We start from the raw sequence: 72,089 nt of genomic DNA on the forward strand, positions 1-72,089 counted from the left end.
TTTCTTGGCAGGAAGACCCTTCCTTGAGGCCATCTTCGAGTTATTTCCTAGCTCTGGCAGTTGCCACCTAGCTGCACAAGTGGAAGCAGACGAGGACTCAGCTGATGTGCACTGTTGACGGCCTTTTGTCTGGACCGTTTATTGTCATTCTGAACAAGAGCTCTTTCTACATGCATCCATTTCTCTTTTTCCATTTCTTAGGTCACATTTTAAATACACATGGCTTCCTGATGAAGGCACCCAGCCAAAATGCGCGTAGGACACAGATTTTCATTAGCCATGTTAACCATTCATATTTATGACATGATCACCTTGTCCTCTGATAACCTGAATATTTGAATGTTTTTGAACATAGTGATGTCAAAAAGTAGTAATGTGATTGTCAGAATTAATAACTGATTTCTAAGGATGTAATTGTTTGATTCAATTGCTTTACATCTACTGTTTTCTACATATATTTATAAATCTAAAAAAAATATATATATTTTTTTGATACAACTGTATTGGATGGCATGTACATGATGTATACTATTTATGCCTGGGTACACTTATATTTTCATTGTTCCTAAATGGTGATATTCACATACTAGGTTGTTATCTGCACCTCTAGTAAATAGGATTCAGGCCCACCATCTATGGATTGACAGTTTAGATAGAGCCTTCCATTCAGATAGGATGGACACGACACCTACGTTACTAATATATCCAAGACAAGAGGAAGAGTTACTCTTTATTTAAAACATTGTTGACTGCAGGAGGAAAAGATCCTGGAGCAATGGAGGCAAGGCCTGGAGACCATTAATTATGTAAAATCTGTGATTCAATAGTGCCAACATCATTCCAGAATGTATTAGAGAATGGACAGTTAAGGAACATGTGCTGGAGATCGCCTGTGTCTTTCCCATTGTTCAGAGCCACGGAGTCCACGTTTGAAAAGTTTGCAGGGGGGCAGTATGATATAAAAGCCATCCACAGTCTAAATATGCCAAGGAGGGGGAAATCTTGTTGGTTGTTAGGTTTGTCCAGATGGAGAATAATTAAAGGTAGTAAGGGGTTGGGAACATGGAATATTTAAAAGAGTCTTCCATGTCTTCCATATTGGTTTTGAGAGGGTAGAAGACTTGGGAGAAATAAAGACTTAGATTCTGGGTGCCATGTGCCCACTTGAAGTCACTTTCATGAGTAGGGTTGGATGGTTCAGTGCCTTAGGTGGTTCGTGTCTAGCTAGGATGACTGTGGGCTTCAGAAATGTATGAAAGGTCTGTGTTGTCTAATTTACATTTACTCTAGTTTTCGGGGCACATTGCTGTCCCAATCTGATTCATATTGTCAATATTTTGTTTATGAGATTATTTTCAATTTAACGAGGGCCTGAAAGGAGCATTCTGACACCATCTTTTTAGTTGTGAGCATGGAGGTCTGGTAAAGTGAGGTTCTTTACTATTGCAAGCCAGGTGGGTGGGAGGTTTGGGGTCAGATTGAACCAGATGTTGCATTGTCTCACCAAATAAGTGGTTTAGCACCTTCCATAGTCTGGGAGTTGTAAGCTCCTGAGAGCTTTGGGCAGCCTAAGTTTCCTGAGGATATCAGAATCTTGATGTCCTGACTAAACATGTTTCTAGGAATTTTATTCTTTTTTGTACACATTTAAGACCAGTATTCCCTATTATAGAACTGTTGATGTGAATTTAAATTTTGTTTTTTAAGTGTGTAGCCAGATACTCTAGCATTGTCGTTAATTATCGACAACATATTGGGGATAGCGGAGTCTGCTTGGGTCCTGACTATTAAAAGATCGTCCACATAAGCTGCTTCTTTTTGTGGGTTGGAGGAGAAGAGGATTCCCGGAATTGCAACACTGTCTCTAATGATGATGAGTAAAGGTTTTAAAGAAAATAGAAACAGTAGTGGAGAGAGGGGTCAACCAGAAGTGGAGATAGGGAAATGTCTTATGCCTTAGTAGAGATTATAATTGTTTAATAAGTTCCTAGTAATGTTAATTTTAGAATTGAGCTCTTTGTATAAAGCTAGACTCATCTTAGAAAATTTAAAGCCAATGTTATATACATTAAAAGTCAGGAGACATTGTCAAAGGCCTTTTCTCCATCTAGAGCAATTGCACAAGCCAATTGTCTAAGAGTGGGGTTTTCAATAGCTTGACTAAATAGTTTACTATTATCTGGGCTATATCTGCCTCTGATGAATCCTGTTTGGGAGGGGTGTATCATTGTTTTGAGTATCGGTTCTAGGCTAAGGACCAGGGGGCATATTACCTAGAAATAGCAATATTTATCGCTAAGCAGGGTTAGCGGGAATAATTTTATCGCTGAGCTCCGCCGATTTTTATCGCAGATAAACCTTGCTATTATCAAGGTTTATCTCAAAAGCGATAAAAATCGGCCGAAATTCATGAATATCGCTGAAAAGTCAGCGATATTCATGCATTACCGAGCTAATGCTCTTAGCCATGTTATCCACCTACTATTGGATAACATGGCTAAGAAATGCTCTGGGCAGGCGTTAGCTTTTGGAGATATTCGCGCTTAGCGCAAATATTTCCAAAAGTACGCCTTTGTAGATCATAGGAGATAGCGATGTCAGCGACTGTTTACAGTCGCTAACATCTTGGCACGGCCACTTTGCATGTCATTAGCGATAAATATTGCTGACATGCAAAGTGGGCCCCCAGATGATCGCTATCTCCTACTAGCTGTCGCTAACTGGTGTTAGCGACAGCTAGGTAATAGGGCGTTAAAATTATCGCCGCTTTAGCGGGTAAAATTCCTGCTAAAGCAGCGATAAGGCCCTTGGTAATATGCCCCCAGAAACTTAGCATATATTTTGAAATCTGTGTTAATTAGCAAACTTGGGCAGCAGTTTTTAGGGTCAGAGGGGTCTTTCCCATCTTTTGAGGTAACAATTATGGTAGCCTCCGATCCTGTGCCATGCATTGATCCTGAGTGAAATCCATGTGTGATAAAAAGTGGCTAGGAAACCATTGGGACATGGGGCCTAACCAGGTCTAAGTGATTTCATGGCTTTCTCTATTTCTGATATAGCAATGGAAGCATTGAGAGTTTCTTTTATTTTGTCATCAAATCTGGGAATTAGAAGTTTGTTGAGGTTCTAAGCCCATGTGATTATTTTTAGCATAAAGATACTGCTAGAATTGTTTGAAAGTGTAGAGGATGACCTCTTCCATGGTGGAGGGAATTCCTTGATTCTTGGTGATGGAGGTTATTTTCTGCCTTTGATAGTTTTCTTTCAGGAAGACTGCTAATAAGTATGCAACACCTTTGTTTCTATTAACAGTGAGGTATGCTTTATTACTTAGAAGTTTCTTATATTCATAATAAACTAATATCATATTTTTTCTCCACTGACCGAATGCAGCAGCTAAACTTATCAGTGAACTTTTACTTCAATTCAGAAATCCATTTACATATGATAATCAATAACCTACACAAGGCAATAATATTTATATCAATAATATTTTAGTTCTGTCAGATGCGTTCGTTTTAATCTGTCAAGGTTTTTTTTCATTTTCTCTCAGGGAATTTGATTTTACTTTCCAGATTGCCTAAGTGAAAGTTATTCAGCTTGTTTTTATTGGCGATGAGATTGACCATGCAACCATTGATGGTGGCTTTAAGGGCAGTGAAATCAAGCATTTTTCCTTGGTAGAGCTACTGAGAAAATACGCCCAAATACTGGTATTGGACACAAAGCTTAATTAAGCATAAACATGAACAGAAACACTTTTGTATCTAAAAAATATGACATTTATTAAAACAAAGCCTTATTAAAACATATAAAAATACATTCTCATTTCATAAAAAGATTTTTCGAACAGGAAAAACACAGTCACAGTTCATATAAGCAATAAAAAATTCTCATACTGTAATCACTAATCCAAATTTGAAAAAATCACCTAAATTAAAACAGGTTATGCAACTAGAAGGGGGGAGAGAGACAAACATAGTCATCAACGATTTGTCATAAAGATTTGCACATCAAAACCCTCATTTAGGCTCAATCCTAGACCAGTCTCTTTTTGTTGTTCTTAGGGTGAGCTAGATTGTTCGATTGTGCGATAATGGGCGTCAACGCGTTTCGATGGACTCTTTCAGTAATATGCCATCTTTGTCAAGACAAATAAATATGTCTCTCCTATTGTGTGGCACTGGATGGTTGCCTCATACAGGGAAATCCTGTTGGTAAACATATTGGAATCAGTGTATTTCATCAAACCACAGGTTATCATTTCTATGTTGCCTCTATTCATAATTAGAGCTTTACATACATCATACTTCGTGCATGCGGCTAAGAGTACAACTGCTTTTTGTCACCTGCCCACTTCTTCTTATTTGCATCTTATTACATCTTCAGATTTTCATGCATTGGTTACAACATTGCTCTTATTTGCATCATAAATCATACCAGTATGTGGGCTTCTGTTGGGGAACAAACCTCCCACCCAAAATACTCATGTTAGCATCTCTACTCATGTGTAGCGACAAGGTGCTATAGTGGGGAATTTCATTCGAGGAGTCAAACCTCCCCATCCCATTTCTAGAAGGGGCGTAGCAAATTATTGCATTACCTTTATCTTGGACCCAATTTATGTCTCATCATTTGTTAAATTATTTACCTTATTGCATATCCATTTTATATAGCTTCGGGTTCATTTCTGATTTTGTGTAGTTGCATCCTTGTTTTTAATTAGTTCTGAAATGCTAAGGAATTTTATATATTTACAAAATGATCAAACCCGATGTTTTTTGTTTTTTATCTACGTATACTATGATCATTCATTAACTGATGCTCTTTATAAATCTCGCTTTTTGGTGGCCTTATTCAGATTCATTCAGATTGGCATTTAGAAGATATTTATCTCCTACAAAGCAATATACAGAGAGTTTGGTTTTACTTAAAGTACACTGTTAGCTAACTCCTTAAATTGATCACATCCTCCTATCCAGTTTATTAAGTGTACCTTGTTATAAAAAGCGATTATTCCGTGGTTATTAGTCTTCTACACGGCACTGGGGCACGAGGTCCTTCGTCTCGTTATTCACCTTTATTCTGTAATCTAAATGCAATGAATAACATTTAGCGCTTGCCATTGAGTTTAGGGTGATTTTAGGCTATAGCACTCTATCAAAACCTACCTAGTAACAGAGTACATTGGTCCTTGGGTCGGGTGGATTGGGGAGAGGTTTTGTTGACCTTTCGCTCAATTATTTTAGTGCTTTCTACAAAGGAAATATAGGCTACATTATTTCTGAATCTCGCAGTGAGATTTCATCTAGTTTTAAAAGGGGATTCGATCTCCTTACCGTAAGGTGTTTCAATCTCTGTTCAGCACCCGGGTACCGCAAGTCAGCGTTCGTCTGTTTCTTCGAAAAAAAACGAATGTTTAGGTTCTGTTACTATTGCCCTTTTTAAACTAGGTCAACTTTCCTCCTATTGGGCGGCCCCTGGTTAATTCAGCTGATTGTAATTCTCCTAATGTCGGGCGGTTCATTGTAGCCGGGGCGCCGTACTCTGGATTACTTCCGCGTTTCAAGCCTCAGTTTCACCTCTGTTTCCTCTAGTTTGTGCCGATTCCAAGCCTCTCTCTCACGTTGCAGGCCTCTTTTGCATTTCGTTTTTGGAGTAGAGATTGTTTTCAGTTTTTGGTTTAGTAAGAATCGGACATCATAGCTATCTAACCTTTAACTTTTAGTTTCTGTGTATTAATATTGCTTTTAGGATGATAGGTCGATGGATCTATTCCGTATTGCGTGTAATGTATTTTCAGTACATAATACGTTACAACCGCACACTGCTTAAAATCATGTTTATAAGGAAATACATTATTCCTAATTGTTTTGATCGTATTTATGCTATATTTTCACAGACCTAATTCTCTATCCAGTTTTGGTCTACTGACTAGCTATTAATTTCATCCATTCCTCCCTTGAGTTTAAACCCTTATCTATAGTGTCCAAATGACATATATACCACTGTTCTCGTTTTTTTCTTATTATCTCCAGATTACCACCTCTTCTGCTTACGGTTATTTTTTCTAGAATGTACCAGGTGAAATCATTACAACCATGGTTACATTCTTGGTAATGTTGCGTAAGGGGTGCATTTTCTTTTTTATTTTTGATTGCTGATCTATGTTCCAGAAGTCTAATTCGAAGCTCCCTGCCCGTCTCCCCCAAGTAGCCTAAACCACAGGGGCAGACGAGCAGGTAGACTACATTCTTGCTTCTACAGTTGTTTAAGCTTTTGGGAACAAGTGTTTTGCCATTAAAAGTCAGTTTCTTGGACACAATGCAATTTGGACAAATGGAACATGAGCCACATTTATGATTGCCTATTGATTTTTTCTTTCCAGTCGTAGTTGTTTGGACAGTAGTCCCAGGATTTTTGTATGTGCTCACTAAAGCATTTTTTATCGTTTTGTTACGTTGGAATGAAAAAAGTGGTTTTGACAATGGTACAGGCAAGCCACTGTTGATAATCTTCCAATTCCGGTTTACAATATTTTTGATTTTATTACTCAAACTGGAGTACTGGCATACAAAGACAATCCTATCTTGTACTCTATTGGCTTCCTTTTTATTCATGTTAGCAATTGGTCTCGATCGTAGAACCTTGCACGTTTCAACAATTGTTTTACTAATTGTTTAGGGTACCCTCTCTCACACAGTTTTTTTTCCAAGGTTTCTGCATGCCTGTAGAAGTCAGTTAGATTCGTGCAGTTCCGCCGCAGCCGCAAAAATTCCCTGAAGGGGATGTTATCTTTTTGGGCTCGCGGGTGATTACTTTGATATTGTAAGAGGGTATTTTTGTCTGTCGGTTTCGTGAAGAGTTCTACTTCTAATTGTCCATTTGATTCTTTAATTTTGATATCTCGAAAATTAACACTACTGGCACTGTAATGTGCTGTGAAGTTGAGATTTCGATCGCCTAGATTTAGCCACTCTAAAAAGGACACTAAGTCCTCACTAGCACCGTTCCAGATGAAAATTATATCATCGATAAAACGATGCCAGTGGGACATATTTTCAAAAAACGGTGCCATCTCGTTATATATGTGTTTTTGCTCAAAATGGCTGACATAGAGACAGGCCAGACTGGGGGCACAAGTGGCCCCCATGCTGGTCCCTTTCACCTGTTTAAATAGCTCGTCCTTGAACAGGAAAATATTCTTTTTTAATACTAGCTCCACACACCCCAAAATGAAGTCCTTATTTCCTCCCTTCAGATCCTCGTGTTCCAAAATGGAAGATAAGACCTCAATGGTATCATTCTGGGGGATATTTGTGTACAGAGCTTCGATGTCCAAGGTGACCAGAAACTGGGTCACCTTGTCGAAGCTCTGTCCCTCAAATACTGCAATGGTGTGGGCCGTGTCCCTCAGGTATGACTTCTGTTTCTGGACAATGGGCCGCAAGAAGTGATGCACGTATTTGCTCAAGGGCTCCAATAGTGAGCCCAGGCTGCTCACGGCTTTAAGGGCATCCAAATTATTTGAGGATTCGGGCCCGAGTTTCTGTTGATTTCTAAATATGGTTCCATTTCTGGTTTAATCACTTCTTTAAGAGTGGGCTCCTCCTTGAAGACGTTCATTCTACAAAATCTTGGTTTGGGAGAGACTTGGAAATGTCATAGGAGATTGAGATACTTGCATGGTCATATAAAAGTATTGGTTAGATAGAGGGATTTAGGGGCATTAGGTACATGTGATTCACCCACTAATATATAGATGATGTGAGAAAAAGAATTGTGAGGGAGAAAAAAGAACGTATAATCCTTGCCAGTGGTGTAAGTCAGTCTCCAAATATCTTTCAGACTCTGGGTGTTGCATAGGTTGAGAATTTGTTTATTGGATTTTTTAAGGTCTGAAGGAACAGATGGAGATTCTGTCCAAGATTCTGCCTCAAGGGAGATAAAGTTTCGACCTACAATTACTTTAGATCCAGCAGAATTTGGTGTGAATTTTTTGTTTAGTCGGGTCGAGAAATCTGTGTGGTCCCTGTTAGGGCCATATATATTTATAAAGTTCTATATCATCTTTTTGCATACTGGTCACAAGCCATTTGCATTCTGAGTCCATATCAAAGAAATGATACAGAGACCGGAGCATTTTGAGACAAGTGTATTGACTCCGTTTTTCCTTTCAATGGCAGGAGTACATCAAGTCACGTATCCAGCTTTTGCATAGTAGTATTACCTCTTTGAGGTCCACTTTGGTTTCCTACAGCAGTACAATGTCACTTTCTTGAGAAGATAGTGTATAATGTTATGATTTTTTGAGGGTGATTAAATCCTTTTCAAACTAAGAGAAAGGACAATTAAGTTATGCATTTCGGGAGGATGATAGTAGTGTATATAATGAGTATAGTGAGTGAAACTGTAAAACGGAGAAAGTAAGGATGACCACCTCATTAGGTAAGGATAGGAGGGTGGGGGAGGAAGACCACAGGGGTAGAATTTAGGGAGGGGGGGATGGGAGGTTTGGGGGAGTGGGAAGGTAGGAAGGGTATGCCAAAGGGAGTGAGGGAGAGAAAAAAGTTTAACATTAGAAACAAAAGCCCATTCTATAGAAAGAATACCCACCCTATTCTAGTAAAAACATATTGGTAGTTAGTGGAGGCCATGAGGGGCCAGGCTCAATATCTACAATGCTGTAAGCCTAAGCTGTGCGAGGTGATATTAATATGTACTGAATGAGGCTTATCCCTAAATGAATATCAGTCAGGATTAGGGTCTTATCACAGGCCTCATTGCAAGAGGTGCATTTCAAAGCTTAACCCGCCCATGCATAAGAAATTACATTGATTCATAAGAGTATCCTAATACACTGAATTATCAAACTTATCTCTATAAAACAATAACTGCTGTTAACAGAATGGGTTGGAATAAATGTTAAAGTTCCAGAAAAGATTTTAAGTTGAAAATACATGAGAGAAGATATAATACCAAGCGGTATTTGGAGACAACATTGTAGCATAGTAACATGATAAACAAGACATTCATCCAGTACTACAGTAGGGGAAGGGTGACACTGGAGGAAGGATGTATAGCTGTGGATTAGTTACCACCAATGGCTGGGTAAGGGAAGTCATCCAAAAACTCCATAGATGGTAGATTAGGAAGGAAGGTGTGATCATAAAGGGACCCTGTATTAAGTAGTGGGTCTTGTATTAGCTTAAGCAAAATAATGTAGGGGTGATTGTTAGTATATGATATTATTATTGTGGTAAGTGGTAGTCAGTGAATGGTTGAGTATGCTTAGTAATAGGTGTGAGCAACATGCCGACATCAGAGTGTAAAAGGCTACAGCAGAATTTGCAGAGTTTTGCCCAATCCACACCCCGCCTGGAGAGAGGAGTTCAGCAAAAACTTTGCCAACCACCATATGTTGGAGTTTTTCTCATTCCCGGCTCACCAACAGTAAGTTGGAGAGCTTGTAAGAAAAAAAATTAGCATTAGCCTGCGACCCGGCAAGATTTCTCAACATGGACATTCATTTCAGGTCACTACGGCTTACCTTGAGAAGGTTGCTGGTCTCATTGTGAAAGTTACTGATTTGGTTGAAAATCAACTTGAGCAGCAGAAAGAAGCAGCATCCACTGGTACACCACATGATGCTAATCATGCTGATTTTACAGTGTGGGACGAGATCCCGTTGCTAAAAATCAGCACGAGCATCGTGATAAACCGTAATTCCATCATTCACCAGACTCCACAGAATCTGGGAGAGTTTTTAGGCAACTCAGCGGAATTCAGCTGAGTAAAACCCCATGAGTTCTGCCCACCCCTAGATGTGAGTAGTTATGTGAGTAAACTGTATAGTAATAATTTAGTACTTGTCTGTAACATTTTAATGTGAAATTTAATATTTGTAGTAATGAGATGGAGTGGTGTAAATAGCTGACCTCAAGGTAGAGGTAGACTGAAGGGGTGCGGCGTATGCCTAATTGTGTATTGGTAGAGTTTTAGAGTGCATTAACATATTTATCTGATATTGGTTAGCAGTTATCTAGCTAGTACCTTATTTGGTTAGATAAAGCATGCGTCTATTTTAGTAGAGGGAAGTTATCAAACAATAGGGTAATCCAATCAGGTGGACGTGTGAGTCTGGAATCTCAGTGATGAAGGAGTCCAAGTCTTTTGGATCATCGAAGATTGTATGTGTTCTGTTTAAAGAGATCTTCAGCCCTGCAGGGCCAATGAAGGAGAATTGTTTGGCAAGGTCTTTGATGATCGTCCTCCTGGGCAGGATGGACTTCCTTTTCCTTACATTGTCTTTAAAGTAGTCTTGAGCAATGCATATAGGCACATGGAGATTCCTTGCCATATGATTTTCTGTACTTTCTTCATGTGCTAGATGATCTGCTCCATGTGAGAGTAGAGGAAAAGTCTAACAATCAATCCTCTAGGGCAAGAGATGTTTTTAGGTTTATGGGTAGGCACTCTATGGCACGGGTTATTTCAAATTCCTTGACAAAACTGAGACCGAGAGCTATCCATTTTTCACAAAGGTGGTGAAGAATTTAGCATATTCTTCAGCGGCTTCTGGGAGAACAAAAATGCAAAGGTTTCATCTTCTATGGCGGGCTTCTAGGTTGGTGATGCTCCTTTCCAGTTGTGTGATCCTTAACAAGTGGGTCGTTTGAGCCCTGGACCAATTCTGCTATGGTCCTTAAGGCTGCTTATCCATCCTTCGGCTTCTGATAGTCTTCCTCACAGAGACTGAATGTCCTGTTTGATGCAGACAAGGTCATTTTGCATCATATCCGTGCTGACTTTTGTGGAATGTGCGAAGAAGTGAAGGATTTCAAGTCTCTGCATGATTAGTTCCAGTGTAGGGTCTGGATTCTGTTTAGGTTTGATTGAAGATTCTGGAGTGGAGGCTCATGCTTGGATCATTTTTGTCCAGGTTTTCGGTCCTTATGGCCCCCTTTGGTGTCTTTAGGGTCCTGTGATTTAGTGTCAGCAATGTTTATGGGTAAATTCAAGATAGGCGTGGCTCTGCTAGAGGGATTGTGTTAATAGCTTCTGTAGTGCAACTGGAGTCCCTAGAGGAGCCAGTGTCCCATTTGAGGTATAAAAGTAGGGCAACAAGACCAAAGTGCCTGTGGTAGCTTGGTCGGGAACTGAGGTTGAGAGCTTAGTGTAACACTAAGGGGCTCATTCCGATAGCAGTGAATATGCCACCGGCAGCCTGCCGTTGGCGAATTCACCACCAAATTGCAGCCATTCTCTGCCTGCCATATTATTATGGCAGGTGGTTTGCTGGTGGATGAGAATTTCGTCCGCCAAGGGTCCGCTACAGGCAATTGTTCCAATTGCCTGGCGGACCCGGAAAGAATACCCAGAATGGTGGCGTTGCAAAGCAGGCACCATCCGCCATATGAGGATGCTTCTTCTCAACCAGCAGTGGATGGCGGTTCAACAGCCATTCACAAGCTGGCGGAGATTGACTTTGGGGGCCCATTGCGGGCTCCCCTTGTATTGGGGAGAGGTGCGGGTGCACTGGGGGGGGGGGTACCCCCCTTAATTTACCTGCACCATGTGGCAGGCACCGCATGGTGCGTACAGTGTAGTGCAGGGAAATGCAAGTCCTTCATGTTTATCATTGCGGCGGGTGCTGCAGCCTGCAATGGTAAACATGCCCAATGTGACCGCCACTGTGGTGGTCATATTGTAATTCCATGGTCGGGATCGCCACCATATAGGTGGACGGTCCCAATTCCCTTGACGATGGGGGACGGACTAAAGTCCGTCCGCCATTGCAATGAGCCCCTAACTCTCTATGTTATCTATCTCCATTTTGAGGTCAAGGAAAGACTGCAGGATGCAACTGTTAACACAGAAGGCGGTAAGCACTGTAAACGCAATCCTTTCAAGGTTTCTAGTAAGACAAGAGTGGATCTATTGAGGCACACGATTAAGCAGAGTTGCTAGTCACACTATATGTTGAGTTTGTTGTGCAACGTTACGTGTGTGGAGGTTTTGTCCTAGCAGTGGCATTTATGGGGACAGCCATCTTATGGGCGGCCCACATGTAAATTCAGAAGCTCCTCAGGAGATGAAAAAATGAAGAGGAAAGTAGAGTGCCTTGAGCGCAACATATTCTGACCTTGAAATCCTGTGCTTGTGTTCAGTATCTGCACCAGCTTATGGCAGGAAAAGCCAATAAAGCTGTTGACATAGTGGAGCACGGAGCCTAGGCAGAGCTCTTTTTGGCTTGTAGCCATGCCCTCCTCTAAGGGAAATTGATTAACTGATATATTAGCAATCAAAGGAATACATAGAAGATTCCCCTATTGCAGTTATTGTAATTTCCAGAATCACATGGGGTGAAGAAACTATTATTTGGGAACAGTTGACACAGCGTTTGAAGAAATTTCATCAAGAGGTACAGCGCTGCATAGTCTGAAAAATCAACAAGGTATTAATTGTAAGACACAATTCATAAAAGACACATAACTCATTAATTCACATCAGACTATTCAGAGAGAAATGTATTTTCTAGTATGTCAGTCTGTAAGTCTTAAGAGATCAAGGGCCAGATGCATCAAGCGAATCTGGCCCTTTGCGAGTGCAATTTTTGCATTTGGGATGCATCATCCCAAATGCAAAAATCGCAAATAGAGAATTCGCTAAATTGCGATTGTTTGCATTTAAGGAATCTCAAATTGAGATTCCTTAAATGCAATGCATGAAAGTATCAAAAATAGCGAATTCGCTAATAGGGCACGCAAATTACCGCGAAGTACAACTTCATGGTAATTTGCAAAAACTTTGAAAAATGCAAGTTTCATGTTGCGCACACACATGCCCTAAGGGCATGTGTGTGCGCAACATATGTGTACAGATCACATTCAGGGGTGTAACAGGGTGTCCTTTGGACACCCCTGCACCCTTGAACTCGCAATCTCAATTTGTGAATCGCTAATTGCGATTCGCAAATTGAGATTGTCTTCCCATTCCTTCCTATGGGCCTCTAGGCCCATAGGAATTAATGGGGAGGTATTCATTAATTGCGACTCGCAATTTGCGAGTCGCAATTAAGGAATTCTAAGGAATCGCTATTTTAATAGTGATTGCTTGATGCATTCCATTTTGCTATTCCTTATTAGCGATTCCTTATTTTTCGCTAATAAGGAATCGCAAAATGGATGCTTGATGCATCTGGCCCATAGCATTTGAATTCGATTTAGTAAAGTAGCAATAATATCAATAATTGAAATTTTGTTTGATGTGCTGCAAACAACAGTTTAAAAATCACTGGCAGTGGTAACTGGAGACCTCAAAATGCATTTTTCTCATATCAAAAATATAATAATGCCATAGTTAAATAGCTTTGCTTTGAATACTAAAAGCATGCTTCGCTGGAGCACTGAGAATGCCCCAAATTGAAATGCATTTGGCATAAATTGTAAGAAGAAGATAAGCTATATTATAAAAGTAACACAAAAGGATGACAGTACGCTATAAAAAGTATGACAATGTTGTAGATCCTCAATGACGCACAAAACAAAAATAAAAACATTTTGACTATCTATCAAGCAAGGAATATCCCAAAAGCCTTAAAAGCGATCACTTGTGCCTCTGAACAACACAGCGAGGACCTTCTGATGTATATGAGAGCAACATTTTAAATATTTTGTACTTGGTGACATACAATCATGACTGATCACCATACTCTTACAACAAACATTCATCAGTTCAGGCCTCCTGTTCATACTTCACATAAGTCGAAATAAGTCAGGTGGCAAATCTTGACCAAATCCCACAACTTCAACATCAGTGTACAACCATGTTCTATAGTCTGCTAGAAACAAACGTTCCAGTCACTGGCTCTGACGGTCCACAGATGATTAACTTGCCTCTCTCCAGTAGATCTATTCCTAAATACATTAAACAACTGATTAATAAATATTTTCTGAAAAACCACAGCAAATCCAGAATACAGAGTTAAAAATATTAGCCAATTGACCAATCTCCAACCTGCCTAACAGCAGCAAATTCAAAGAGAAAAGTATCCCAAACCTGCTACAAGAATATGTTTAGTTCAGATACTCCATGATCTACATTCTGGCTTCAGGCCTTTGGGAGGAGCAAAAAGCACAATTGCTACTAATAGGAAATGCCCCCTTACCTCCGTAGATAAAGTAAAGCAAGTAACTCTAATTGTCATTGATTTCCCTGAAGTATATATTAATATGGATCACAAGGTCTTTTTAAAAGACCTCAATGGATAGGCAGCGCTAACTGGCATATCCTTAAAGTGGATTTATCCCTTCCTCCCTAATAGAAGACAATCATTAAGAAATGGAAGAGATAATTCTTCAGTATGATGGGTGACCTGTGATGTCACCCTAGGTTTCTCCCATTTACCCCATTCAACATCTACCTGCTTCCACAGCAACACCATCAAAGGCTGCAACTGGAAAATAAGTCACAAAGCTAAACATGACAACATATACAGACCACATTAAAATGTTTTAAAAGAAAATGTTCCATATCTGACAGGATTAAAACAGAAATATTTTTACTAGGTGATCCTGATAATCCCGAGCTTAATTTTGAAAGTTGTAAGAGCCTGGGTTACCCATCTTCCAAATATCAGAAAGTTACCTTTGTGAACAATCCTCAGTGTGGGTGTTTCATTTGTTAATGCTAAAGATGGTGGTATCATTCTACAACTTTCTGTGCTCCTGCCCCTTGAAGCTAGGGATACCAGTGATGGTGCACGGCACAGCAGGAAAGTGTTTCGGGTAACCTAAGCAAAGCGTATAATCATTTATAGCATGCGCTATAATCGGCCCATATTACGTCAGGTCCTCCGAAGCAATGCAGAATTTGACAGGGATTTGGCAAAAGATTTAGATGAAATATTCCCCTCATGAGGACCTCGAACAAAGAGAATATTTATATTTACACTTTTCTATATACATTTATATACATCTCTTCATCATTATAATACTGAATAAAGATTGACTCAGTTTCTCTGTTAGTTTGCTTTTATCTATTTTCTTTGAAATCATATAGAATAGGTCAAACAGAAACACAATATTGAATCTGAATATTCACTCAAGATCACAATATAAATGATCACAATAACATTTCATTTAAGGTGCATGAGTGGAGTGGATAGTGTAAGAGACAACAGAGCATTTTCCATAAGAATAATGCAATTTACTGAATTTCATATGAACCTAGAAAACTATAACACAGCATGCTAATGGCTGGAAATGCTAACCCTGCAGCCAAGAAGAAAAGCTGGTACTATCCTCGTGAGGAGTAAATTTAAGAAGTCTGCTTACAAATACCATCAGCCATGTACATCAAGAGTACAGCGCACACGAAACACCTCCGATAGATCTAACCCCTCTCCCTCTCTCTGCCTCTGCCAAATCTATCACTAATAATTATACCCTACTGTCCACTGATTCTGGATTACTCTTGTAACAAAATCCGGGAGAATCCTTTCCTGATTGGCTGTCAGGCATAGGGCGTTAAGTCATATCACTTCCATCGCTGTTCCCTCTCAAACGTCCACTGTTTAATTCCATGCCGTCGTCATAGTCCTTCAGCAGAGAAAATCAAATCTTCTCCTTCCTCTGCGCACACATTTTCAGATGCATTTGGAAACATTTGGCAGTATGGTTTATCATAAGAAACTCGCTCTTTCCCGCAAAAGTAGGAAGCATCAGAAATACACTGGAAACATAACAGCCACTCGAGAATAAAGAACACAATAGACAGCTTTGAAGAAATAAACTCAATGTCTGTATTTCTACATTCTAAGGCAAAATTAAGCCTTGTGCCAATGATGAGGCCTTCCTATAAAATGTGCAGTTTCTCTGGGAGAAATAAACATGATTTTATTATTTATTCAAAAACAAAAGTTCAATTTCATTATTTCATTTTAATCTATTGATTAGTATAATAGAACAAAATACTTTAAAACTATTATTCTGTAATTAATATTTGCTTAGTCACATAAATAAACAAAACACATCCTTTTTCATATTTTTACTCATGGTACAGAAATCGTTTGTGCCTACTCAGTCACAGTGTTATTTTCCCTCACCTTTCTAATTTCTGTTTCTCAACTGTATGTTAATAATTTTTGATTAATTTCAAACTTTTGCTAATAACTCACACCATGGAATGTTTAATCCGAGCAGGTTTTATTTACGCAAAACCCTGCTTCATCAACAGATGGATCTGAAAAGACCCTACAGTAGTTGTGTATTTTGGATTATGGAAGGCTCAAAAAAAGCTTACTGAGGGGTTGAAAAGACTCCAAAACCTTGCAGTCAAATTCCAACTCAACCTTCAGAAACATAACTGTAAACCCACCTTGAAAGAACTCAACTGGCTTCCAGTGGAATCCAGGAATACATTCAAAATCCTTTGCATTACTGTCAAGGCCAAAGGATCCAGATATCTTCAGAATCTATCGGAAAATTACATTCCAGGTAGGAACAATTTATTGGCAAATTAGCACCTGACTCAATAAAAAAAAAATTCAAATGAAAAAATGCAGAGAAAGATTTGTGGGTATCCAGAATCCTAATTACGGAATTCTTTGGCCCGGCAGCCTGAGAGCAGAGCCAACATTTGTTGTAAAGTTGTTGAAGAGTGAACTCTTTAGACTAGCATTCAGCTGATTTCTAACTTCAACAAAAACAGTGTTTAAAAGATACTTAAATTGGATGCTTTTGGTATCAGTCTAGCTCCTTAATCCACATGGCTACATGTCCTGCACTTTACAAAACTTCAAAATTAATAACCCAGCAATGCATAGTGCTATCTTAAGGAACACAATGGAAAAAAGTGCAGATATTTTTTCAAAGATATGTGTAATACAGAAGTGGGTGTGACAATGATTATGAATTAGGTTTACAAGAATTTTTTTTTTTAGAAATATGGAAATATATGCATTGCAGACATTTGTAAGAATCAATGAGAAAATGGTATATTTTGGAATATGAATTATTTGAGGTCCTGGGCTATGTGCATTGCAAACATTATAAATGAATTCAATAATATTTATGTTAAATGATGTGCTTTCTATTCCACAATCAGTCGTGGCCTGGTAGGGCCTCAACAGGGGTAGAGGGGCCTCCCACGAGAGGTGGAAAGGGATACCTCCCTAAATAATTAGTTTCACAAAAAGATATCCCTCCTGGGACCTTGTAGGGTCCTCTGTTAGAGAAAAAGGGGAAGAAGAAAGGAAGGGGAGAACAACTGTTGATGTTGTGTGAAAGGTTGTTCTGAAAAAGAACAGATCACCTAGAAGAGTCTGCACCTTACTGAATCAGTAATGTCCCGAGTAGTAAGGTGGGAAGGGAGGGAGACCATTTTAATAATATAACCCTCACTCACTCTAATAGTTACATGCTTCATCATCAGGCTCATCCCAGCTTTTAAAGGTTCGGGTGAGCTCGACCGTGTTTCTGGGAGTGCTTGTGAAAATCTGGCGTAACTTTAAAGATAAAATTCCTCTCTCACTTCTAAAGTATCCTTTATTCATGGAGTGAAGGGGAAGTTAAAAGAGACTATGGTAGAGTTGGAGGATAAGATGGTCCCCTAACTGAACACCAACATGTTTCAGCCCTGTCGCTGGCCAATGTATGGTCCTGGGCTTTTGTCAGGGTGGGATGCAAAGAGGTCACTTCCCCCAGAGATGTAAGTGCTCTGCGATCATGCAATTAACATGTAACACATAAAGAAATGATGGACAAGTCTAGTACCTGTCACTGTTTTCTTTTAGTAATTACCCCAGTGGGACAAGGCGTACGCTCACAACGAGGGGCTTGGAGGGGGAGGCCTTGTAGTCACACTTTCATCAAAGGTCCATCCTGTTAGAGACCTACTGTGCTCCTCTACCCTTCTTGTCAAGACAAGATCATAGGGAGCTTACGCCTTGTCCCATCGGGGTAATACCTTGAAGAAAACAGTGACAGGTACTAGACTTTTCCATCATTTCTTTATGCGTTACATGTTAATTCCATGATCGCATAGCACTCACATCTCTGTGCTAAGTGACTTCTTTGCATCCCACCCTGATGAAAGCCCAGGACCATGCATAGGCCACGTATAGGGCTGAAACATGTTGGTGTTCAATTAGGGTCATAGGACCATCATATCCTCCAATCCTACCAGTCTCTTTTAACCTTTCCCCTCACTCCACGAATAAAGGATACTTTAGGAGTGAGTGAGGAATTTTATCTTCAAAGTTGTGCCACAACACCGATATATTTTCACAAGTGCTCCCTGAAACACGGTCGAGCCCAACCCTGACCTTTAGGAGCCAGGGTGAGCACAATGATGAAGCAGGTCTCTATTAGAGTGAGTGAGGGCTATAATAGCAAAAGGGTCTCCCTCCCTTGCCACCTTACAACTCGGGGACATTACTGATTCAGTAATATGTAGACTCTTCTAGGTGGTCTGTTCTTTTTCAGAACACCCCCTCACACAATATTGACAGTTGTTCTCCCCTTCCTTTCTTCTTCGCCTTTTTCACGACCAGATGACCCTTCAAGGTCCCAGGATGGATATCTTTTTGTAAAACTGATGATGGGCTTTAACATTATTTAGCTGGGCTTTAATTTGTGTCAGTTTGATATTAAAATCCCCAATCATAACAGACAACCTAAACTGCATTATCAAAAATAAATATTTATCTTTAAAGCCATACTAGAGTTTAGCTTTGTATATAATACAGCACAAATGTCAAAGCAGGAGTTCCCCTTTGGGTGAAATTCTAAAGCATCTACACTTACATACACAACATTAAATTCAAAGAAGAACAAAGAGGAAATGTAAAAATAACTTCATGAAAAATGTACAGTTTATTCAAACAAATGTTAAAAACATGATATACCCTATCACCAGTACACAATTAATTGATAAAAATGATACACATAAAAATATACAGTTGTCCAGAATAAAAACACAAACGTGGGAAAGAAGAATAAAGAATGAATGGTTCCTATTGAAGTGAGGCAAATACAATAGTCGAACCGCAATCACACTCTAACACATATGTCACTTTTGTGGTCAGAGTTGTTTATTTATTTATTTATTTATTTAAGGTTTTTGTAGAGCGCGTAGTAACCCTTGAGCATCCCAGCGCTTGAACCTGAATTCAGGAGGGAACAGCAGCGGAAGGGACGAAGAATCAGGGGAAGAGAAGAGTTTTAAGTGCCTTCCTGAACTGAAGGAGGTTTGGTTCGGTTCTCAGTCTCCGGGGGAGACTGTTCCAATATTTGGCAGTATGTACCAAGAAGCGGCGTCCTCCACACCGAGCTTTTTTTACTCTGGGAACAGTGATGAAGTTCTCTCCGCTTGATCGAAGAGCTCTTGTCGCTTTGCAGGGAATGATATAATCATTGAGGATGGGTGGGCCTTTGTTATGGAGAAGTTTGTGGGCCAGACAGAGGGCTTTGAAGGCAACCCTTTCTCTGACTGGGAGCCAGTGAAGAAGCTTCAAAGCTGGCTTTGCCGAAGATCTGGCTGGGGTGTGAGTAAGTAGTCGGGCCACGGCGTTTTGGATTCTCTGCAGAGTATTGAATGTAGCTTCAGGGGCACCCAGGTAGATTGCATTGCTGTAGTCTAGCCTCGCCAAGATGAGGCCCTGGATCAATAGTTTCCGGGAAGTGGCGGGAAGCAGGGGGAAGACCTTCCTACATGCCCTGAGGAGTCCAAAGCATATTCCTGCCATTGTTACTTCATAGACTTAGCGTATTTCTACTCAAAAATGCATCGACGCGTTTTGGTGGGCACGTATTTAAAGAGCCAACACCTTCTTCTGGATAAAATATTTGAATCCCACATGAACATTTAATATCTGAAATACAAGAACAATAAAAACATAAGATACATAAATAAAACACAATATCACTAAAGCATTATCATAAACGCAATTTATACTTTTACAAATCCTCAATGCTCCATACTTTGTCTCAATAAGAATCATACCCAATCATATTCAAGACTCATCTCTTCACATTTGATCTAGTTAACATATGATAAAGATAGAAGCATCTGGTTAAACAACCTTACAGTAACTGCCATAAAGTGCACAAACAGTATTTCAATGAGGTTAATAAACCATACAATGCATTTATGTCCCTGGCATTGTTCTACATGGCATTTGTGCTAATATAGTCAGGAAATATTTCTACCATGACCCTGCCCTATCCGATTTTTATCATTATCGTAGTCATTATTGCCCATGGGCATAAAGATATATTGCTCACATTCTGTGCGATAGAGCTATTCAGACATAGTGATGATTTAAAATAGGTATATGGGCAGTTGGTAATTTCTAACAAACGAAATATAAATACCTATTAGCTACTTTATCTGGGTGATAATTTACATGTAATTACCTTATATGGGATCACAAAGAACCTCCAAATCCCCAAACTTTCACTGCGATACCACTTTATGGTTATCTAAGTATCAGAAAAATAACAGACAGACCCCCCAGGATATAGTGGCATGGATTAGCAAATTTAACGGCACAAAAATGGAAATTTAGCGGCACAACTACAGAAATTTAGCAGCAATTTTGCAGCATTTTATTTTGCCATTTTTCCTACAACAAACACAGATATTAACAACATCAATCTATATTTATTTGGTTTATTTACACTATTGACACTTTGTTTGGCTTCAAGGCTACATATAGGACATAAACATGTTAATGAATAAATTTCCCAAAAGCAATGCCCCCCAGGGCTACCCACACACTGGGCAAGCAGCAGGCCCACCAGGAAACATTTAGAAAAAAAAAAAATATGGCAGCCGGGGCCTGCCGTGTGCCCAGTGTGCGGCAGGCCCCAAATCAGTGCCCCCAGGGCCCGCGCACACTGGGCACGCGGCCGGCACCAAACACAGAAGCAGCAGCTTACCTGGGCCGCCGAAGATCCGCAATGCAACGATGCTTCACAGCAGCCAGGTGAGTCCCCTCAGCCTCAGAATGTAAAAAAGTACAGCACAGCAGGGCGGTGAGGAGTGTAAATAAACACCACCACACCTGCCTGCTGTGAGGGCCCCCCTTCTGTTGGCCCCGTAGCGAGAATGTATTCAGGGTAGCCTCACTTTGTGTGTGCATAGCCGGCTCACTCTGAACACCCCATAGCCTCTAGTTCCCTCCATTAGAAAGATCTAGGGTTTTGTGTGTAGATTTAATGTACATAGAACTACAGTTGTCATCTTGGATATGACATCTTTCATACATTATGGTGCGGTTTTCCGTTCTAACACCAAGCAAAATACATGATGCAACTTAAGGCCCTCTCTGCTAATTAGTGCACAACTATCAGCGACAACACAAATGCTACCTGCATCCTAGAGGGCAGGAGGAATATGTGGGTGGGGGCAGCCTAAGACTAACTACTTTGCCTCTTGCTTGCCCCTCTTAGTTGCAGACTCCTAGTAATTGGGCAGAATGCAGTCACTCACAATGCCACACACCACTAGCAGCAATAAATATCCTTATTTCAAACAAATACAGAATCAGCTCTGAATTTTTAGACCAGACTTTTCAGTCCAGCTACCCCGGCCCCAGATCAACAGATGAGTTAGCACAGTAGTAAAGCAAATATATTGACACTGTATGGGTGAAGTACAAAATCAAAAAGTAGGCCAAAATAGGAAAAAATATGTTTTTCTTATTGAAACTCTAATGGTGTGCACGGATATGAGTGCAACACTGAAAATGGGTGAGCCATTCCTAAGGAGACTTAAAAGGCTGAAGGCAGAGATACCTTTGGGTGTATTTAGGGTTTGAAAATGCGACTGATTAATCCTCCCTTGCCACTCCAACGCCTGCTTCTGAGAGAGTTGAACAATAACTAGTAGTTAAACTCAATGCAGCATTTTCTTATTTCCTTCCCATTATGTAATCATGGCCAATAGTTGTGTTAGGTTATTTCCTATGGTATCATCCTGCTCCAGTCATGTTAGGTCACTTCCTGTGATGTCATCACAGGGACAAAAGGCATTAAAGTTCACTCCCTGTGCCTCAGTGAAAATATGCCTGTGTTTTCTTGATTCCTCTGTGAATGTTTGCAGCTTGCTTGTGAGCACACCACTTGTGGAGGTCAGAGGCATGTTTTCATAGTGCATGGCCCTACACAACAACAAGCGCAAGAGGGGCAATGTTCACCTGGCTAGGACTGTTTATGTTGTTCACAGTATCATCTTATACCAGGGTTCTATGACCTCATGAGAAGAGGATGGGGGGCTTATCAGAGACAAATAAAAGCTGTATATTTTGAAGTTATTGTTGGAAAGTTGCATATCTACACTGTAGTATAAAACACCTCATGGTCATGCTTTTTTCAAAATGAACATTTACTCTATTTGGTTGCAAGCTACAAAATGATAGATAAATAAAAAAGCTTCCAATATGTTAAGTGATGGAAATAACATCCTTGCCATTCAAGAACTATTTCCATTGACACACCTCCTGCTTTGCAAGTATTTTCAACTGCAGGCCCAAAAATCACGGAATTTCTAACCACTTGGCTAGTCTTCCATATAACCTTTTACCTTTCGGAAGGAGTGAGAACATTAAAGGGTAGACCCTCAGCTTCCGAAAATTGCAATCATACACTAGAAAGGGGTAACTCTATATGACACGTGAATGTTAGATGTATCTCAAGTGAGGGGGCGGATATCACCCAGGTAAATTAGTGCCCCCACCACATTGGCTGGGATTTGTATCTTATTTCCATGTATGGATCTATCTGCGTGGGTCTTAAGATGATGCAAGCCACAGACGATACCTGTGGATGAGGACCCTATAATATATATATTTGTATATATAATATTTGGAATTATCAGCAGATAGTTCAATACATACCTGGAAATAAGATACAGATCCCAGCAAATGTGGTGTGGGCACTAATTTACCTGGGTGCTATCCACCCACTTGCTTGGGATACATCTAACAATCACGCATCATATAGGGTTACCCTTCTCTAGTGTATGGTAGTCTTCCATATGCCCAACCCCTTTTATTCAATGTTGTCACTTGAACATAATCAAATCAGGTGGATTGCCTCAGAAAAAGACCATGTGGCATTAATAATGGACAATCTTACAACCAAACCCTTTCAAGAGGATTGCACCTGATAGCAAAATCATAATCATAAAAATCATAAAATGTGCTCTGCAGCAACGTAAAATATATCTTTTAAATAGGTCTTTGTGCTATAATAACAGGATGTATGATATGATCTAGCTGTAACACACAGAATCCGTATTCCTAGAGTCTCCTTTAGCCATTCATGCTCATCTGTCTAAGCTGAGGGTGTTCATCAGAAGATGCAGCATGCCAGTGCATGTCAGATTTTCAGTATACCAACATGAAATACATTTGCATACAATAAATCTAAAATGTACCCTTAAATATAGCAAGTGATTGCCCTAACATTCTACAATTAATTTGGCCGTCCCGACCTAATCCTTCTGCCCTAATGCATGAGAAATGCAAAAAAAAAGTTATTGATGAAATGCTTGAGTTAATCTCAGACATTGGTAACTACATGGGACCACATCCTAGTCCATCTTCTTTTTTTCTGTCATGCTACATCTGACAGGAACCAGCCGCATCCAAATTTTGAGGGCACTTTTTTAAAAATTGCGGCATTTTTACAAAAGTGCCGATTTCGCGGGCAAACCGCGAAATCGCGAAATCCTGGAGGGTTTAAACAGAACACTTTTCTAATATGAACCAATCTATAGTGCATTGATATGGTCTAAGCATCATTGTGACACACACCTTTATAAAAATAGTTAATTCATCTGCTTGCTTCCATATTACATCATAGGTCATCATTCGTCATCTTGACCATATGAACCGCCGACAATCAGTCTGGAATACAAACCAAACCGTAGTTCTACAACTCAACAAGAAATCGTTGTAGTAGGCATATTATATTGCGGTGACCGTGATGAAAAGTGCAACGTCTTATCTGAAATGTGTGCTGTACATTACGCAGTGTATGCCCCTATCTGTATGAGGAATATACACATTACCGTATAACGCACAGATGCCTGGCAGAAATCTTTATTCATACTAGATATAATACAGCACAATCAAAGAAACACCAGTTAATAGGTTAAAAGGTGTAGAAATATATACATTTAAATTCTTGGTCTCACCTATAATGATATAACCCATATATTGATGGCCATGCAAAGACCAAGAAATATATATTAGCTTTTCCGGCATTTACCCCAGTAAAAATTGAAAAACTTTAATTAATACTGCAAAATAGCTATTTTGACGAACCTCTTATGTGCATGACTGTGGGCTAGATCCTACACCCATCTCAAGATTGGGTGCACAATAGATGATGTTTGGACGCTGTATGTGGCTAGAATGAGGTGTGAAGGGTGGTATACCTATATTTTCATTGGCCTGAAATCCTATTATTCTACGGTGGAAATGTGTTCTATTCCCTTAACCATGTTGCCAGGCATGGTATGGAAAGAAAGCTGTCCCTTCTTCACTTTTGCCAGTTCTTATGACAAAGTAGATATTGTCACCATAACCTCTGCATAAATAATAGGGCTAGCTTTCAAACACCAAGGCAGCAATGCGGCATGTATCCCTATTCCCGAGATGCTGGAAGCAATTGCGTACATTCCCTGCAGATGAGCTCTACTAATTTTCCATGCACATAGATGAATCAACAACAAAGTCTAGTGGGTTCCTCAACAGAGAGATGTTCAAGAAAGCTTAAATCACATGAACCACAGTGTAAAGGAACACGACATGAGAGATTAAAGACAGGGATATTTATATGGTAAATGTTTTCTTTGTTGTTAACAGCAAAACAGGTTTTGCCTAGGCACTCGATTAACATACTCTCTAGGATTTACCACATTTTGTCATAGGTCTCTGTGAACAACATAGATTATCTGTTCAGCACAATTACACAACAATCCTCATAGACTCATGTCTTGTCTTTCAGGATTATGACAATACACATCCTAAGAGTGTACTGAATGTTGTAATATAAGCAGTTCAACGACTTTTTCCATGTGTCATCAGCGGCAGTTCTAGCTCAAAAAAGATTCCATAGGTACATTTGCATCTCAAGGGACTTCTACTTTCAATTCTAAAAAGCGATCAGTGCCATATACAGCACAATATAATTACCTACTGGCGGTCGCCAGTAGGTATATATAGTTAGGACCTAGTTACCATAGGAAATCCCCAACATTCTATTGGGAATAACTTTGGCGCCAATTGAGGAATCTGTGTGTAATATTCCTTAAAATTGCTTCGCTCCGCTCCGCTCCTTCCCTGAAAGTTTCGAGGGGATTCGTCAAGCGGGGGCGGAGAAAAAAGGGGGGTCCCAAAATGTGTTTTCCCCATGTTAATTTCCATAGGGACCTTTAGACACGGCTACAGCCCGAACGGCTAATGAAATTACACCAAACTTGGCAAAATGGTAGGGCCTGGTATGCAGATATGCCGTTGCTATGTTTGGTGAAAATCCATCCAGTAGTTCTTGAGAAAATTGAATTTGAAATGCTTCAAACAGCATTTTCTATGGGACCTTTAGACACGGTTACAGCCCGAACGGCTGAACGGAATTACACCAAACTTGGCAAAATGGTAGGGACAGGTATGCAGTAGTGCCTTTTCTATATTTGGTGAGAATCCCTCCAATAGTTGTTGAGAAAATTGAATTCGAGCAAATTATATATCAATATGCGCTCAACATTCTATTGGGAATAACTTTGGCGCCGGTTGAGGAATCTGTGTGTAATTTTCCAGAATTTTGGCCAGCTCTGCTCCGCTCCTTCCCTAAAAGTTTCGGGGGGATTCGTCAAGCGGGGGCCGAAAGGGGGGTCCCAAAAACGTGTTTTCCCCATGTTAATTTCCATAGGGACCTTTAGACACGGCTACAACCCGAACGGCTGAATGGAATTACACCAAACTTGGCAAAATGGTAGGGCCTGGTATGCAGATGTGCCTTTGCTATGTTTGGTGAAATCCCTCCAGTAGTTCTTGAGAAAATTTAATTTGAAATTTTTCAAATGACATTTTCTATGGGACCTTTAGACACGGCTACAGCCCGAAAGGCTGAACGGAATTACACCAAACTTGGCAAAATGGTAGGGCCTGGTATGCAGATGTGCCTTTGCTATGTTTGGTGAAATCCCTCCAGTAGTTCTTGAGAAAACTTAATTTGAAATTTTTCAAATGACATTTTCTATGGGACCTTTAGACACGGCTACAGCCCGAAAGGCTAAACGGAGTTACACCAAACTTGGCAAAATGGTAGGGACAGGTATGCAGTCGTGCCTTTTCTATATTTGGTGAAAATGCCTCCAGTAGTTGTTGAGAAAATTGAATTAGAGCAAATTATATATATATATATATGCGCTCACACTACGCGCACCGTACGAGCGCCGTACGCATACCGTACACGTACGTGCGCATACCCTTATGTGCACGAGCGAGTTTCTGATTGGCTGGCAGTCGACTGTCAACATTCCAAACTGTCCAAACCAGGAAGTGTTGGCCACCATCTTGTTTTTCAGGAGAACTGAGGCACAAGAGAGCCCAAAACAAGAGTGGAAAAGACTACAAGGGGGCAGGGTAGAGGCCCCCCAACCCTCTAGCCCTTCTCAGGGGGTCTCAAAAGGACCCCCAAGGGCAATTTTTTTTAAAAAAATCACGGGATACGCGCACTGTACGCGTCCCGTGCGCGTACCCCGCGATTTAAAAAAAAAATAAAACATTTTTGCACTTGGTGGTCCTTCTGGGACCTCCTGAGAAGGGCTAGGGGGTCAGGGGGTCTCAACCCCGCCCCCTTTTCACGTTTTCCACTCTTGTTTTGTGCTCTCTTGTGCCTCACAAGAAAATTTAGGTTTCACGCCTGATATAGTTAGGAATTAGCATTTAAAAAACCTTGCAAATTCACTGAAAAAACCATAGGTTTCAAGCCTTATATAGTTAGGAATTAGCATTTTAAAAACCTTGCAAATTAACTTAAAAAAACCATAGGTTTCAGGCCTTATATAGTTAGGAATTAACATTTAAAAAACCATTGAAATTGCTCCTATATAGTTAGTTGTACTAACTATATTTCGCGCACCCGCAATACACTGCTGATGATGTCACATATTACATCATTCATCAATAAACCATGTTACATCTAGGGTAGTTAAATAGATAAATCACCATTTCAAATGTGTACTCAACATTTTTCAAAGAAAATATATATATAATATTAGTAGCTGATTGATGGAAAAAATAAAAAAAATAGAAACATGTAAAAAGATTTTGTATGTAAATATATGGGAAATAAGAAGCAAAACAACACAAAATTGTATTTTTATTTCAAGGTTTTAGCAGTTGAGATTTGCACATAACATGTAGAACATAAATCACTATAAAGTATCACACAGTGTTATTTAAGCACATTTGAAGACATATATAGGTATGTTTATAGCAGGAGAGATAACATAGCAAAGCAATCACAGGTCATATAAATTGAATATGTTTGCCATATGCTATATTCAGTCCACACAACTTGATCATAAAAGTAAACTATGCTCAGTATAACAAGCGATTGGGCAATCAGAAATTCTAAGGTTCTATGCTGTGTGAATCATGCAGTGAGTCATTTTGTAGTATTGAAGCCCAGCAAACATTATATTTATATTAAAACTTTCAAAGACATATACTGGCTTCATTTTCTCATGATGATTTCAAATGTATTGGTACACATGTTGGGCCTGAGTCACAGATTTACACTTTTGTGTAAGTTTACCATTGTTTGCCTTTCACATAGGTATTTTACTTATAGTATCTTTACAACTGCGAAGTCTCCGCGCATAAAAAGATAGACTGCCTTATCTTTTGAAAGCGAATACTCTGCAGTAATAAAGATACTAACAGTGAAATACCTTTGTGAATAGCAAACAATGGCACATTTTTTAAAAAAGCGTACGTTTAGCTTTGTGAATCAGGCCCGCTATTTATTTTTTGTATGTAAGTTCAAGCTTTGCTAAAAGAGATGTTTATTTTTTTTTAAACGATGCTCATAAGTCACTCATTTGTGGTTTTCACATACATTACATTTATTAAAAAGTTACAAATCTCTAGCTATCTGAGGGAAAACATATCTTTAGATAAACAGTTTGTATATCAGAAGTAGTTATTACTTGAAAGAGATCACCAGTGTAGCTGATAGCAACATATAGCAACACTTTTCAAATGACATTAATGTATAATACATGCCAATTTGGATTGACACCAATAGTGGAATACTGGATTAATATTGGTGTAGCATAGAATCAGATAAAATCAAGCTAGATCTAATCGATTGTTGGAACTCTTCATAGAGAGTCTTTGGTGAAACTGCAGTGTGTGTTTTTGGTCCCTTACTTCTGAGATGCTGCTTTTAAAACATGATCTTAAAACTTTATTTTAACCCTCTAGGCATTTTGAAATCTATAACGCTGCTATCTTGAGTCAGGAAATTGTTTGTTTGTTGAATTTGAAATGTTTGCACTCACCTCGCTGTTGGGCTAAGTCCCGCATTTATCTTTTCAGTCTCCCGGTCTTTATCCCGGAAGCCTCGCATCTCAACCCAATAGCCAATCACTGTTGGAGGAGTCAATTTGGCATTCAGACATTTAAATGCCGCTGCGAGCGTGGGAGCGCCCATCTTGGGTGAAACTGCTGCATGTGTTTTTGGTCCTTCATTTGTGATATGCCGCTTTTTAAACTTGATCTTAAAACTTTATTTTAGCCCTCTTGGTATTTTAAAATCTAGAACGCTGCTATATTGAGTCAGGAAATTGTTTGTTTGTTGAATTTGAACTGTTTGCACTCACCTCGCTGTTAGGCTGATTCCCGCAATTATCTTTCCGGTCTCCCTCTCCTGAGCCCGGAAGCCTCCCATCTCAACCCAATAACAAATCACTGCGGGAGGGGGAAGGAGTCAACTCAGCATTCAGACATTTAAATGCCACTAAGAGCGCGAGAGTGCAGCAGACGAGAACAGTGGGCAGGCCGATGGCACGCCAAAGGCAAGCCCATCTGCGCCCATCCGCATCCGGATGGGGCCTGGTGCCAGGGGCCAGTAATTATACCCAAATCTTATGCTTTTCCCTATAGAGTTGAAATCTTCACACAGTAGTAAGACTCTTGATAGTGCCACTCACATTTAATTTGATAACGCTGGGATTCTGAAGCATGGAGACTTCTTCCCTGAGATCTATCTGACATCCCCTGCCGGGAGCGTCATACCAAGCAAAAGCTTATTTGTAACCCTTCAACCTGAATGGGTTTTGAACAAACTAAACTTACAGTCACATATCGGAACACCCGCTCTCTGGTTAAGCATCAATTAGATATTTTCCAGCTTTTGGATAAGCCGGTCATACTCCTACTGACCGAAACCTGGCTCACACAAGAGTCCACCCCGGATATATCAGCAGCAGTGCCCAATAGCTAATACATTATCCAGGCTAATGGGGGAGGAGTCGTGCCGCTATATATCAAAGCTACAGTTCACATCGCTAGCAATAGTTGGTATACCATCTGATGACAGCCTAATTTTAAAACTTGATTCCCCTCACTCTCGCCTGATCTGTGTCTAGATCTACAGACCCCCATATCATATGCAATTATTTCACCAGTTACTGGGTGAAATGATTTCCCAATGTATCTTTAACTATGCAAAACTCATCATCATTGGAGATTTGAATTACTGGGCCAATTACATTATGGAAAGTGTCAGTTCTGCTGAATTGACAGAACTACTTTCTGGGCTAAATTGTACCCAGCCTGTGAGGGTAGCCACAGATGTCAAGGGCCATACTCTTGACCAAGTCTGGACATCTAATCTGGGGTTCTCTAGCTTAAAGATTACCCCATGCACTAGGTCAGATCATCCCTTTATAACATTTACCCTCCTCAATGTTCATTTAAATAAAACTCTCCCAAAGGTAGGCTGCATGGCTAGAAATTGGAGAAGTGCCAATATGGGAGATTTCTGTAACATGTTAGTCTCCACTGCTCTGGCTGAGCAGCAGTCCATTAACAACCAAGCTAAAAATATCAAATCTTGGCTCAAATTTGCTAGCGACAGCCTTGCTCCCTTAAAAAAAAAAATATTGAGACCTCATGAAGCACAACTTTGGTTCTCTGAAGACTTAAAATTTAAGTAACTTGAACTTCCTCAAGCTGAACGTAGCAGGGGACGTCATTACTCTCCAGACAAAAAAGAGACATTTGTAGCACTGTTAAAAGAGTACAAAAATACTATTCTGCAAACCAAGGCTGTCTATTTCTCCAATAGAGTTTTAAACTCTGCTAATAAATCCAAGGAAATCCTTTTATTGTGGAAGAACTATCCATGCCGGATAGCTTGACAACAAAGCTTGCTCCCACGCAAGCCCTATGTGACTCCCTCAACACATATTTTATTAATAAAAGTCTCACTATCAAAGCTAGCATTTCTACAAGTACCTATCCAGCGGTTCCACCAGCTATTTGTATGAACCCTTTCTTACTAGACCAGCTCCCACCCATTTCCAGGGAAGTATTTTTTACCCTTCTGAGAAAGGTTAGTAACGGCTCCCCTACGAATTGCTGCCCACCGCACATATTACAGGAAGACTTTTTATCTGCCCTGACCCTGTACCAAATGTATTTGAAGAGACAGAAATTGTTCAAATTCTAAAAAACCCTTGGGCTGACCCACTAGTCCTTAAAAATTACCGCCCTATCTCTCTGCTCCCCTACTTGGCTATGGTCATGGAAGGTCATGTGGCTAGTAGCCTCAGTTCCTTTATTGAAAGCTCTCACTTTCTCGACCCCCACCAAGCCGGCTTCCGACCTGCTCACCTGCGACCTGGATTATGGTCTACTGAGACCATAATCCTCACAGTTGTGGAGGAACTTCGGAAAGGGGCTGACGTAGGCACTACCCAAGATTGTTCAAGCACTTCCCCCAGGATATGTAATATTAAGGCTAGATCGAGTTACTGGTAGAGGAGGCTGTCTAGCTATTATATACAAAAATACATTTGAATGATCACTTTTTTATAACATTTTCCTGGATATACAGACTGGAATTGTTCCGCGCAAAAAAACTAGTAAGCTGGGGCGGATCTGGTCGAAATTGCCCATAAAATGATGGGTGACTAGCTTGGAAAATACGGCCCCCAATCCAGAAATTGATCCAGTTATCGCGAATGAAAACCTAGTAAATTGGCTTGATTCATCTCTTGACAAATTCTTACCAAAAAACCTGATCCACAAATAAACCAGGATCTAACCAAAATACTTGGTATACGCCTAAACTCAGGGAGCTTAGACAATCTAGCAAAAAGCTAGAAAGAATGTGGAGAAAACATTCCTGCGAAATTAATCAAAACAAATATCGAGAGGCTATAAAGATTTACAAAATAGAAATAAAGGTAGCCAAAGCTCTGTACTATGAGGAAAAAAAATCACACTGTCGACAAGTTGTCCACGTGAAATTTTCCGGAGTGTAAAGGCTCTTATCACCCCCCGCCCCCACGACCCCCATTATCATTGTAGACACACCTAAATGGTGTAGTGATATGGCAGAATTCGTTTTCAATAAAATTCAAATGATTTATAATTCCTTTCCTCAAGTGCTGGCTCCACATAACCTACTGGTACCTGAAGAGATAGGCCAAGATGGAGTTCTACTATTGGAGGTTATTCCTCCTTTAAGTCTTCCCTCTCTCCAAGGACTTCTTAATCAGCTTAAATCTGGAGCACCATCAGATGTAGCACCCCCTAATATTTTAAACCTAATTACTGAGACGGTATCTCCGGTTGTTTTAAATGTGATAAATGCTTCTTTAGCAACTGGAAGAGTGCCTTCGCAATGGAAACAGGCCATGGTGAGAGCACTTTTTATAATAAACAATACGGACCCAGATGTTTTGGCTAACAATAGCCCTATTTCTTTATTACCAGGCATTGGTAAGCTAGCAGAGAAGCACGTAAATTTGACATTATCCTCGAAGACAATTCCATCACAGAATGAATTTAGACCACAACATCGTACAGAAACTGCACTGTTGATAGCAGTGGAAGAACTGACGAAAATCTTAGACCGACGGGGCTGCGCTGCACTTATTTTATTAGATATCAGCGCAGTTTTCGACATGGTGAACCACCAATTGTTGGTCCAAAGACTGAGAATGATTGGAGTGGCAGAAACTGCATTAAAATGGGTGCAATCCTACCTAGAAGACAGATCTTTTGCTGTCTTTGAAGAAGGAACTATTTCCATAAAATGCCACTCAGATGTGGGGGGCCTCAGGGCTCGTCCCTGAGCCCCACCCTATTTAATATAGATATGAGTTCACTAGGGGATATAGTTACTCCTTTTGGTATCCAGATTATCACCTACACTGACGATACTCAGCTTGTGGTTGCACTTAACCAAAAAGAGAATACAGGCTTGAATCTGGCTATATGCCTGGAAAAGGTGTCAAGCTGGATGGACAGTTCTTACTTGAAGTTAAATGGAGCTAAGACTGAGGACATGGTCCTGGGTAATTCCCCTTCATTGACTATAGGATCCATCTGGCCCAGCTGTTTGGGGACTTCCCCCACCCCAAGGGACCACATTAAGAGTCTAGGTGTATGGCTTGACTCTAAGGTAGATCTTAAAGAGCAAGCAAGTAAAGTGGCAGCCTGCTGCTTTGGAATCCTTAAGAATGATTAGGACGATTCTCCCTGTGCTTCCTTTTCTAACTAAAAATATATTAGTCCAAGCATTGATTTTGTCCCGCTTGGACTATGCTAACACCTTATATCTAGGAACCCCAGCCAAAACTATAAAGAAACTACAGATTGTTCAAAATTGTGCTGCTCACTTGCTCCTTAACACACCCAAATGCCTTTCAGCTAAACCAGCACTATCATCACTACACTGGCTGCCCATCCATGAAAGAGTCCAATTCAAAGCCTTGTGTATTATGCATAAAGCTCTCTTAGGTAAAGGCCCCCATATTATCAGACGCATTATTCATTCCTATTATCCCAAGAGATCTCTAAGGACATATAGTAAACTACTGGCGGTAATTCCAAAAATAAAAAGAACTCAAAGCGGAGGACGTCGCTTCTCGCTCAATGCTGCTAAATTATGGAACCACCTATCCACCAATATCCGCCTTGAGTCTAACATCTGACTTTTAGAACATAACTTAAAACTTATCTATTCCTTAAAGGCTATCCATAGTTGGAATTGCAATGCTATTAGCGCTGGGATGCTCCTGAGTAGCCATGCGCTCTATAAATGCCTTTCTATTCTATTCTATTCTACTCAGGCCTTGGTCCTTCTTGATCTCTAGGCAGCATTTGACATGGTCGACCATGATCTTTTGGTGCTGGAATCCGGGACTCGGCTTTTGAGTGGATTGTACCTTTTCTCAGCAATTGCTCTCAGGCTGTTCATCTTGATCATATTTCGTCTCCCAAAATGAAGATGGTACCGAAGGGCTCCTCTCTCTCGCCGCTCCAATTTAACCTGTACTTATTGCCCCTGATACTTTCTCTTGGAGAAAGGAAGATCGGCACCTTTAACTATGCTGACGACCTCCAACTGATATTTGATATCAAGTAATCTCAACTTCCAATCCACTATGAAATGTATTAGCGAGTGGATGAATAGACACCATCTGAAGCTGAATCCCGATAAAACGGAGCTTATCCTGATTGGCGTGCCAGCTACCCTTGGAATTCCAACTTCTAGCCATCCGAACTAGGAGCCCCTCCACTACCAGTATGGTCAACTAAAAGCAGCCTGGGCATCACCATTAGCAGTGACTTTTCGGTAAAAGCCCCGATTGGGACAGTGGTCTCTTCCTGCTTCTTCCAGCTGCATAGGATCAGGAAGATTAGTAGATGCTTTACCACTGAAGCCCTGACTCAAGTTGTGTTTTCCTTAGTCATCTCTCGTATTGACTACGTCAATTTGCTGTACTTGGGCATCCCGGGATACCAAACGATGCTCATTTAAGCTGGGGTGCATCAATTTTAAGGCACTTCCTGGAAACAGTCCAGCATTCATACCCTCCCGGATTCATGGCTATGTTCCTGTCTGGAACCTTAAGTCTTCTCATCTGAATTTGTTGGTCAGCCCATACTCTAAACGGAAGAAATATGGTGGACTAAGATTTGCGGTCCTGGCTCCCCAATTCTGGAATTCTCTCCCTTTGGAGATTCGTTCTTTGACCTCCCTTGCTCCATTTCGGAAACAGTCAAAGACCTGGTTGTTCCAATAAGCATATGGCTAAATCTTTCTTGCAGCAGTTTCTCCTGGACCTCAGTGTCATGAAATCACTTGGTGTACGTGCGCCATATAAAAATCTGTAACATAAGATAACATAACAGAGAGACTTTTTTTAAAGCACTTCTGATATTGAAAGTAAAAAAAATAGGCTGTGGTTTATGTCACTCTCTTAGTGACAATTCCTTAGATCTCTATACTCACAGACTACAATGTTGCAGGTTTTGGGGAAAGCGGACCCGCTGAGAACCTCTGCCTTCCCTTAAGCTCTCAGTAGTATGATAGGAATACAATAATGCTGGCAGAGAGATTATGGCACAAAAGGGAAACAAAAGCAAGAGAAAGGGTGTAAGAAAACACTGAGTGAACTTGCTTAGGATAGTATCATTTCAGTACTGTGAGAAAGCCTTCTTTCTCAGGGAGGAGTAGGGCCACAGTTAAGATACAATTGGGAAACATATTAAATAAAGCCTTGAAAAGTGGAAGAAAGGCATGCCCATTTCTCTGCAAATGGCACAATGAGAGCTTTTAACAGATAAATGGCAGGCAAATACCCCTGGACGTTAGAGCAAATGAAAGTAATGTGCTGAGAAGGAAGAATAGTGGGAGGCAAAAAAGAGCAAGGAATCAGGAGAAAAATAATGTACATAATATGCTGTGCGTACCATTAGGATATTTAATGGATGTCAGATATAACAAATTCTGTGGTCATTCCACACCATGATCTTGTGACGTGCACCTTTCGGATAATACCCACAATGGATAAAAGCTTATTTTATCTCATGGAGCTCTCAATCATGTATGCCATAGTTCTTCTTGGTTTCAGTCAGACTTCGTGAATAATATGCAACAGGATGTAAATCATCAGTCATCTCAACTGTCCGAGATAGCACCTTCCCGTCAGTGAGCAAGGAGGCATCCGTGTCTACCATAAATTGTGAACCTATGGCAGGGTGTCTCAGAATAAGTGACATAGTGAACACTTTCTTGAACTGTCTGAATGCTTGTTCATGGTCTTTGACCTACTTCAATGCAATTCCACTTCTTGTTAGGCAGTTAATGGATTGTATTTTACATAAATCCCACAAATTCCTGCACCTCTTTCACCAACTTCAGGGATGGCCATTCCAAGTCTGCTCTGGCTTTAGGTGCATCTATTTTGATACCTTCTGCAGATATTTTGAAGCCTAGAATGAAAATGTGGGCACTTGGAATCAACACTTTATAACCTTAGCATACAACGCATGCTTGCATACCTGTCACACATGTTTTTGATGCTGTTTCAGGATTTCTGAATAGATCAGAATGTCATCACAGTAGGCCACCAGAATAACATCTAGCAAGTTTTAAGAATGCCACCAAATGCTGAAATGCAACAGGGTTATTACATAAGCTGAAGGGAATGACCAGATTTTGAAGCATCCATACCATATATTTAATGTCATTTTCCATTCGTCACTCTCTCTAGTACTCACCAGATTGTAAGCTCCTCTTAAGTCCAGTTTGATGTAGATATTTGCAATCTTGACTTTTTATTTATTTTATTAAGAGAGTTTCATATAGCGCTGGCAAGACCCAGGGTTATCAGAGCGCTTTACAACAAGTACACACATCTAGCAATGATCTAGGAATGCAGAAAAGGGAGGCAGAGCATATATTTGTATGTAGGTAATTCTTTGCAGTTAATACATGGATGGAACTCACAATTAGATTTTGGTACATAAAAGATAGGGGCCCGTTTTGGTGATGTAGAGTAATACATCTATACCAGGTATTGTTGCAAATAATGACTTAAGACCTCATCTTATTTTGCTATAAGAGTATAAATATTCCCATGCGGTATTGGCTTAGCTGAAAATAATTCAATGACACAATCAAAATCCATGTTCGGTGGTAAGATATTCCACCGGGCCGTGTTTTCTGAAGACATCCAGAAATTCTGGATAGTCTACCACTACTGTATTCTCATAATTTCTCTTGGATACTGGCAAAGGTGAATCTAAAGTGAAATAACTTAAGGCTGAATCTTCATGGCTACAGAGACAGCCAAACAATGTTGTTGGCAATATGGAGAAACAAAAGTAATTGGTTGTAGTTCCCAATTGATTTGTGAATTATGTACTCTCGTTCAAATGGTCCTCAGCACAATGGGGAATGAAGGGGAATTGTTTAAATGAAAATTGATCTGTTCCACAAGTTCAAAGATGCCAAACAATAGTAAAGGACCAGGCAAGTATAATAGCTCAACCTCTAGATTGTAATATGTAGTTGTAGTTGCTGAATTAAGATCAAATAAATAGTATAGAGCAAAATTAGCAAGCATTGCTTCAACCTTAAAATAATCAATTGGTTAAAGTATTTGTACAACTAGTCGTGGGTTTACAATGTATATTGTCAGCTATTCAAATGAAGATGTTTGATATGTGATAAAGCATACAGTTGAACCTATATAGAAGGATTTACCTTTTAAGCTATGTGCACCTATGAAAGACATAGGATACGTTTTGTGATCCACAGCGTCTCTCCTTATGAACAGCTGCTCTTCCATCCCAGTTATTAAAATTTCACCTGACCACCGCAGATAAAAAATGCGTTCTCCAACTTCTTAAACAAACATGAATTTGAGGTGCTTCCATCTTCTGCATCATTTTCTATTGGCTCATCAATTGAATCTCTTATTACAATGCTTTCCCTTTTAGAAACCAAGCAGTGTCTCTCTTCTGTAGGTTTATTATCTGTTTGTAAAGTGCACCTCATAGGACACAAACACTGAGGTACTAACTGATGGAGCATGAGTAAATCTATAAATTTGGTCAAAAAGGTTAGTGAGGTAGTAGTTATTAATTTAATTTAATATGAGGTTACAGTGAAAGGAAGGCTCATCAGTCATATATGATGTGCAGTTTCTGTAGAAATACTTTAGATGCTTTACCTGGTGTCACCAAACAATATAGAGAGAGTGGGCTTGGTTGTTCAATCTTCCTATTTAGAGGTACATGTGACTTCAAGTAGTGACTACTTTACTCATCTCCCATGGGGTTGCTTGGATGCTTTAGCTCTTCAAGTATAAAACTAGCTATAGAGGAGGTCTCATTTTGTCTCCTTAGTGTACTGGTCCTGGTCAAAAATGATAACTATGCACAACAGGATCTGTGTGCAGAATCTGTGTTTCTTTTTTATGCTCTCCCTGACTAGTGTTCCTGGACACTCGCTGCCTTGCTATTTTTGGCCCCTCAGACGCAACATAGGTAAATGCTCAGAAGCATCTTGACACCAACAGGCCTCATGTCCCTGGAAACCTATGGGTCTTTAGCATATTTCTCTGAGTGAACCTTAAATTGCCAGTGCAAGGTTATGTATAGCACTACATTCCAGTGCCTTAATTAGTGCTACTAAGTAGATAACCTAGATATATTTCTCCACAACTCTTCAGGTGCTGTAAAGTAGCTAAAATGGCTTTATGAAGTTTCCTATTAAATACATTAAAGACTTCTGGGGACATCGCTAGAGGTTAGAGGGGTGTTGCACGGCAGTTCGCTCATGAGTTTTAAGCATGAGTTGGTAATACTTGTGAAGATGTAGTGGATAAGGCTTTTGAACTAGGATGCAATAGTGCACCGTTGGGAGGGTGTGCCATTTTAGCCTTATGTGTATTTTTGTTTTGCCTTGATGAATGGGTGGTTTATGAGTAAATTTGGGACAGAGAGGGAGGTGGGGCTGATGAGGGTTACATGATTTAATTTTTAGAATATCAAGTGAAACTTGCATTGTTTAGTCAGTTTAGTTACTCTCTCATTTGTTTCAGCAACCCCTGACGAAGATGCATTGGGTGGAACACTATGAGCCATCTCTTTTTGAATGTTTTACAAACACATGTCGCTGTTAAAAGTCTGGATGGACAGCAGGAGGCAATTGAAAATGTTAAATAAAAGCATCAACGTGGAATAACACTGTCTCTGCAAGTGAATAATAAGCATGGATGACCTCTGGAAAGAAGTATGGAAATATCATTGGTTTATTTTTGGAAAAATGTGAATACTTATGAAGAATGAATCATTACGAGGAAAAGTTCCTGTTTTCAGCAGTGCGACGGATAGGTGTGCCATGTTACGTACCTACTTTGCATACCTTTGTATTTCACTGTGATTTGGGACAGTTTGCAGTATCCGTTAATACGCACGCAACAAGGAGGTGCAGTCAACATTATTATGAAGATTTTAAAGGGAAGGAGTGCATTCTTATATTCTTTTTCTCACTTTTTAAAAGTGGCATTTCTAAAACAGTAATGTTAAATCTAACTTCACCAGAAAGAAGGATTTATCATTACCATTTCAAACAGATTAAACATGAAAAAGCTACTCCTCTCTGATCAGGAATTACAGCTTAAACGTGTATTAAGGAATTCCCAATGCTGACCTATGAGAGGAGAAGGCCTCATAGTAGTGACAAATGAAATAGGTGTGTCGCTATCAGGACATGTAAAACATCACAGTACAAGTCCTACGTTTCATTTACACAGCACCCTGCCCTTAGGGCTACCTAGGGCCTACCTTAGGGGTGACATGTGTAATAAAAGAGGAGCATCAAGCTTGCCAAGTAGTTTTAAAAGCCACGTCGAAGTGGCAGTAAACTGCACACACAGGCACTGCAGTGGTGTGCTTGAGACAGGTCTGAAAGGCTATTTAGGTGGGTGGCACTATTAGTGCTGCTGGCCCAATACTAACATTTGAAGTACAGGCCCTGGGTATGTGGTACATCACTTTACAAGGGACTTACAGGTAGATCAAGTATGCCACACTGGTGTAAACCAATTATACCATGTTAAGAGGAGAGAGCACATGCACTTTAGCACTGGTCTGAAATGGTATAATGCTCAGAGTCCTAAAGCCTAGAAAAAGAAGGTCTTAAATATAGGAGGAAGAAGGAAATAAAGTTGTTGGTGACCCTTCAGAAAGGCCATTTTTCAACACAACCCTCCACTCCCAAGCCTAAAGTCAGGGTAGCCTAATCCTTACCTTGATGTTTCCTGCTTAAGGTGATAGAAGGTGGACAATGATCCACTACTGCAGGGTTATCTGACAGTTCTCCGCCACTCTGAACCCAGTTGGATCCCTCTGTCTATGCGTTCAGGGGACTTACCTGTGGACCCCGTCTGTGCAGCACCTAACTTTAATCTGCTCACAGATGCATCCCAGTAGGCAGAAAGTACTACCATGACCAACAAAGTAATGTGGCCCATTCTACCCCTTCGGTCTGACTTCTGTCCCCAATCCAAGGAAAACTCTGTCCACAAGGCAGCAACCAACAGAGTCAACTGACAGCTGTCCGAGTCAAGAGCCAGGCACTAGGCCATCCAGGGGTCTCTGCCCTCTTTGGTTTCTCAGAGTGAGGGGAGTAGCCCCAGGTGCCTTGCATCCTTTCTCCACTCTACCCCCACCAGTTCAGGGGTGGTATCCTGCAAGTGGTGCTTCAACCCAGAGTCTGTACGCTTAGGATGGACTGAAGTCAGGAGTGGAACTCCCAGAAAATAAAACTGTCTGGGCTCTTGTGGCAGCTGCCCCTCCCACAAGTTTGGGGGGATATCCTGAACCTGGACCGCCAGACCAGGGTCTGTACCCTGAGGTTGAACAGGAGTTAGGGGTGAGTCCTTCCTTCCCCTGCCCCTCAATCTGGGCTTCGGAACTCCTCTGTGGAGTGAAACTGCCAGAAACCAGAACTTGTAGAGTGCTTGTGGTAGTCATCCTCCCCAAGTTCTCCTAACACAGTGGGGCCCGCCTTAGTGGAAAGTCTCCTGGTACGGACTAGGCATTCCTGTTAGGTGCTCACTCTGGTAACTATCCAAGCTCTGGGGCTTGTAATAGGGCAATTTGGGTCTCTGCCCACCCCCACCTTTCCTTCCACTCTATGAAATGACGAGGCCCTTTACCCCCACTATACTGCGACCTGTATGTGTTACTGTGAACCCTACCCCGCCCTTGGTTGGGGGAAACGTATGGCAATTCCCTTAGGGTCAATTCCAAATGCCTTTTCAGATACTCTGGTATACATCCAGAGGTCTGTCTCCTTTGCATGCAAATCCACTGGGGTCAGAGAAATTACACTCATCCAGGTGTTGGCATAGCCCTGAAAACAATATCTGAACATGTTTTCTCTGGCAACAAAACTGTGCAGCCCCTCAAAAGTGTTTACCATGCTACCCTTCCCCCAACCGTCCAGTGCTTTGCAAAGATACACCAGAAAATCCTCCCAGGACTAATGAGACAGTTTCCAACTGCCCCTGAATCTCAACCTACACTCTTCTGCTGTGAATTCATACTTCTAAATGAAGTATACCACTGTAATATTCATGTCCTCTCCTTGGATTCCGAATGATGGTCAAAGGGGTCCACCTCCAGACGTCCCCCCACTCTGAACACTAGAACACAGAGTAGCGAGGCAATCAGGCGAGGGAAGGTATTAGGAAAGGAATAGAGGGGAAAGGGACACCTGTAACAAAAAGGCACATGGTTAATACAACAAAATGATTCTAACTTCTCTCTTGCAATTCTCGCTAGGTCTAATCAATACCTGGGCTTAATTTGGGATCAACATATAACTTCCAAGAAAGTCTTCCACCGTTCTACTAGAGATACTTCTCTCCTTCAATTCAGTGTAAAACCTACAACAAGAAGACACAGCATTACCATTCAATCCGACCTACTAACATTCCTTTTTATAAGCAACCCAATTCATACATACACCAATGATATTCCAATCAAGAATCCCAGGCAAGAGGAGTAGATTGTAAAGGAAATGAGGAATAGGAAAGACCAGCTTAAATGTTTATAATGGTTTCCAAAACGAAGAAGTACTAATGTTCCCACAAAAACAGGTATCAAAAAGTAGTCCAAGTTCAATAAACTCAAGAATAGATCAGTTCAGAGCTTCCCAGTATTCCTTAATAATCCACGCTTACCTCAGCGCAGTACAAAGAAAACACAGAGCCCTGATGTACTGCCAGTGGAAAAGAATACCCATGAGCGCTTCTCTCAGCGCTGGAAAGTCGAGGCAAAGGAGTCTGTGTCATTCAGCTCGCCTGCACTTCCTTTAGTGCGACGAGGAACTGGAAGCCAGATGAATCGCTTCCGACCGCACGGAGCAATTCAAGATGTCACGTCGGCGCTTCCTGCAGCGCGACCGTGATCGAGTATCATTTACAGGCACCCTTTGAAGTCGGGGGGACTTAAGGAGACGACAAACTCTTTTTCTGATTCTTTCCACTGCAGCGCTTCCATCAGTGCGGCGGAACCCAAGGAAAACGGGACGTCCTGATCAGGCAACCAGCTGGATGAAATATCCAGAACAAGAAGCGCCTCCCCAGTGCAAACAAAATCCAACAACAAGGAACAGGATCCTCTGATTCACAAGACAGGCAGCAAGCTACCCTGACACTATAACGCGCAAAGATGAATGGACCTCCTGGGTAATATAAATGTGACTCCTCCCATGTCCAGCAAAGATTCTGGGAGATGTAGTTCCCATCTAATTGACATCATGTAGGCGCGTAAAGTCAGCGCCTGACAATCTCAACGTGTCCCGCTCTTCTAGGGCCATTAGGGTGTCCTTCCCATCACCAGGAATATGACTCCATATGCCAACTCCCCAATCCTCCTCAGGGATCCTTTGCACCTTTAGAGCTACTTCATAGACCTGAAACCACTGTATGTCAGCCCCTTCTTTGAAGCTCGACACCAAGTTTCTGAGTTTGAGGACTGTGTTTTTAGCACAGGAGGCAGTAGTTTTGATGCCTCCAATATTGTTGTTGCTAGCTGAAGAGCTCTGATTTCCAACTCCTTGAGACTCAGTTCATGAGCCCACAAGACCTTTTTCTCTTCCATGGCTCCCTTGGCCTAAGGTGCTTCCAGTGCAAGTTTTTCTGGATAAGGCCCTTTCAGTCTCAGCCATCCTCTTCTCGGGGAGAGTTTTGGCAGCCTCAGCTTTTCTCTTATCTGCAGCTAGCTGGGGCAACTGCAGCCTCAGGTCCCTCTCAGCCTATCTCTCCTTGAGCTCCTCAGGGGGCAGGGTTTCGAAGGGGACGCTGCTCCCAGCATAGAGAGAGAGAGAAAACTCTTTATTGTATCCCAGCATAGGATCCTGTATGGGAGTCCCTCTCTGTGGGCTCCCCTCTCTTTTCAAAAGCCTCTTCCCAGTCATTTGTCTTCTCCTCTTCCTTGTAAGGAACACTGTCCTCTTGGGTCTCAGGTGAATAATCATTCTCTAGAATTACAAGGGGGTCCTCCCCCTCAGAGTTTCCTGTTGTTGCTTCCTCCTGTGTTTGAGCTCAAATGCATGTATGGCCAGCTTGAGGTCCACACTGTCAGAACCTCTCTTCACAGGCTGCCCCCTCTCCTTGCAGAACCTCCTCAGTTCCCTCATACTGCAAGATGTAAAGCAGCTGAAATCCATTTCCATTCTCTCATGGTTTCACTGGTACAACAACAAACAGAGTCCCAGGTCAGTGAAAAATAAGCAGGAGTACCTTTACTAAAATGATCAATTGAGAAAACAGGAGAATTTGAAACTATTAATAGTCATTGTATTGAGTTGTAGTGAACAATTAGTTACTATGGCAATGCACAAACACAAGTCCTGTCCTAGCCACTGTTCACCAATGTTAGAAATGCGATTCCTGGTTGGCTGAGGTATGCAACCAGGTAAAGCAGGATCCACCACTTTAGTCAGGGTAAGCTAGATACATACTAAAAGATAACCTGTGCTCACCATTCTGGTAGCTTGGCACAAAACAGTCAGGCTTATCTAAAGAGGAAATATGTAAAGTACTTGTGCAACACCCACACAGTAACACAATGAATACACCACAAAATGACTCCAAGCAGGTTTAGTATATTTATCTCAGTAAAGCAAGACGAAAAGGACAAAAATCCAATCAGTAGTAGTTGAGATATTAACTTTTTAAGATTACATGAAACAATAGTGCTTAGAAGTCACTAGCGGTCAAAAAGGTACTTGAGGGTGTGAGGGGTCAGTGCAAATCCAAAGTTTAGGCTGTCCATGGTGGAGGGCAGGTTAGCTACAAGACCCAGTAATGTCCCGCTGAAGAAATACCTTGGCTGGAGCAAGTGTCGACGTTGAGAGCCTACTGAGTCGTCGAGCCTCGCAAAGGGGGTCCCGCATCGTCGTCAAGCTCCATTGAAGAGAATGCAATGCATCGTCATTGACCCACGCAGGCTTTGAATCAAGAGTCATCAAGCAGTCTCTCAGTCCGAGATGCAATGGTTTTTGTAGAAATCAGCTGCAGAATCCACTTCTGAGGCCTTGAGCTCGGAGAGGACACCTCAGGCAAGGGCTGGACTCACAGACAGCAGAGTCCTGCAGCACCAGCAAAAGTGTAGGAGGTCTTTTGTGTCTCTCCCTGAGACTTCAGACACCAGGAGGCAAGTCAGTAAGCTTACAAAAATAAGGTCCAAAAAATAGGAGGAGGAAGGCAAAACATCTGGGGTGACCCTTAAGAGAGGACCATTTTCCAACATTGAATTTAAATGAGGACATAAATATATACAAGTCAAGATAGGGAAACAAGTAACATTAGACATATGTATGGAAAGAAACTATAAAATATTAACACTCGTAGGATAATTGTATTTTCTTTCTACCATTGATTTATGAGTTTAATGTAAGTGTAGAGAGGAGCGTTTGCTTTGCATTCAAGGGGCAAGTCAGAGTTCTTACCACCCTGAGATATAGCTTGGTTCTGATCCTATCTTTATGATAATTTTCACCAAAGGTCTGATACTCAAATGCTGCACCAGTCCTTGAGATAAAATTTCTATTTGCAAGTGGTTATTGAAATGGGAGTTTTCTGAGTTATCTCTTGACCTTACTATAAAGAGAAAATGCCCTGTTTTAGGCAGAGCTGGAGCTTCATATTCAGAGACAACTGCTGAAAAGGCTTCTGTCTGACACTTTGAATTTTAAAGGCTGATCTTTCCTGGAGGAAAGAGTCGGGACTTCATAGTGATCGAGCCATCAGAGATTATTAATTTGCTGGCCAGATAGTTTGGACAGCCACCATGAACTGTTTTGTCTACTATGAATATCAGCTTGAATTATTTTCTTGCTTCTAGAGAAAACCAGAGAGATCCAAATTGTATTGTTTTCAATGGAGCTCCCAACATTCCAATGTTCTAATTCCACATAGAAGTGCAATCCCTTTCCTACAGCAATGAAAAGGGCTTGCAGTATTAGGTTGTCATAGAGGGACAAACTAAGACTTTTTCTCCATTGAAGGGTTTGAATTCTAGTATTTTACTGTCATCTGGACCGGAATAAAACAGTTTGGAGGCACAACAAGGCGGAATTTAATCTTCAGAGGGTTTAGTTTAAAGTAGTGAAGAGACAGCCATAATTGTACAATTGTAGGATTTATAGAGAACTAGGCAAGATTAGAAATGTCATCAAGTTGAGATCTTTCAGATAGATCTGAGTGTCATCACAGTAGAAATTAAAAGAAACATTTGAAAAGAGGGGCGTCTTATTGAGATTAAAGAATGTCAGTGAAAGTATCAGTCCTTTTGGAACTCTTTGCAGAAGAGGGGATGGACTAGAGAGGTAGTTTGCTAGATATTGCTCACATCACCACAGGACTGTTTCTAATCAATAGTTCCATATTCTTCAGATGTGTGGTATGTGATATTTTGTCCAACACTGCTGACAGATTAAGAGTAATGAGTACACATGATTTGCATTTATTTTGGATCCATGTTATATCACAAGTATTTATACCATGCATGTCTCTGTGATGTAACGTGATCTCATGCTTGACTGGAGATCAATAAAGAATTTGTTATTGTGATTAAATAATTTTGTTTAAGAAGCAGTGTGTCAATTTTCCAGATGTCTGGTCTACAAGCTATGAGAGATGATTGTGCTGGATGCTCAGAGATCTGTACCTACTGACACCAGGCTTGCGACCAGACCCCATTTTGCACAGGGGGGATGTGAAGGTTTGGAGATTAATTTGGACACACGCAACACACCATTTTATACTTGTGCAAATTCATTTTGGAAAATTGCATAAATGCAAAAATATCTTTGCAATTCTGAATACTTGTATATCCCAGTATCCTATGGGTGTTATAGATGACAGATTTCCCTACCACTTCACTGTCCTACTTTGGCACTCTTCCTATGCGAGAAAGATCAGGATAATATTTATACTTCAGCAGTTGGCCCCCAACCCATCTGGTCAATGGCCCACCAAACCACCAGCTCAATGATGTTCATGATCCTTAATCTACTGATTGAGGCCCACCTGTCATATTATGAGACCCCCAACTGTATGGTCGAGATCTCATTTTTGTTTTTCAAAAAGAAACCTCCGAAATTTCTTTCTAAATAGAAAAAATGAAATGCCCCATGACGTGTGATGATGTAGGTGAACGACTTCATTTTCATGTTCATTACCATATTAATTTATTTTAATGTACTTAATGAAAGTTTGAGTTGATAAGGCACTTCTCTACTTGATATCATATAGAGTGCAAAAACACGCTGCCTTTTCCCTCTAGCTCTATGCGCCGTTTAGAGTTTACTTGTAAATGGGGTTCCAGCTTTTAACTGCTGACTGTTTTGAAAAACACGTAGGACTTGATCTCTATCTTTTTAACGATGACTGGTTTTATATTAAATGGATCGCTTGTTTAAAAAAATACTCTCTGAACGGACGAGCTCTTCAAAAAACATATCGACAGATGTAGTGTTGCAGTTTCTCTTTAATATGAACAAGTTGCTGTGCATCACTGGGCAGGAACACCGCTTACAAATTTCCACTTGGCAATAAACACAACGTTCTTCCCTTCTAACAAAATATATGGTATTAAGGGCAATATGTCGTGGGGCCTTTGCCCAATCTGGTATCGTTAAAAGATCGCAAATCGTTTGTCTAGCGCTTGATAAGAGTTTCATCAATAACTGATAGCCTACAGCTGTGGCGCGTGCACGTTTTATAGCCGCGCGTCACGCTCAGCCCTGCAATGCCACTATTAGAAGAAGGCAAAATGGCGCGGCAACTATAGATTTTGCTTCAAGTCATTACAAGGTGGTGCTTTTAGAAGAGCGAAAATCTCTTAGACAAGGACCCCCTGATTTAAAGATTTTTCCAGCCCAGCCGGTCTTTTTTATCTGTCAGGATGTAACGTTGGTGAGAAATAAAAATAACGCGCAGATGGGGCTATAACTGACCATAACATGTTCCATTGTATTTTCCAGCAATCTCTAATTACAGCGACACACCAGAGGAAAAGATTTAAAAGGGCAGGTGATGGGATAGGAGAGAAACCTGTTTGACTTAAACACCACCGGATCCCGCACCATCCGGGCTGATGTACATCAGCTTGACAGCTAATTAGGGTAGACACGAATTTTTCCAATGTAACAGATGTTCGCTAATCAGGCCAGACTTGGAGCCCTTGCGCCAGCAACATTTCATGCACAATTTAACTATCTAAAAGGAATAAACTATTTAATGCATTGTACTAGAGGCACAGCTGTTTCACAATCAGAAAATTTCCTGTCAAAGATGTTCTCTTTTAAACTGACATGTTTTTATATAACTCTGATGGGGTGTTTATAATGTATTAATAGTTGTCAGCAAGAGCTGCTGTCATCATCAAGAAGTAAAATATTTCTGAAGGTATATTAAAATGAACACTCGTTTTCGCTTCCAAAAGCCCATTCAGATAATTGAACAATTATGAATTTGGTCTGTTTCCTTCAAAAGGGTATTTATGAGCCTGGGTTTTAGCACATAAAATCTAAAGCAGAAGGATGATCATAAAAAGGAAATAAGAGTGTATATTTTGATACAAAATGGGTTTAAATAATGGAATATCTGTTTTTTTTTTACAATGCGGCGTTATTTGAATATTTGCACGCACAAAATAAATATATTCCACTTTACTTGCTTTCCATATACATTTCAGTAGCAGACTAAGTACAAAAACATCATAATATCATTATTTGTAAGAGTGTTTGTTGTTTTGTGTTTGGTAAGTGTCTCTCTCATCGTAAAACCATGTCACGTTCCTCTTGAGAGAAAAAACGCATTTCAAAATCTAGTTATAGGTAATTCTATAAAAGGATTTATCACTCAGATATGTATTGCCCGTCTGTTCATAATTTAAAAACTTGCACCTATAGTAACATTTTGTGCGGTGAATTTGGTCCAAAATGCTCATCTGACCACAACCTCACGTCCCACACATACAGAGGCAAAAAGACAAAAATGCATACACACACGCACAAGGATGCCCACATGCAGACACACTCATGTGCAAAAACATACGCACATTTACACAACCGAACACGCACACACACTATCACGCACCAGTGTAGGCACAAACAACCCAACGCCTACAAAGAGATACTCACAGACACACACACCCAAATACGCAATCAGCTCAGGGGCACACACATAGACCAATAACCCATAATATTAGTTTCCACGTTACACATGTATTTCAGCATATTGGATCACATTGTTTCCAGAGATGCTTTGAGGCTTGTGCAAAATGTGCAATTGCCCAGGGCCCGCACCTTCCACAAGGCTCCTGGGAAAATTATCTTTTTCTCTCCTTACCTCATCTCTGTATATTTCCCCACACACCTTCTCACCCTCTCTCTACTTATGTCTATAGCTACCTTAGCTACCTCTCATTATTTGTGTCTCTATTCAGTGCCATCGTAAGGACTTTTGGGGCACTGGATAAGACATAATTCAGCTGTTTTTCATGTAATAAATTTCAAAGTTGTTTGTAACAAGGGACCCCAAAAATGTTTGCCCAGATTCCCAGAAATCCTTAAAAGAATGCTGCTTATTTCCTCTGCATGATTGCTTGTAGTTTTTCCAGCAGTAGAATTAAAAAATATACAATATTTTTAGAGGCTATCATTATTTGAATTAGGTATAAGTACTCATTGTTGAGGATATTTGGGAATATTTTTTATTGAACAATTGGGCCCTTATTTGTCATGTTATAATATGTTATGCGATGTTCTCAGATGCTTGGAAACACACAACTGCCCTCCCATTTCTGAAACCCTCTGTAGACCCTTCAATGCTCACCAAATACAAACCAATCTCCCTGCTACTATTCCCGGCCAAGGTCTTACAGAAAATCATTAACAGACACCTCACTGAATACCTCAATGACCACCAACTCCTCGATACCACTGAGTCTGGTCTCAGAACCAATCACTTCTTTTATTCTGCAAGAAGCTGAAGACCTGGCTTTTAAAGTAGTCCTGTTAGGCCAAAGGTGTGACTGGGCTCACATATGCCAGCCCTCGCTGACTGACACTGCACTCTAGAAATCTGCATAACATAACAATGTAATGTTATGTTATGCTGTGTCATGTAATTTTACGTTTATTCAGAAAGTGCGCTCCTGGCGCTTGTGCAGGAGCAAATTGGGCCTAGTCTATGACTGGCATAGTTAAAGAACAGTGTCTTCAGCTTTTTGAAGAATTCAAGAATTGACATGGTGGTTCTGATGTGCAATGGTAGGTCATTTCAAGCTTTGGAAGTAAGGTAAGGGAAGGCATGACCACTGGATCTGTTTCTGTGTTTGCATAGGAATCCACCAAAGAGGAGGTGTTTGTGGGAATTGAAGGAGTCATTGAGGTATGATGGTTGAATGCTGTGTAGGGCTTTGAAGGTGTGGGTGAGGAGCTTGAACAAAGCTCATTTGTGGATGGGAAGCCAGTGGAGCTCCCTCAGATGCGGGTTATGTGTGCATGGTAGGGTAAAGTTGAGCTTGGTTTCTGCATTCTTTATGGTTTGGAATCATCTGGTCAGTTGTGTAATGATTTCCAGTATAGAGGACATTTCCGTAGACCAGTTTTCTAGTAATGAGAGCTTTGTTGTGATTCTGTGCTTGCTGTTGGGAAAGAATCACCTGTGTGTTGTCGGTATAGGCTAAGGCATTGACTACGTGGTTATGAGTGATTGTGGCGGGTGGGGACATTTAGGTGTTGAAGAGGGTGAGTCTTAGGGGAAAAAATTGAGGTCCTCCGCAGATACGGTTTTGGGCATCCAAGCAGTAAGGGGCTAGGCTGACTGACTTGGTTTGGCTTGTCAGGAAGGAGCATATCCAGTTGCGGGTGGTTCCTTGAATGCCCGCTTCATGCCTTTGGGTGACGATGGGGTGGGAGACAGTGATAAAACTACAAAGAGATCAAGAGGATGCAGGCTGTGGTGTCTCCTTTGTCCATAATCATACAGATGTTGGCTGATCGGGTGATGAGGACTGTTTCCATACCATGGTCTGGTCTGAATCTGCATGGAATGGCATTAAAGAGCTGTTTTTTAATGAGGTGGGTGCCTAGGCCCTTGTTGGTCACTTTCTCCAGGACTTTGACTGAGTAGGGTAGCAGTGAGATGGGTCAGTAGTTGGCTAGTGTTGTTGGGTACATATACATTAGGGATAACGATTTTTTGTAGACAGTGAATGCCTAGATACCTGCTAATTTAGTTCCTTAGGTCCTGAAGAATCGCTAGTTAATAGACACAAGCGAGAAACATGTTGACCGAACAATAGCCCCCTCTGGAAGGATACTCGCCTCTGGAAGCATAACATTCCAGCGAGTACCGTCTAGACTCATTTTTAATTAGAGCAGCGGACCGCCAGAATAAATTGTTCCTTGGTACCCCTAGCTTTATTTTAACTCACACCTGTATGTCTACAATACTTCCTAGCCCCACACCCGCACTTCATCTACACGGCAGTTGGAAAAAGATCTCCGCTAAAGAGGCCCTCTTTGAGGTGTCGCCCGCTGGGTACTGCACCGCCGACCCAACGAGGAGCAGGCCCAAATGATGAAGCATGACACCCACAAAGGTGTGTAAGGGCATTACATCCAACAAAATGGATGTCCAAGGGTAAATCTTCTATACCCTAACAACATCCTCCTCATCACGTGATTCGTATTTCAACCCTTATAGCCAGGAACGGCTCAGCACCTTTTGTATTCCTTGAACTTGTGGGCACTTGCTTTGGCTGGCCCTTCTACTTTTTTCGAGTAGTTATCGCCCATTCCTCCTCTTGTTGTACCTATATCTCATGCACGGCTAATCACGGTAGGAGTATCTTTTTCTGGTGGGTAAGATCAGTTCCATCCCCCAACTGGCCTCTCTTTGTGCTCCCGCAAACAGGGCCCTTAGACCACCCGCATTTGGGCGGTTTTTTATCCCATCTCACCCCCACTACATCAAGGTCCCATCCTACACCGTACCATGGATGGCCAGGGTCTTAGTTTTGGGGAAGATGATGCAGCAGGAGAGCGAGAATGCCACAAGCAGTAATTCAGTGGAGTCTCGCAGACTTGAAAAGAGAATGGATAAGAATCACCCTACACGGGGCACTCATGGCTGAATATTTCTAGCTAAGATAGCCCCAAATGGTCTGATTGTTAAAAACTTCCCCAGAATCTTCTGAGAGGACGGCCAGTTCAAAGTTGAATGGTCTCAGATATCTTGGAAATGTACCTATGATCTCTTGATTTTGATAGTGAATACAGCAAAACGCATAGCAGATGAACTGCTGGTACGGATCCAGGCACTGGAGAGCACACTGAAAAGTTCTGTTCCCAACCCCGGCTTTAAAACCAAATTAGCTGAGATTAATAAAGAATTAGCCGCCATATTCATGAAAATCGGCATTTGCGATTCTGTAATAGCGAAAAAAAGCGAATCGCTATTCAGAAATCGCAAATCCGAATTCATGAAGAATTGCGATAAAAAAAAGCGATTCGCACGCGATCGCAAATTCCGTTAGCGATGACCGATAATCGCAGAATAATCGCTATTTCCGGCTACCCGCGCCTGGACTGCGAGCTCGCAAATAGCGATATCGCTATTTGCGATATCGCTATTTGCGAGATCGCAAACTCTCGAGATCGGGAAAACGGGAAGTCGCATTTCGAGCCCATTGATGACATCACAACCAGGAAGCTGCCGGTTCCCACCACCATTCTCCACAGTGAGGCTGACAGAGAGGGAGCAATTTGGAGAGCTGCAGCTATTCAGGAGAAAACCACAGAACCACAACCCTGGTACAATGGCTGAGGAACCCGCACCTGGCACCAGCAGCTCGTCTGGGCGCAAAAGAAAATTAAAATTCTCGGAGCAGGAGCTTGAACACCTCATAGAGGGGGTGGTGGCAAACCATGACAGACTGTTTGGCACAGATTCTAGGAGGGTCCCTGAACAGGAGAAGCGCAGGATATGGCAGGGGATAGCCTCGACTGTGAACTCCGTGGGAGTGGCGGACAGGTCCCTCGAGGAATTAAAGAAGCGCTGGTACGACCTCCGAGGCCGTGCCAAGGAGAAGGTGGCGGCGCGCCTTGGGGAGTCCTCGGGCACTGGAGGAGGAGGACCAACTGTACCACCCAATACTGCCATGCAGGACCAGGTGGAGGACACCCTGGAGAAGGAGGCCTGTGTCGGATTTACAAGACTGGACTCATCCCGCACCACCCAAGACACCCAAGGTAAGTGGCATGCGACTGCGACCCTGCCCCCTATGGATGTCCATGACCAAATAGGCTCCCCCAATGTCCCATAGGCATGCCATAGTTGCACATCAAGGAATGTCCTGAAGCATTGTGGGAGATGTAGTCTGGCCACAATGTTGTAGTACCACAATGCAGCCAGACAGGTCCCAAAGCACACAAAGCCACTGCCATTCAGGGAATGTCACCCAGCATGCATGTAGCAACTGCACGTCTGCCAGATACATGCAACTAATGATCCACCACTTACCCCCACAGGTGGCGATAGCAGCGACAGCGAAAGGCTGCAAATCGATGAGGGGGTCCAGGAGGAGGAGGTGCCACCACCAACCCAGGCACCAGCCCCTGCCGCTGCATCAACACCAGCAGCAAGAACCACCTGCAGTGTCCCCCCTGCGACTGGTGCAGCACCCACAGCCGCTGGCAGGCCAGCCACCATTGTGCCTCCTGCTACCGCTGCTCCTCCTAGAGCCGCAGCCAGGGCAGTCACCACTGTGCCCCCTGCATCTTCTACACCTGCCACACCAGCAGTCACACCCCCTGCATCTGGCGCACCTGCAACACCTGCGGTCATACCCCCAGCAGCTGTCGCCTCTACATCCGGGGCTGCGCCAGTTTCCACACAGCGGCCAGCCACACACTCAGGCCAGCAGGGCAGGCCTGGCAGGTCACGCCAGCATTCCACTCCAGCTAGCAGGCGGGCCAATGATCAGGGACTGGCGCGGCTCAGCGTCGAGAGACGCATGCTTCGGATTCACCAGCGCCAGGCACAGCAGCAAGGAGCTATACAGCTGCAGCTGCATATGATAGGGCGCAATGTGGCCACTGTTGCAGGCCACATGGACGGCATGAGGGCAGCCATGGCAGGTGTGGGAGAACGATTGGACAACATGACTGCAGCCATGGCCGGTGTGGGTGAGGGAATGGCCCGCATGGCTGCAGCCATGGAGGCCAACACCGCTGCCATGTCGAGACAGCGCAGTGGAGCACGCCGGCGCCACCGCCAACTTATGACCCGGCTGGCCACTTACAGCAGGGCAAGTTATGTAGCAGCAAATGCTACTTCTCTGTTGGCGCGGCGCTCCCTGACCCAGCAGCACCAAATAATACAGTGCAGCGAGGACATGACTAGGGTGCTGGAGCACCTCACCACGGCCGTCATTGCACTTCACCCTCCAGCTATTCCATCTTTTGTGGGGGGTGATGATGCGAGTGAGGGGGCGTCCAGCGTCAGCTCTCACTCTGCCTCACAGGTCCCACCACACACCCGCAGCACCAGGCCCACGCCATTGCCTGAAGCCCCGGAGGAGGATGCCCCTCAGAGGCGCTATGGCGCAACGCGCACTAGGCGCTCCTGAGAACTTCAGAATATCAATGGCACAGGCTGAGGTTAGGCCTGCCATGTAGTGATGCACAGCAGTATGGCGTAATACTGTTTGTTGTAGTTATTTGGACTGGAACCTTATTTTTATTTTTGTGAATTGAACAAATACATTTATTTTGCTACACACATTAGCGTTGTGTCATCATTACATTTTGCATGCATTGTTGATTTGTGGGGTGATGGAAGTGGTTGTACTAGAAACTGTTCACTGTGATGTGGTTGCAACGTCTGTGCCCTTCTGCTGGGTTCTCCCCATGTGCATGGCGCGCATGTGCAGGTGGCCGGTTGTCCCCCTCAGATTCACTGCCAGAGATGTCAACAGGTATCCGGCGCTTGTTTGCAATGTTATGTAGTATTGCGCAGACAGCCACAATGCGGCAGCACTTTTCAGGACTGTAATACATGGCCCCACCTGTCTTGTGCAGTATGCGGAACCTGCTCTTGAGCATGCCAAATGTCCTTTCTATGCAATTCCTTGTCCGTATGTGTGCAATATTGTAGCGCCGTTTTCCTTGCGCGGCTACAAAAACGAGGAGCAACCGCTTTTCGGTACCTCCCCGTACAGAGCAGACGCCGGACCGGGGTACCGACGGTCAGGTACGTGAACACGCTGAAATAATACCTTCGCGTGTAGACTACTTGAGCTCCCGTCTTTCTTATTTTACGATCGGGGCTTCGATGCAGCACAAACTTAACGTTGTTTACCTTTACTTGGCTAAGCTCCTTTCACCATCAAGCCTTTTGCACAGACGTGATTTAATTGTTTGGTGCTGTTTATTTGAGCCTGTTGCCCTTAACAAGCAGTTTTTTGCACACTGAAATGCACTACCTTTATTCTAAATGGAGGTTTATTATTGAACTTGAATGGATCTCTCCTATTCCCCTATTGATAGATACACTGACAATTGGCTAATCAATCATGAGATAAGATTGTATGTGAAGCCATATGATTAGGGGACACCAACTTCTATATATATATTTTTTAAAAACTAAATGGTGGACTGTGAGAGAGTGGTCTTTTTCCGTGAGGTATCCTCACTGTTGTCTTTGTGGTCTATTTTTCTTTAAACATTAGAGCGGTGCCCCTATTATTCCTGAGCTGTGGCCAGGTGAGGAGCGGCGCCGGCCTCTCATATTCTAGGTGAGTGAGAGGCTCCTGTCATTACGTGATGGTTGGGAACTGTGCTTGCAATATACAAGAGCACTTAAAAAAATGACAATTATTGGAACTCACGATACATAACATTCATCAAAGTTTTTTCTGTTTTCTTTCATATATGTCCTCCGCACTTGATTGCTTTCTGCGTTCTGTTCAACAGCTTCTACTAAACAGGAGCACTGAGAAGGCCTAACCAGGTGATATCTTGTATGTTCGTTTGATTTATGTTACACACACATTCACTTTATTCAGCAGTAGCAAAATTTAACCTTTTGGTCCTGAAGAAGCAGGTGATACTAACTGTATCGTTAGCTGCAGAAACATGTCGACCTCTACCTAATAGGCAGTAGATATTTGCTCAAACTACTGTTATTTTGCACTTCACGCCTTTTAATCTTGGAAGTGGTCTTGCTCCTTATTAAAGTTTTTTCTGCAACCACTATCCATTTTTAATCACTCACGTTTCACTGATCTTTCCTTTTTGCACTGCTTATCAGTTACTTGGATTTGAGTGTACTTTTTGTACGCTGTGGACACACCACTTGCTCAGACTGACCCAAATGATGACTACCAGGGCGGTCCAGATTGTGTAACTGATGGGATACTGTGCAGAGAGTGACAGTCCTAAGCGTATCAAGTAGTGGACATGATATTGTTTGAAACACAGAATTTTGAGTTCCCGTAGACCCACAGTTGTTATTTGTGTATACAGTATTGCGCAGACAGCCACAATGCGGCAGCACTTTTCAGGACTGTAATACATGGCCCCACCTGTCTTGTGCAGTATGCGGAACCTGCTCTTGAGCATGCCAAATGTCCTTTCTATGCAATTCCTTGTCCGTATGTGTGCAATATTGTAGCGCCGTTGCTGGGGTGTAGCAGGGTTAAGGTATGGGGTCAGGAGGTATTCACGGAGGGCGTAGCCACTGTCACCTGAATGAGAGGAGCAGATGGTGATTGCCTGTGCTGCGCTGTTACATCTTAGCAATGTGACATTTCCAACAAAGTGTACTTACCAAGTAGGTGTCCTTCCCCAAACTCTCCCCTGACCAGTCGTGTGTGGAGGCCGCTGTGCCGGAAAATGAAGGAGTCATGGGTACTCCCTGGGTACTGTGCGACAATGTCAGTGATGTATGTCTTAGCATTGCAGACCATCTGGATGTTGAGGGAGTGGTAGGACTTTCTATTGCGGAACATATACTCCATGCCAGCTGGTGGGCAGATGGGGACGTGGGTACAGTCTATGCATCCGAGGACATGTGGAAAACGGGCTACATTGTAGAATTGTAGCTTGGTCATGTCCAATTCCTGTTGGCTGGCGGGGAATTTGATGTGACGGTGTAGCTGGGTGAGCATGGCGTCAACAAAAGTGTGGAGGCAGCGTGACATGGTGGGCTGGGATATCCCCCCAGCAGCCGCTACTATCCCCTGGAAACTCCCGGAGGCCAGGAGGTGCAGGCTACACAATACCTGCACATGTGTAGGCACAGCATTGGTACGGCTTGTTGGGTGCTGCATCAGGGGGTCAAGGTCCTGTATTAGCTGCATTATCATTTCCCCATTCAGCCTGTATTTAGCATATATCTGCTCTCTGGTTTGGCCCAGCAAGGTGACCCGCTGGCGGAATATCCTGTCCTGGATCCTGCGTCTCCTCCGTGCTAATCGCTCTAGCCTTCGACACCTCACCACCATGTACATTCCTGGCATTGTGGGACTCCTAATGCCGCTGGTGATGATGGTCCTTACGTGTGATTGGTCAGGCCAGTACCTGTTGGTGATAGGACAACGGTTTTTTGAATGTTTTTTTCCATGGCTTTCATGGTTACCACCTGCTTTGAGTTGTCCTTATTTTGCGCGGTGCAAATAGCGATTTTTGGGTTTTTCGCTAATAGCGATTTTTCTTGAATACCGATTGCGATTATATTGCGATTTCGCTATTATTTTAGCAGAATCCGTGGTGTGTCGCTATTTCCGAGTCGCTAATGCTCACCTGCCGGGATTCTGCGAATATATTAGCGAATTCGCAAATATGTGTTTGCGAATTCGCTATTTTGATGTTGAATGCCGATTACGGAAATTGCGCCCGCATTTGCATTTTCGCAGCGATTGCGGGCGCAATTTTACTTCATGAATCAGGCTGTAGGTGACCACAAAGAATACCTGATGAAACAGAAAGTGACCAAATTACAGAAGGACATTCAACGCTTCGAGAAGGAGAAAGTGTACCCATACCTAATGGCGGACTACACCCCATCAGGTACAGGCTACCTCTCTGACTCTAGCAATAACTCATCAATGAGAGGTTCAAATAGTGACAGCAACTCGAGTGGGAAAGAATGGCAACAACACCAACGCAGAGGGGGATGAGGAGCAAGACGAGGACAGTATAACTATCCCGACCCTCATATACCCTACCAGGGACCACCACTCTGGCAATATCCGACATTTCAACATGTCATGCCTCAGTTCGGCCCTCAATACCCTCCACAATTTGCCCCAAAAGGTAACAACCGACCTTTTTTAGACAGAGGTTGGGGCAGAGTGCGAGGACGAAAGAGAGGAAACGGAACGGACAAACGAGTCCAGTGGGAAGATACCACAACACAGGGAATGGACACCAGGAGCACAACAAGCAAGAAATGAGTCTGGTGGTGAACCTTTCCACACACCGACTTACATCCAAACAAGAAAGGGTCCTCCAAAAAGGCCTCGGATTTGTCCCGACGCCTAAAGTAGACAAGTTCCAACAAACAGTTGAATTACAGAAATTCTTCCGGAAAATAAGACTCCAAGCCTTCTTTGAGGGTAAACCTAAGGAGGTTTGTGATGACTCAGGCCTCCACAATCCCTCAACGTTTACACTCCATAGTGGGATGGTTCCTAATGAGGTACTGACCTATGAACAGGCAGTACTGAAGGACATTAGGAGTTTGACAAGTCACTACCCCACAGTAACATATCCAAGAAAGAAATGGAGATTTTGGAGACATTAGCCAATAATCCTACTGTAACGATTAAACAGGCAGACAAAGGGGGAGTGACTGTGTTAATGAACACAGAAGACTATGACATTGAATGTCAAAGACAATTGAATGACACGCGATACTACATGGCTATCGTCCAGAATCCACTGAACGCGTCATGATTTCCATCTCAGGCATGGTTGAGTCAGCTGAATGCTAAGGATGGATCAGCAAAAAAGAGGCAGAGTTTTTGGTAAAAAGGAATCCAAGGGTCCCGTACTTTTATACTCTCCCGAAGATTCATATGGGGCTTACACCTGTCCCTGGCCGCCCCATCGTCTCTGGCATTGACTCAGTTTTGGAACCCTTATCCCAATTCTGTGACCACTTTCTTCAACCCGTGGAGAAACGGATCCCATCCTACATACAGGATACAACAGACATGTTACGCCTGTTACAAGATCACAAGGACTGCTCCCAAATAGACTTCCTTATTACCCTTGGCGTGGAGGGTTAATCCCTGCCACAGGGTGCAGGGATTAACAGGGGGCACCTGGTGCTCATTGCCCCCAGAAGCTGCAAGGGAAAGGGGGCCTTGCTAGAGGCCTCCAAATACGCTTTCCAACATGGTTTTAATGTCAGAAAGGCATGGAAACCTTGCCACAAACCATGCATTGTAATTCGGACAGCGCAAAGCGCCGTGCATTTCAATTACGTACTGTTTCCAACTGGGCGACGGGCTCCATGAACCTGTCGAAAGCCACCCAGAATGCCCATCTGGTTTCAATTCCAACTGGCTGAATCAAAATCAGCCGGTCGGATTTGAAACCAACATCGACATCGTAATACGCCCATCTGTGTAAGGTCCAGGTTGGCCAGGTCCTAGAGCAGGCATATTGTGTTTGGTTTGGAGTGATCTTCCAGGTAGAAATTTAGGTCATGAAGAGGATGAAGGTGCTTGAGTTGAGGATTAAGGGTGCGCTGAAATCCACAATGGTACAGGCAAATGTGGTGTGTGGTCCAGGTGGGCTGTAGATTAGGTGCCACTCAGGTGAAGTTGGTGGTGATGTGGAGATTAAAGGTCAGGTGCTCCATGTTGCTGGGTGTGGTGTTGGTGATGTAGCAGATGAGTTCCTTGAAGATAAAGGTGATTCCACCTCAAGGCTTGTTTGACCTGTCCTGTCTGGCGATCTTGCAGCGGGAAGAATAAAAGAGTTGATGTTGGGTACTGATACAGGGGTCAGCTAGATGCCAGGTTTCTGTCAAGAAGAGCAGGGCAGGTGGTGGGTCATGAAGCTAGTCCCAGATTTCAATACTGTGTTTGGTGAGAGAGTAGGTGTTTAGGAGTGTTAGACCTGGCATCCTTGGTGTGGTTTCCACTGACTGTTTTGCCTTCTGACCTCCTGTTTTGCTGACTTAGTTTTTTCCTGGATTTAGGACTCTGGGCATATTACCACTGCTAACCAGTGCTGAGATGCATGTGCTCTCTACTTTAAACATGGTAACATTCGCTTCTCCTCAATTGGCATATTTAATGTACTTACAAGTGCCTAGTAAAGTGCACTACATGTGCCCAGTGCCTGTAAATTAAATGCCACCAGACTGCCTGCAGCACTGATTATGCCACCACTTCAGTAGCCCCTTTAAGCATATCTCAGGCATGTGTGTGCAGTTTTGAACTGCCATGTCGACCTGGCAAGTTAATCCTCTTGTATGGCCCAAACTCTCTTTTTTAATAATTATAAGTCACTCCTAAGGTAGGCGCTGGTCAGCCTCAAGGGCAGGGTGCAGTGTAAATAAAAAATTGGACATGTACTTTTAAGTTTGACATGTTCTGGTAGTGAATAACCTTTACATTTGTTTTTCACTACCACAAGCCCTATGTCTTCCACAGGTTAACATTGGGATTATCTTATTACATCTAATAAGTATAATTTCCAATTGGGAAGAGATGAGACCCCCACGTTTGGTGTCTCTGGAATCACAATTTAAAATCCTAACCTATCCTGCAGTTAGATTTTGAATTGTAATTCTAAAAATTCCACTTTTGGAAAGTTCACAATACAGAAGTGATGGCTGTGTTACCTAACGTCACTCTACTCATGGACAAGAACAAGTAAATCAATAGACTTGACCTGTGTATTAATTTCACAATTCATTCCAACAGAGTATTACTTTTTTGCATGTCATGAAAAGGAGAATCGCTCATCTTTAGCATAAATTCAATGTACCAGACCAAAGATAGTGACAACTTATTAACACTTGGTGGCAATAAATTTATAACACACTTTGTAGTAATCGTTATACTTTGAATACATAAGTAACTAAAGGTGCTCAACATTGGTAAAGAGTGCTAACACTTCAGAGACACTGATTTTACCTAATTATTAGAACCAGTCCAATATTTCATGAACCAGAGGGATTGTCATTGATGGAGCAGGATTTTGCGAAAATAAAACCTGCCCGGATTGAACCCTCAGTAACATTCATTAACAGTGTGCTGTGAAACAAATTATTAATAAATGCTAAAATAAGGGGAAATGCTTTTGTGCATGCGTGAACTGAACTAATGTGTGTACTAATGCATGAAACTAGGCCACATTTGTTTTGGCTTTAAGAAAATAAATGACTAATGCTGCTTTTGTCTACGTTAATAATGATTGCTAGAAAATAATATTAACATGGGTTGTGCATGGGTTAGTGCAATGATAGGATGGTGTGCAATTTAATAATGTAATGTGACCTTCGTAGTGTGCTGTATGACTGCCAAGCTACGGAAAATAAATTTGATAAGCAAGTGGAAGCATACAACTTCCTTACAAGAATGGCAGAGGCTGACAAAGGAAGTGCAGTGATTTGCAACATATAGTGACTGAAAGCAAATATGAAATATGATTGTGTTCAGAGTTATTTCCTGGGGCGAATCTGTCATAATTGTGAAAGTTTAAAACGAAAGAACATTTAAGACAGAGATCATGCTGAGAGAGGTGTGACAGAACACCCCTGTCCTTAGCCAATGAGAGTCGGAGTTCATACGAATATCGAAACAAATGTGTGTTGGACATTTACGTTTTAGAATATAATTGGGTGTGGTGGTTAGGGTCGGCTGGTGTTAGCTAGCGGGAGATCGTTGCTGTTGTCGATTTGCTGTTTCCAGATAGAGGCCTACCTGTTTCCTAATTCCTGACGTAATCTTTGCTGCTCGACTCTTCTCGAGGGCCCTACAGCCCTTTTTGGCCAAGAGGGTAGATTTCCCTGATTCTTACTTGGGTTAGTATAGATGATATTTCAAATTTGCATATTTATTTGCAAATGTACTTTGTCTCTGAAAACTTTTCTCTCTTCGCCTATCCACTCTTTCAATGCATTGTTATTTTGTTATGAGTTTGTTTCTGTACATTGCTAACATATATTCTCCGTGATAATCTATGGTTTGCATTGTATGACAAGTACTTGATGAGCATTTTACTTCACATTATTTACGAGAAATATTATAAAATATCCACTGAGTCTGTTGATTATTTAGTAGTTATAGATAGGTATATAATTTTGCCATCAACTTCTCAACTACACATAAACATATCGCCACAAATAATACATGTTGTTAGGAGAAATGCAGGTACTATTTTGTAATTGGTAAGTTGGGTATAGACTTGCATCCCACTGACACCCGGCATGAAAGGATCAGTTGCATAGTGTAAATGGGCCTTTGCCTATGAAAATGTATTGATCCCCGATCGCTGGATCAGTTTTTATGACTATAGGATGTCATGACCCTCTTAGTGCCTTAATTTGGGTTTCATTGCCATTTCATATGGATGGGTTCCTGATTTCACAATGACTTTTCACTGTCCATACTGATGTAAGTAACAAAAAGAAGAAGAAATCCTTGATGGTTCACAGCAACGCATTTCAAACCACTGGTTATTAGGGGTTCGCATCTGGACTAGGGCTGGTCGTGCTCTATTGTGTCTGCAAAAAATAATATGAATTATATTATATTGTCTGTGACCTTAATCCTCGCTGGTAGTAACAACGCATTCCTTACTCAAATTGTTCCATGTTTCGCTATGTACATTGTATCTTCAAGAGCAGGCTAATTCCATGTTTGAATGAATTATTCCAAATAAATTGATATGCTCCATCGTGTTTTTTCAGGAAATGCTCAACATTCTGGGAAAGTAAGCATAGTTTGTATTAGGTTCTATCTCTGTGTTCATAGCTACATTTACTCAACTGCCGAATTGTCTTATTTTCTTAAGCAGAGGGGATGGATGTTTAATCAAAGGGGAGATGTTATGTTTCATCGTGGTTTGATAAAGCTCACTTGAAACGCCAGGCCAGTTTGAACTGAACCATGCTGGGATCGATTCTGCAGGGTTGAAGGCCGCTTACTGGCTTACCTTGCGCTTGGGGTCTGAGTTACGGCAACATGTGTTACATGCAAGCAATATATGAATAATTTTTTGATTATAGCGTGTTAAGTAAAACACAAAGCAGGCTTGCGTCTGAGCGGAGGCCTCATTCTGTTTTCACTTGCCCCGACTTGCGGGTGCAATACATTGTTTTAAATCATTCTCTCATGTTGGAACTAAGGCCAGGGACCCCGCGGTTCTAGTATCGCTTTACGATATGAATTACAGTTACACAAACTTACACCAAATTCTTTCGTTTCTTCCTGGTTCTTGGTTGACTTTGCCTTCACTCCATAGGATTATAAGTGGAATGGGCCCTGGTCTGTCTCATACATATAGGTAGACTCGAGTAATATCAGTCATGCTCCCGGTGCATTCTGGTAAGGGTAGTTCACCATAAAGTCTCTGTGAGTCTGTAGCACTGCTGTGTGGTTAAGATGCTGGATCACATTATACCATTTTGTTCAGACCTTGATCCACTGTGTTGAATTTCAGAATTAGGTAGACTTCTTTTCTCACCAGGTTAGACTCCAGGCCACCCCTTCTGGGGTTGGGCTGGATGACACTCAACACCATCCAACAGAAGTCTTTTTCTAAATGTTTAAACTTATTGAAATGGTTAACTAATGGCGCTGAAACTGTTTTTGTCTTAATATGAGATTTGTGTTGAACTATTTGTTGTTTGATCTTGTCGTTGGTTTTACCGATGTATATCTTGTCACATGGGCAAATCACTGCGTAGACCACATTCCTTGTCCTGCAGTTCGACAACTCATTATGTTTCCCTTGGATACTGCCTGTTAGAACTGGGGGTCTCTAATTGGCAGAGGTAGGTACCACTGTTCAAATAGGGGCCCTTGCTTCTAGTCAGGGTAATAAGGATGCACTTTTAGATAACCCCTGCTCACCCACTTGGTAGCTTGGCACGAGCAGTCAGGCTTATCAAAGGTAATGTGCTAAGTATTTGTACTAACACTCACAGAAATACAGTGAAAACACCACACACTGACTCCACAACAGTTTAGAAAAATAAAGGTATTTAATCTAAACTAAACAAGACCAAAACAACAAAAATCTAACATACACAGTTCAAGAATATGGTTTCAAAAGAGTTCTTAAGGTTGCGTTAAAATAATCCACAGTTGCTTCACGTTTTAGCCAACAGTACCTTTAGATGCAAAAAAGTTCCAAGTGAAAGCTGTAGCGGTGAAAAGCAAGCGATGCGTCACTCCTGAGACCCTGGGGAGGCGATGCGACAACCCCGCTGGATGCAGCGGGCGTGTTGAGATGACTCTGACCTGTATGGGGAGGGATGTGATACCTTGCGTGGATTCCCGTGCACAGGTTTCGGTGGAAGCTGCTCGCAAAAGGTACGATGCGATGATCTTCGGGGTGGCGACGATATCCGGTGTGGCGACGACGCGTGGCTCAGCGGTGATCTTCTCCTCTCGCGGCCCCTCAATGCTATGACTCTGCAACGACTCTCGCAGCAACGTGATGCGGTCCGCAAGCAAGCGGTGCGACGATCTTTCCCAGTGAAGACAGGCTCTGTGCCGATACTCGTAGCGATGGAAATCTTCCAGCACCAGACTGCTGCGTCCCGCAAATAAAGGATGTGACAACTCTGGCAGCGGCAACAGGCGCTGCAATGATCTCGGCCTTCGCAGCAGCGGGAATTTCCTAGCACTGATGGGGATGCGCTCCGCAAGCAAGCGATGCGCTAAGAAATGGCAGAAAGTCTTTAAAATCTTGGTTTCCAGCTTCCCAACACAGGTACAACTTTCAGAGGCACCAGAACTGGCCCAAGCACTCTAGGAAGGACAGAACTCTCTCAGCAGAGTTCAGGGAAGCTGGGGGTGCAGTCCTTTTGTTCCTGGACTTCTTAACAGGGAGCCAGCTCTTCTTCAGGCCCTTGGAGATTCCTTTATGCAAGGGGACACAGCACAAGGCAAAGTCATTCCCCTCTCCTTGGCAGCAAAGCAACTGCAGGTCAGTCCAGCACAGCAACAGCAGGACAGGCTTCCTTCTTCAGTCTTCCAGCTTTCTCCTTGGGAGAGGTACCTTCTTGATTCCAGGATGATCTAAAGTTCAGTGGTCTGGAGTCTTGTACTTATACCCCAAAAAGTATGTGTTCCCTTTGTCCAGCAGGGCTCTGAGCCAGTTCTGGGTGTTACCTGAGCACTCTGTTTACATGACTCCTTCTTTCCTTTCACAGTGCAGAGCAGAAACATCAGACCCCCCACAGGAGGTGGAGCCAGCATTGTGGAGGGAAAGCACAACCCTGGAGCACTTTGTTGACATGATTCCTTCTCTCCTTTCACTGTGCAGGGCAGAGAAGTCAGACGCACCACAGGGGGTGGAGCCAGCACTGTGGGGAGGCGGGCACAGTCCTATTCAGGTCCCAGGTGCAACTCCTCCCTCCCATCTAGATGCAGATCTCTCTATTCACCCCTGGGCAGACTCATTCTGTCTCCTGGAATCCCCCAGCCCTGTCACTTACAAACCAGACAGTCAATTCACAAACAGCCAAAGGCACACAGAAAAGGTCAAACAAGAAAGCAGACAAGATGTGTTATTAAATTCTGAGTTCAGCGATATCAGACTTCAATTTTCTATCTTGCTCCTATGGGAAGATATGCAGGTAAACATTATACACAGCAATCCCCATTATAGCCTATGTGGGCTAGATAGCCTTTCAATATTGAAAAACGAAAATGGCTGTAATTCACTACCAGAGCATGTCACCCACAGTGGTATATGCTCTATCTTTCACAGACACTGCACCCTGCCCAGGGGGGTACCTTGGGCCTTCTATAGGGGTGTCCAATATGTACAGAAAGGGAAGGGTTAGGCCTGGCCAGTGTGGACACTGGTCAGGTCAGCATGGCAGTTAGCAACTGCACACAGGCACTGCGTGCAGAGGAGTAGTGAGTGCAGAGTAGTGAGTGCAGAGTAGTGAGTGCAGAGTGCAGAGTAGTGAGTGCAGAGTAGTGAGTGCAGAGTAGTGAGTGCAGAGTTGTGAGTGCAGAGTAGTGAGTACAGAGTTGTGAGTGCACAGTAGTGAGTGCAGAGTAGTGAGTGCAGAGTAGTGAGTGCAGAGTAGTGAGCGCAGAGTGCAGAGTAGTGAGTGCAGAGTAGCGAGTGCAGAGTGCAAAGTAGTGAGTGCAGAGTAGTGAGTACAGAGTGCAGAGTAGTGAGTGCAGAGTAGTGAGTCCAGAGTGCAGAGTAGTGAGTCCAGAGTGCAGAGTAGTGAGTGCAGAGTGCAGAGTAGTGAGTGCAGAGCAGTGAGTGCAGAGTAGTGAGTGCAGAGTTGTGAGTGAAGAGTTGTGAGTGCAGAGTTGTGAGTGCAGAGTTGTGAGTGCAGAGTGCAGAGTTGTGAGTGCAGAGTTGTGAGTGCAGAGTGAGTGTGCAGAGTGGTGAGTGCAGAGTGGTGAGTGCAGAGTGGTGAGTGCTGAGTGCCTGTTCCAGAGAGAGCATGGTATGCTTGTGCGCTTACACGGTGCACTGACACACAGGAGCTAAAACAAAGAACAGCTGGACACGTGGGAGCTTCACTGAGGCAGCCGGCCGTCTGTGAAGGGAGCAGCAAGGAGGGGATGCCTCAACCAATCAAGCGCAGCTACTCACAACCTACTGTACGATTACAACACAGGCCGAAGGGCAGAGCTAGGTCTTTTCGCATTACGCAGGGTGAGCTGTGTGTGAGTGTGTAGGGTGAGCAGTGTGTGAGCGTGCAGGATGCACCTCCACAAAACTCACGCTATATACGGCTGAAAAATAGCACCTGGCGACGATAATGAAATTCAACAGTACTGCGAAAGCATGGCTTACATTACAAACAAAGTCTTGCAGTTGCCCATTGTAAATGACAATGCCATTTATTTAACGATTAAGGTATTGGAAATGTAAATGACAATGCCATTTATTTATGATTTAAAGAAATGTCATGAGCAATGCCAATAGCTCTACCTTTAATGATGCCGAGACCATTGCATTGTAAATGCTTGTTTTGTTTTCTGGTTGCAGCATCCTCTTACTATTTGTGTCCCTACGCAGGTATTTTTCTTTGTGGCAAATAATGGGAGATTAAAACCCACATCCTGAATTCGTAATCACATGCCAGTTGCTGTGGATGATTTGTTTGAATTTGTTCATTTGGGGACAAAACGTTGACATTCATATCATTTTTTTCAATTGTTCTTTCTGTTTTTTTCACCAACAATGCTTCTCGTCGTTGGAACCAGGCTCGTTTTATAGTGTTAAAAATTTTTTTGTGGATAGTTTCTTTCTTGTTCTGTTTCTCGTAAGATTTCTGCACGGAGAAAGTAGTCCTCTTTCCTGGTCCAATTTCTTCGAATTCTTAAAAATTGCCCGAAAGGGAGGCTATCCTGTAGGTTCCTAGGGTAGAAGCTTCTGTAGTTTTAGGGCGTTATTCTTGTTGGTGAGTTTCCTGTGTAAAGTTCGAAGTAGTGTGTCGTCAACATCCAGGAATGTCAAACTGGTTTTGTTTTTTGCCTGCTGAATTTTGTATGAGGGCTCCAAATTGCAGAGAAGACGCTGACGTTGAGCTCGGCAGGGTTCGAGTTTCTCAGTCTTTTGTGACTTTTAATGGTGGCTTGTTGGCGGGACTCCACCTCACAACTACCTGGTCCTGTGCACCCTTGAGGTGGAATTGGGTCCCCATGCACTGATGAAATTGCCACAAAGTCAATAGCAATGAAACTTGACGGCCGTTCAGGTTAAAATGGTCTAAACATAACACTGTAGTTTTAAATGACAACGGACACAATGAAAAGTAAAGACAGTTGCTTTGTTTTTCTGTAACTCAATTTCAACCTTGTGTGAGCAGCACAATTGCCCTCCTTCTTCAACTGGAGTTTCTAAGGATCGGATAGTTTTGATTTAGATAAATATCACTTTATTCTGACACATTGCTTTTCTTAGCCACATATAATTGGGAGTTGGTTTCCATTTCTGACTGGGAAGTGCCAATGATGACACTGATACCTTGCTGGTGAGTACCTACCAGCTGCTCCCTTAGTGTTGCTTACGTGAGGCACTTCCTTGACTCACCTCACTCTTTAGATTTTAAAACTTCTCAAGCCCTGTGGGATATCGGCTTGTCTTTAATTTTTTATATATAAAAAAAGACACACATGGTGGTTATATGACTAGATATCAAACCCTGTCTCACTCAGAAAGAAATGGTGTGATTCTCCCTTACAATTCTGATTTATATGTGTGATATATAACCATCTTTTTGTATGTTGACAATATTGAGTGGAGGGCGCTCTGGTTTACTTTCCCTCTTGAGCTCCTTTTGTGAAATATGAACTGTTTTCAGCGTGCCAAGGCTTGTCCCTGATTTAACCTGCGCTCCATCGTTGTCAGCCTGAACTTTTGGATTTGGCCAGCTCTAGGGCGACCATATAGCCCCATTTGGAACTTCATGCTTTAAAGCACTATATTTCAAGATATTCTTTACAAACTCATAACTCCGTTCTACTTACTGGGTTTTTGTCATTTTGGTCCTATTTTGTTTAATGAATTACGCTCTATTATTCTATCCTGGGGAGATATATTTTTGTTTGGTGATTTTACAGTTTTGATGTAATAAGTGTTGCACAAATACTTTACACATTGCCTCCTAAGTTCAGCGCCTGAGCGCTCTGTCCAAAGCTACCAAGGGGTGAGTACAAGTTAATTTAGTGGGTGTATCTGACTTACCATGACTAGAATTTTGGTTTCTGAATGAAAAGGGTGCATACCTCAGCAAACCAGAAACACAATTCCTAATATTTGTGATCAGCAGTGAGGATAGGGCTTGTGTTTGTGCAGTGCCTTATATTAATTTTGTGGATACTACCAATCTATATCAAAGAACAACACAAGTCAATTCTCTATGAATTACATTTTACATTTCTCTATTCTCCCTCATAACTCTTTCCTCCCTATTGGATTTTTTAAATTTTCGCGTATTTTAATTTATCAGAATGCACTCTGATTTTCAAAATTGGTGCTGTGATTTGACTTCATTATTGTTTTGGTACTGCATAAAAACTTTGCACTTTGCTTCTAAGTTAAGGCTATCTGATCTGTGACAGAAGGTTGAGCTCATGTTAATATAGGGTCTTTAGTAATTCAGCCTAACAAGGATTATGATTACTACTTTAGCTTAGTAGTTACTCCACTCAACTAATACTCCGAATTTCTTACAATAGTTTTGATTTTGTAATCTGTTTATGACTTTGTTTGGAAGGATTGAGGAACACTAAAAACAACGTGAGCATAGTTTGAAGATGAAATGATCATACAAAAAAAGCCAACTGATAAGCAGTTTTTAGAATTAAAAATATAGAACAAGTAATAAATTGAAGAATTTCATACAAAGAATGTGCTGGTTATCTTGCAAAAGGTTATGGGAGAGGTCATAGGAAACAAACTCATCCAGTTAGTAGTTAAAAGCAAAACTCTTCAACATTATGAGCGGTTTAGAGGTAGTAGATTGAATGAGGGATTGGAAACTGGAAAGATGCTTACACTTGAGATGACTACAGAAATGCAGAATGGCAACAAAACATACATGCCAAACACCACTCAATCTACTTAGTAGGAGAGGTATAACCAGCCTCCCTGTGGAAGCCTCCACTCAAACTTAACTCACAAGGATATCTAGTGGATTGCCATCCCTAAAATGCATTTCAATAAATTGTGTTAGCATCCATAGTGTGCGCCATTGTTCATTAGTGTCAGTGTGATGCAGTGCGGTGTTGAGAGTTCACTTTCCTCACATGCACTGTGGGGTGGTGGGTTAGTGACCTTAGAATGTAGCATGCCTTGTGTGTGTCCCTTGGACACAGTCCAGCGTGAAATTTCCTAGAAAGCAATTTGACTGCAATGTGGTGTGGCAGAGTCATGTTACTGCAACGTAGTGCAGTGTAAAAGGATGAAGGCTCTAGTGCCCATTGTTTTGACCAACTGTATCTACAATGCTGTGTTCCACTGCATGCTAGCATGATGGATTAATGTCCTGAGAGGGCAGTATTCTGTTGGCGAGGTCTGAGGATTTTGTGAAGTGGGATAAAGTACCTATTCTATAGCACTATGTGGTTAGTTATAATACTTCTTGTGAAGTGCAGTACAGCGGTTCTGTAGCCTCTATAATGCAGAGCAATGGGCTAGGTTAGTGTCAATAAGATCCTTGCATTTGCATAAGGGCATTCCACACAACACCTTTCTAGAAAGGTCAAGGAACAGTCTGCAGCACCACAGAAAATGCAGAGAAGTTATATATAGGGCCATCTAGGCTCTGATATTACAATGGATGAAAATAGAAAGTTCTTAGATTTCCAGAGGAAGTTCTCAATCCATATGAGCAAAACACAGGTGAGATCTTCCATCTTTCTATGTTATGTTATGTTATTTTTACTTATACCGCGCACAGCTGCCCCAGCGAAGGGGCGTCCTGGCGCTTTGACAAGGCAAACACAACACAACACCGATAAAAAAACCAGAAAGGCCACAGGACACAGCAAGAGAGCTAAACAAATAAAATGGTCTTGATGGCACGTCTAAACTGAAGAAGGTCATCAATAGCCCGGATATGAGAAGGAAGAGAATTCCACCAATTCGCCGCTAGCACTCGAAAAGAGCTCTACTCAGCCTGTAGCGCAGAACCACTGCCAATCTCTGTGGTGGAGTTGCCACTTGCATTGTCTCTGTCTCTAAAAATGTGTTTCTCTGGCAATGATTTGCATTTTCACTAAGGGACTGATTTAGGACACAGCGGATGGGTTACTCCATCGCAATGGTGACGGATATCCCACCTGCCAAAATATAAATCGTAGTGTTGGAGTAACCTGTATGCTGAGATCTAAATCGGACCCTAAGTCTAAGCTAAGGTTGCTTTAATGGCTACACAATACACCAGCTTCTAAAATTAAACTCACTTAAGATGCGAAAGGCATGCAAATTTCGCAATGTTAGCATTAAAGGGCCCTGTGTTCCCTAAAGACTCTGCCCGAACAAGGGGAACCAGGACAAATGCAACATTCATAAGTAATTTGAGCACTTAATTAATTATTTATTTCTTACCAAATCAAAAGGATTAGTTTCAAACTTAAAGGAATAGGCAGAAACTACGTCCATCGCTAGAGTAATCGTTTTCAGCTGATTTCACTGCAAATGTCTTGCAGGCAAATCAAGCGTAAAGTCCTCATTGCCATGGGTCAGTGCATGGTTGGCAAGTAGCCAAGTCTAAGTGCCTACCTCAAGTCTGCACAGGCTTTAAACTAGCAACCTGTGTGGGTGAAACTCCCCACCAACAAACAATGCTTATTTATGCTTGTGAATGTATCTCACTAAATTAGTCTACTGAAGTATGCATTCCAAGTTCGTGGCCTGTGACACCCTGGTAGGCCAGTGAGGCTAAAGACCTGGGGCAAGAGGCAGGATGTGCATTGGCACAAGTGCTACACATAAAATGTTTTTTTGTGCAAAAGCACAGAATATTATTAAATTTAGGTTGTCCAAAGTTTCTATACTTTATCCATCCTCCACCTGTAATTAACCTTGTAATTTACACAGTGCCTTTCAATCACTAATTTGCAGGTTAAATTCTATGGTGAGAAGAAATAGATGCAAGAAAGATGAGAATTGCAATCAAGAACACAGCCAGTCCCAGATGATTTGTAAGATGTGCCAATGTGTGCAATAAGCAGAGAATACATGTTGTCAGGCAAGAAGAGAACAAGGTAAGCTCTCAATTAATATTCCTTGTTTATCTGAAGCACATAAAAATGACACCGGATTTTAACGTATCTTTGTTAAATATGTGCTTCGATTTTTAAAATAGCACTTCTATCCTTGGTTTGATCGATGGAGAAGATTTTAATATTTTGTGTATAACATACTAATGGTTCCCTACAAACTGTCCACTATCTCTGAAGATTGCAATATCCTTAAGCTCCAGTGCACATTTTCAAAAGTGGAAAAGAAATAAGAGGATGAGAGGCAACATTCACTGCTAATGATCTACGTAGTTTCCCTGTCTCAGCACAAAGCTTTTGTTGAAAAAAAACTTCAGGGCCGAGACCCAAACAAAGTCATGGTTAATTGAAAAATCATTTGGATACTAGCTGAATCATCTTGAAAGACTTGTAGCATTTCTGATAGCTGCGGGTTCTAGCAGTGTGCCAAGGGATATTCACAGAGTATGGGGCATTTTCCCATTTTAATTTTTGATTTTGATATTCATAGAGACAATTATATTGAAATTGAAGTAAGTTTTAGTTTTTTGCTTTTCTGAAGCTTGTTTTCCTAAATATTCTTTACAGTAATGATCCCCAAACAATGATAAATTCATTTAATTGGAAGAATAATTCTCCCTTATACAAAACTGCTAAATTTAAATGTAAACATGCCTCTAATCCTTGGGTCTCATTTGAAATTCTCAAGGTACAGCGTAAAGGCAAATGATGGGTGCTTTACTGGAGAGAGTTCATGTGGGAGAAAGATAAGGCATAAAAAGTGTATCTGGTTTATGAAAATGCACTCTTTTTTCTCATGCTTCATCAATCATGCAAATAATGCTAATGATCTCTTTTTATGATCCTTAATGGACTACCAGCACCTCCTGGCAATACCTGTAGTCTGAGTTCTACTCGGGTAATTTGAAAAACATTCGCTTCTTAGTGAAGGCAAACTGCATAGGTTCATGGCAGCATAGGTGCCCGCTAGTTGCACTTCCTGATCAGTGCCTGGGCCACACCTCTATCTCCTATGCACTGATCAGTGTGAGAACAACAGCGTTGGAAAGGGGAAAATGCCCAGTTTCCTTCACTGTCCCTTCCTAGTGGATCCCTGCATGGGTGATCTCTAAGCAAAAATCCACTCCACTAGACACCAGTGATTACTTGCGGGATTAGTCCTCTGGGGCATGGGTCTTTTCTGCACCCACCCCCAATGGCACTTACAGTCATTGTTCCACCCCTAGTTGTCAGTTGATGGTATGTCCTGAGGGGCTGAAAGTAACTTTATGATGGCAGAGCTCTGAGGTTTCCCATGACCATTCAAGAGTCCCTCATCCAGTCAAGGCTTTTGCTCGGATTTTGGTAAATGTATTTCCTATTTTGTAACGGGACTAACAGGACTACAAGGCCAGAATGAAAAGAGAAAACCTGGAGAAGATTAGCTGCTCACACATGAACCTGGGAAAGTTGCACTGCACTAGCGATTAACTTCCAA

Source organism: Lissotriton vulgaris, chromosome 10 (assembly GCF_964263255.1).
Source record: "Lissotriton vulgaris chromosome 10, aLisVul1.2, whole genome shotgun sequence".
Lineage (NCBI taxonomy): Eukaryota > Metazoa > Chordata > Amphibia > Caudata > Salamandridae > Lissotriton > Lissotriton vulgaris.